Consider the following 59,663-nt stretch of genomic DNA (forward strand, 5'->3'; position numbering starts at 1 on the left):
CCTTATACTATATAGGCGTATATACCACGCCCCTAAATACGCTTATACCTATACTAATAAAATCTAATATCTTAGTATATATTTTCTTTATATAAGAGGAATTTAGGATAAGGCTATTAATCTCCTTACCCTCTATAAAGCTAGTCTTATCTATATTATAGTAAAGCTAAGGTAGTATACCTTTAATCTTAGGTAAGTTATATAAGTTAAAATAAGTTTATATTTTCTTAGTTATAATAATAGTAATATATTTAGATTTAATAGCCTTACCTTAGAGGGTTTTTAGAGAGGGGTTATAATATAATAAGCTATTAATTTAGTTCTTACTAAGAGGGTGGTTATTACTAGTATAAGCTAGTATATATTAGGCTAGATCTTTAAGCTACTAATAGGTAGGTATAAAGCTAAAAGTACTCTACGTAAGAGCCTAGTTAACTAGGTAACTCTCTTAGGTAGGTATTAGCTTCTAGAAAGTAGTATAACTTTCCTACTAAGTCCTAGAACTATAGAGATAGCTATAGAGGGTTAATAAGGGTACTTTTAAAGTATATATAGTTTTCTAAACACTTATCCTATTCTAAATATTATATAAAGTATTTAAAATATCTTACTTAGTATATTTAGCTATACTAAGTACACTAATATTTTCAAAAGAATTAATTTCAAGTATTATAGTAGGTAAACGTATTCTAGCGTAAAGTAGTTATAGTGGTGAAGAGGGGAAAAAGTGGTGTTTTGATGCGTTCGGTTATAGGGGGTGTTCGGTTATGGGGTGGGCTGACTTACAGTAACGACGATATCGAAATCGAGATAATCCGCTTGCAACATCACACCCAGCCTGTCTCCCGCACTCATGGACTCAGACTTCACGTTAGAGTCTTGTGATTCTGCGTCGTCACTGCCATCCCACACCGGCATCCTGAGAGACGAGACTCTGATCCTTCGACAGTTATTAGGGCATTATGGTGACGTCGAAACCAGCCTACCTACGCTTCCTCTGTCAAAAACGGCGCATGGGTTGCCAAAGTCCCCCATGAAAGACTTTCTGTTTGTCGGACTTGACATTGACACATTCCAAGGGTATGAGAAACTTCTCCCTGACCAGCAGCTTCACGTTGGTATTTCCATATTGGACACTCGCGACCTTGAAAGTGCACTTTCAAACCCAGCTTCGATAGATCACAGCCAAATTATCATGTCTCATCAATTCACCATTGGAAATTCCCGGTATAGCAGGCGAGCCTCGAACAGGTTCTTGTTCGGGACTTCGCAACCGACTACGATTGAAGAATTGAAGTCGAAAGTTGAAGCCTTGATCGATGCCAACCGGGATATCGTTTTGGTCTCACACGGAACCAGTTCAGACCTCAAGATCATCCACCAACTCAACATCAACCTTCCAAACCGATCGCTTTATATTATTGACACGAACAAAGCTGCCCAATTTCCTCTCCAATTGTACTACCGATATGGCTTGGAGAAGCTGCTTGATGCTTTACAAATTCCTTTCGCAAATCTCCACGCAGCCGGGAACGACGCGCGCTTCTGTCTGCAGGCTTTACTCATGCTTGTGGTAAGAGATGCCGAAAGACAGCCCCTTAGCTGCTCTGAGGCATTAATACACCTGCTCAGAGACGTGGCACAACAACCGAGACCATCCACAGCGGGAGAAATACAAGGCCCTATAGAGGAAGCTAATCGGCAAGCCAAGATTGATCAAAAGGCGAGGAGGATAGAGAAACGGGCCGCCAAGAGACAGAGAAAATTACTGCGTAGAGCGGAACGGGACGTCAAGGTCCCGCAAACCGAGGAGATGGAGGCTTCAGACGAAGCTCCTTCACAGGCACAATTCGATGAAGGGGTATCAATCTCGAGCACTCATGTCCTCTGGCTAGTTTGTGCAGTCTACACGATGTGTCAGCTCTGGCGAAAATTTGGGTGGAAATGACGGTCGCTTTCTGTGCCCCTATAGCACACCTCGGAGAACAATGGCCGATGATCTCAGACATCACGTCCACCAACACCCGCAATGTCGGTCTTCCGCGAGCATTTGGTATGCGGTGTAAAGGGTGACCATCTCTCATTTCCTAGTGGCCGAACAACAGGTATCTGGAATGATGCAAGGCGATGATCAGACAGAGATCATGCCCTCAAACCCGTAATCTGAGTCAAGAGGGGATGCAGAACATTTCCAGTTTGAGTCAGATGCCATCTCGGTCTCTGGCGGGCTTGGGTGCTGAAGCAGGAAAATCAGATAAAATCGGGAAAAAAGAAAGAAAGAGAAACCCGCTATTGCGCACTACGCGGTTCCACGGTTCGTATTGCGAAAAGAAAGCGCGGCTGCTGCAAAGTCGATCATAACAATTTATCTGGCAGGAAAACAACAGAGACTAGCTTCACATATTTTCTACCTATCGGTTCGTTGAGACTGTTGCTTTTGGTGTCGCTAGGAAGAACCAAAACCCAGTAGGGGCGAAGGGATTTTCAGGGTGCATTAGGGGTGCATCTGCAGGGAACCAGGGGTAAACCTGCGCTCCGTGGATGTCACTCTGGCACGAAAGGAGACATTCCGTGGTTCTCTGGCAATAAGCCTCAGCATATGGCGGGCGAGTTGGTTTGGCGTTGCTCATGCTACCTGTATCGAGTTAGACGAAAGATGATGGCAGGAGGAGAAAAACATGTTCCAGAAGACAGTCTATTGAAGTTGCGGATACATGACTTTCGCGATAGCTCACGTGGCGTGGATTGTAGATGGACATGGGACCTCATGTACGTACTTGCTAGCTGAAGGCCAAAGGCAGGGCGCACGTTGCGCTAAAATCCGGCGGTGTTGCAGTGGGGGGTTGCGTCGAACTGGCTGCCATCTCCCGAATCAACAATGAAGAAATTGTAAACAATGCGACAGGTTATTGGGATGGAAGGTTGTGGTGGCTGGGCGGCGACGTTTGATGCGGCGGTTTCAACATTTACGACCTCAAAGACGCTGACATCCACTCAACGTCGCGTCAATGTTGACTGCATCGAGTATGCCCTCAGCGCAAGCCACCGTCTTACCTCACCGTGCCGTCTTCCCTCCAGAGCCCCCACGGTTGTTGCCCACGGGACTCGCTGTCTGAGTTGATGTTGACGCATGTCTCTTGTCGCTGTCACCATCCTTCAGGCTGACCGGGCATAATAGAGTCCATACATACCATCATAATACTGACAGACGCGAAGATATAGCCCGGGAAGGTCATCATCTCCGGTCTTGCATACACGTACCAAACATACAAAGACCGTTCAGTTCCCGGGAGCACCCCCTTCGCTTTGCAACAACAAGAACAGCGCACGTCCAGCAAGACGCCCTTTGCTTGTCGGCCAGCCCGTCCACGTCTCTCTCTGGATACCGAACGTGTTCCCGGTACCCCAGATTGGCGTAGGGAAGGAAAGTACTCCCGCTTCTGCGGCGCAACGGCCTCCTTCCTTGATTGTTCTTCACCAGAGGACCTGACGCTTTTTTCTTTCTTATTCTCTACCCACAGCGCAGCGCGGAGGACCCTTTTTCGACATCGGAGACAACAGTCCGCATTGCATCGTACATACACCATCCATACCTTACCTGTCTACCGCAGGCCTGGGTACCTGAGACTTCTTGCAGCAGACGCTAGCAGGATTTACATCAACATTACGGAGTCTGGAATTCTGCCCACCCTGCCCCGGGATCAACAAACACAGGGCCACGGGGCTCACACCGGCTGAAAAGGCGCATACCTCTGCACATCCCTCTCTCTCGCCCGCCGTGTCGACTTCTCCTGACGCGACCGACTACACCAGGCCATCGTGTCGTCTCTTCTTTCCTTTGTTGACTCGCGCACGGCGTCAAGGAGTCAAGGAGCGCGCTAGGTATTGCCAGACAACGGCAAACTCAGTCTTCAAAGACACGCACACACGCCGTCCCCGTCACCAGCATCTTGGTGGTGTCGACTCTCTCTCCCTCTCCACCGCTCCTTTCCCATATTGCCAGACCCGATTTCAGCCCCCCCGATCCGGTTGGCCCGCAAAGTCGATCCCTCCTTCAAGCAGAAACGGACCCTGAAAAATTCTGAGAGCAGCAGCAAGCCAGCACGAGCAGCCCGGGGAGGGAAACGAACACCCCTAAGGTACTTGCTGGCGTTAGGCCGGAAAAGGACAAACCCCCCCCAGCACCCCCAGGAACGGCCTCTTTCCGTGATTTCCACGCCTCCGCCTGCACTGCGACTGCACCTCATCTCCCATCTTCCCGCCCTCCTCCCCCCGAAATCTGCTGCCCGTCCTGTCTCCTTGTTGCTTTCCTACTGGCTCCCACAGGTAGAGGTCCCTGCCTTTCGCTACTGTACCTCCTGCGGATAGGTACCTTATCCTGTTGCCGGCCGCTACCCTGCCCAGCTATCCACCTCACCCTTTGGTGGTAGGGAACGAAGCCCGAGACAATCCCGTCGTCCCTGGACTGCCACGAGTTTCGGGCGCGCCAGCCAGAGTCAGTCAGGTCTGAGAAGGGCACCCAAAATAAGGAAGAAGAAAAAAAGGGAGACCGCGAAAGAGGCTAAACCACGCCCAGGTAAGGAGGAAAGAGGCTTCCCTTCCATGCTCTGTCTGCCCTGCCCAGGCCAACCTACAAATGATTCAAGCCTCCCACTGACCATGTGATGATCCTAGGTCCTGTCCTGTCCTGTCCTGTCCTGTCCTGGTCCTCGCCTCGCCTCGTGCTACCGCTCCGCCCTGCCCCACGGGTCTTGTTTCGATCTCTTCTTCCTGTTCCCCTACGGACGCCTTTCTATTCTCTAGCAAGGTGACGGCCGATCCGACTTCGACCTCGTGTTCGATTCATTACACCTTCATCCATTGTATTATTAGCGTCGACCACTCCTTTCGACGACGAAGACGACGACGACGAGATGGCTCCACGCATCTACAACGTTTCCGACTGGGCCCCGACTCAGGAGGCCATCTACGACGAGCCGTCCTCTAGTTCCGCCATCCAAGAAGACGAAGCCAGCGGACAGCAGCTTCAAACTACTAGACCATCCTTTCAACAGCACCGCCTTCGCAGCATGAGCCTCTCTCTCCCATGGCGGCGCAAGTCCTTCATGCTCCACGCCGATACCGACCTGGCCAGCCATATGGAAGACCTTACTCTCGAGCGATCACGAAGCCACGGCGGCCCCAGCAACGAGCAGAACCCGGCCCAGGGTACCAACGCGACAGCACAAGGCAATGGAAGCATCAAAGGAATGATCCGTCGGGCATCAGTCTCGCTAAAGGGCATCGTCCATCACAAGCGACACTCCATCGGCGGTGCTCACCACGAGATCCCGAGTCAGCATCACGGCCACCGCCCGACCACTTCGCACTCACACTTCCCCTGGCAACGCCTTCGTCAGGCTGCCAGCTTCCGCCACTCCAAGTCATCCCATGGCTTCGACGCCAACAGCGAGGCCTCCTCTTCCGGCCAGTGTTTCCCATGTATGCCCCTTCCCGGCATCGGCGGAGAGCCTCCCGTCATCCCGTACCACACGGGTGCCGCGGCGAAGGCTGCCGCCGCGGCGCAGAACCAGATGTTGCAGAACAAGTGGCTTCGTGCTTCCCAGGACGATTTCACCGACCGCGAGAGCGGTATCGGCATTACTGTCACAAGCGCTGAATCAGAAATCGAGCTGGAGGCGGAGGACGCCAATATCAGCAGGACAGACTTCATTTCCCAGCTCCCAGTGGAGCTCGCCATCCAAATTCTCGCCCATTTGGACGCCACGGCGCTCAACACCGCAAGTAGAGTTTCCCGCTACTGGCAGAGAATGGTACAAAACCAGCACGTTTGGCGCGAGTCCTTCCTGCGAGAAAAGACGGGCACCTATGCGACCAGTCTTCCCGTTCAGCCGGGGACCGGCCAGGGCGTGCCCGCCATCACGCCCGGTGTCGACTGGAAGCAGATCTACAAGTCCAAGGAAGAGCTTGACTTGCGATGGAAAGAGGGAAAGGCGAGGCCAGTGTATCTCAACGGGCACTTGGATAGTATCTACTGCCTGCAGTTTGATGAGTAAGTTGTCGCCTTGGCACTGTCTTTTGCTGTTTACTGACCATAGAACAGATCGAAGATCATCACTGGCTCTCGTGACAAGACCATTCGCATTTGGGACATGCGGACGTTCGAATGCCGACTTGTCATCGGTCCTCCTGAAGTTGTCAACGACATTTCTTTGCTGATTGATGAAGACGGCTTGCCCATTCACTACGCGACCCTGCCCGACAACCCGCGCGCAAACCCGTCGACGCCTGCTCTGGTTTCCTTCCCGACTCACCACAAGGCGTCCATCCTGTGTCTGCAGTATGATGAGCGCATCCTGGTGACGGGCTCTTCCGATTCGACCTGTATTGTGTACAACGTCCGCTCTGGATACCGGCCGATTCGTCGTCTTCGTCACCACACTGCCGCTGTGCTGGATCTCGCCTTCGACGACAAGCACATCATCACCTGCAGCAAGGACATTAGCATCTGCGTCTGGGACCGTGCTACAGGCCAGCTTCTTCGTCAACTTCGTGGGCACTCCGGCCCTGTCAACGCTGTTCAGATGCGTGGAAACACCATCGTCTCGTGCTCCGGCGACTTCCGTGTAAAGCTCTGGAACATTGACACCGGCAAGAACATCCGCGAATTCCAGGGCCACACCAAGGGTCTGGCGTGCTCTCAGTTTTCCGAGGATGGCCGCTACGTTGCGTCAGCCGGCAACGACAAGGTCATCCGCATTTGGGACGCCAACACGGGCGAGTGCCTCCGCGAGATGAAGGCCCACGACAACCTTGTGCGCAGCCTGCACATCGACTCCGTAAGCGGTCGTCTTGTCAGCGGCAGCTACGACACCGACATCAAGGTTTTCGATATGGAGACCGGTCGGCAACTGCTCGACTTCCCTCGTTGGCACGCTAGTTGGGTGCTGAGCGCGAAGAGCGACTACCGTCGGATTGTCAGCACCGGTCAGGACCCCAAGATCCTGATCATGGACTTTGGCGCCGATGTTCCGGGCATCGACAACCTCGAGAGCGGCGGCGCTTGCATGATCGACGGAGGATACATCTAGACTTCTCTTTTCACGAAGCATACACTCGACAACGACACCTACGTAATACACTAATACTGAGAGCGGCACGGCTGGACCGCCCTCGTAACGATTTCGATTTCATCACGACTCGGGGACTTTTGGAGTTGTAGACACCATACACAAAAGAACAAGGGGATCAGCAAGTGCGGCAGATCCTTGACCGGGGCGTACTGGGGAAGAAGGATACTCTTCCATTTGCATTGGGATTGCGGGACTTCGGATTTTGTCATTTTTGTTTCTTTTTCTCAGTTCTGTTCCCCTTGGACTGGACATGCATGGCACCCCAGGCTTTGTTGCATAGACGGCTACTGGATAGAAGCATTCTAGATTCTGTTTCGCCATCACCAAGCGAGGTCCAAAGCTTTACCGTGAATGCCTTGCCTCGCCCAACGCAGACAGCATCTACCTGGGTCACCTATGGTCATGCTAATGCTTGATGTGGAGCAGCTGAAGAAGTGTTGGGAATGATCATGCGGGGATGTCCTCGCGCATCAGGACACCAGACAACTTATCCGGAGCGTTGATCTGTAGGAGATGGTAGCCAGTCCGTTGCACACCGTTTTTCTTCATCATTATTTCTTTTCCCTAATTCGTTTAATCTCGAATAGACTTGGGTTCGCACAAAGCTGTGCGTGTATTGGCCCGGCTCGCGCTAGCTACCCTGAAGTTTCAGGGTCGAAAAGTGAGATGGGACGAAATCGTTTCGTTTCGAACCGGCCGGTGCTTTTGCTTTTGCGTTGCTGCATGGCATTCGTTTCGAGCAATGTGTTTACCTTTCGTCTCGGCTTTCGATTGTGTGCCAGTCAAACGAACGAGCGAGTCTGTGCGTATGGGGAGAGACGACGGCCGGCACAGGGCAAGATGGAGAGGGTCTAGCTAGGTTTTGGCAGGTTTTACGAACTGCTGGGGATGCGTCTCTTTTTTCCGGGGACCTTGTGAGCACGTTTGATGTTCTTTGCTGGCCTTCTTAGATGGTGGTCTGGAGGGCAGGGGTATAGTTTGACGGGGGAGGTGTGAGGATGTGGAAACCGGACTTTGGGATGGGGGAGGGGATTGGGATGCGGCTTTGGAAAGTGCATGTTGCAGACTGACTTCTCCTGATGGTGTTGGACTTGTGAGATTGGCTTTGGTGTTGTTCGTCTTGCGACACTGGTTCGTTCATGCCATCTTGCATCCGGACCGCGCTGCGTATCTCGCATACGCGTCCACGAGGGTGCGGAAGAGGGTCAATGTTGTTTGGGGTTTCTTTCGTCGCGGATTCGGTGCCGAGGAAGACTGGTCCCGTCGTCTGAGCTGTTGCGATGCGCAACACCGGGCCGACGATGAGGCGAAGGGATGGAATATGGTTTCGTTTTCTGTTCTTCGGCCGGACGTCTGGACAAGGTAGCTTCCGATCTTGACGCCGGGATACAGGTTGCAGATGTTTCCATACCGCTTGAGAGCTTCTGCAGCTTGCTACATCGCAGCATCGTCAGTCACTTTATTTACAAGGTGATCTCGTCTTAGAGAGCCTTTGAAGCGGGCATGATCGCCATGTGGGCGTGCAGTTCGTGAAGTACATCTGGCTGAATGTTCTCCGCCAAGCCGCGGTCTGATAATGCTCTGCCGATCTCGTCGTCCAGAGTTGGGTGCGTCCCATGGCGAGTCGAATGCTTGGTCGACAGATGCCACTTGCTTCTCGAGCTACGACACAAGACTCATCTCAACTTCAACTTCAAGCGTTTCTCACAGTGGATGCTGGTGGCAGTGTGCAGTCCACGTTGTTGATGCTTGCAGACGGAAAGCAAACCAGGAGACTTTGCAAAAGACTATAGAATCCCATGTTTAGAATAGCATCTACATGAAGTCTATGTTGTTTATTTTAACGTGGTAGCATCTTAGATATGTCATGGGGATGGTGGATTATCGTACGGCTCTGCAAACCAACAAGAAGAATAACATCAATAGGAACGGAGAGATAGAGGCGAGGGCAAACACGAGGGCAAATGAGAAATCATCGAGAGGGGCAGAGACTCAAGGGAAGTTAGTTGCGACGGCACGGGAAAGGCATACTATCCTGATCCAATCGTGTCTGTTGGGGAAATCTGGTTGATCATCTCGTGCGTGCCATGCCATGTTGGTGTCCGAGGACCGGGAAACCCACGATCCAAGCTGTGATCAGCTCGACCAACCTGACACAACTTGCCTAGCGCAGCGATTCGATGATCATACCGAAGATCCATAGAACAGTCAGGAACTTGGCTTGTAAGACTTGCCACAGACAGTGTCGTTATCGCCATGGCCTGCAAGGTCCCGATCCACCGTTCGTCCGACCTTTTTTGCTCATCGTGAACACATTCAACTTTTAATATCTTAGACCCATCTTTAGGACTGCTCCGTTACCTTCAATCAAGGTGAGAATTTCATGAACCAAGAAATTCTGTCCAACATCTTGAAAGTAGTTCACAAGATGGGGCCAGCTGAGCAAGTCCAGTTCCCGAGTCATTCTTCCTCCACAAAACCCACCATCACCAAGACCACGAACCAAGCACGTGGAAGCTGAACAGCTCAGCTCCAGTTTCATCTGGATTGTACATAGATTGTCTGGGGCGATTGGAACCCGTACACTGGCCTCTGTAGAGATGCCAAGCTGAACGACCCCAATGCTACACCAGATGAAGGTATCACAGAAGCGACCTTCCCTTCCTGTCGTCCTCCCCGCACAGCCTCAAAAAAACAGAACCCCTGAGCTGCTGGGCTGGGGCCGCTGTCACGAACCGCACCCAGCGAACAGGTTCGGCTGGAGTAAAGTTTGGATCACATATTAAAATTACTGCTCGCGCGACAGAGAGCCGCCGTGATGGTGCCGGATGCAACGCCGTTCGGTCGGGCCGGCTGTGATGCAGCGCAGTCCAGAAAAGTGAAGCTCCACGTCGACCTGATCTGATGTCTTTCTCACGATGACTTCTTCGGGCGTGCCTCGGGCTCACGACACTGCGGCTTACTGCTGCCCTTCCCGCGGCGTTCTAGCCCGACGCAACGCCTGGGGTTTTGGGGCCAGAGACGCCGTAGAGAAGCCGGCCCGAGTTCGGGAAGGACCGAGTTCGGGGAGGACCCTAAAGAGGAACTTTGTTGGAGTATGTAGTAGTGCAATCAGGGTTGGTGGGAATTCTCTTTAATTGTCCCATGGGGATGATCTGCGCTACCGCTCGCACCGTTGCAGACGATCTGCGAGGTAAAATTGAGGAGAAGGCGGGAAGGGCACACACAGGATGCCACGAGGACTGGTCTGGAGCGAGACATGCAGCAGTGGCACTGGGAATGGTAGTGTATCCGCAGAATGAGGAGAGGATGGCTTCCCCAGGTCTCACGACTCCACGATCTTCTTCGCGCCTGCTAGCCACCATCCACACGCTATGCACACACAAGGATCGCCGCACCACGAGCTCAAGGTCGTTCAGGGCCATGTGGACAAGGAACGGGGCGACTGCCCACCTGACTCTGGCGAAAACGAACGCACGCAGGCTCTGAACGAGTACGCAGAAAGAAAGAAACCTGAAAGAGGCAGGTATGCAGATCGGCAACCTGGGCTCTTCCATGGAGGCACTTCCCTATTTTCCGTGGCGAAAGCCGATTCCAGGTCGTGGAGCGCGTTTCCTTGGGCCAAAATGGTCGTTCTTTTGGCTTCGCGCATGAACGTTAATCTCCGTCAGAATAAAAATGATGACCGGGATGGTTTGGCGGCTAGACGGCGGCGGCGGCACATGGTGGCTGCCCCAGGGCTTTTGCCTTAGTGACATGCAGCTAAGAGTCTAATAGGGGGTGTGCGCGCGGACGACGAAATAGTCGTTATTACCTCCCCCCAAGAGGAGGAAGTGTGACCGCAAAGGCTCAGCGTAAGCAGCTTGGCTGGCCTGGTTGTCTCTAGGAATAGGATCATTGATGCACAGATAGAGTGCACGGGGGCGGATTGCCGGGTGGCGGAAAGGGGGGGGAAAGAGAAGAACGGACAACCGAGTCGAAGGTATCTCGACTCAGCAACTGTTGGGGACGGTACTTTGCCATGGAACAGTCCAGTAGAAGGCCGTTTGGGGATGGGCGACGAGGTGAAGCAGGGATGAGATCAGTTGGACATAATTCAATCTGAGGACGGGACGTTTCGAAACGGCTGCACGGCGAAGACGGGACGTTGTGAAGCTGTGTTTGTTTGGGACGGTGTCGACTTCTGTTGTGCGATATGTCTCTGCAAAGTGTAATGAGAGGGAACTGAATTTGCATGCATTTACTTTGGTGTTGGTGTGGTGAAGTGTATGTACAGTCAGTCATCTTGACATCTTACAGCATGAAGCCCAAGGCCCTGCCAAGCAACATGTCTGTCTGCCGTACAGATGGATGCCGCGAACGAAGGAAGGATGCATGCGCTGTCAAAGTTTCAGGGTTTCAACCTGGAAAGGGGAGCTGTCATTCATGTAGGACGCAGGCCTCACTCAGACCAGCAGGCCTTTGCTCAGCTTTAGCCTTCTGCAGGAGCAGCTGATGACATGTCAGTCAGCGTTTCCCGTCCGTCGTCGATGGCCTCGTCTTCGAACTCGCATACAGCTACAGAGGGTTGCACCAATGTACATGCACGTTCTCCCGGGCCTGCCCCGGTGGTCGACAGCGGACATGACTCTTCTGCAAGGGGCAGCGCAACCGAATGACATCGTCAGATGGATCCCGGGGTTGTCGGAGGCGGACCCATCGCGTGTGGTTGATTGAGGGGGAATATCCCGTCTGAAGAGCCGTGGACCTTGACAGCGACAATCAATAAATCGATCAACATTTTATCCCTAAGGCGCGCAGATGGGGGCTGGATCTTTCGATTCGACAGCCGACTCTTTCTCCACAGGGACTCTCTCTCTCGACCCCTGAAGCTCTCAACGTGATGCCGGAGCAGTTGCTCTTTCTGAATGGCTCTGCCCAAAGCAATCTGGAAATTTGGAAGGCTGTCTTGCTGCTTCAAGACCATGTGACAGCGCTTGGCTCTGGAGAAGGGCCGACCGAGGTTTGGGGCGGAGGGGGTTGTATTGCAGTAGCCTCAATATTCTGTCTGGTTCATTGAGCGACCCAAGACGATGTGCCGGAGAAAACGCTGCGCGGGTGACTTGGTGGCCTGCCATCACGAGCCCATGGCGGAGGTTGCAGTGCGCATCATCACTCATCAGGGTGGAAAGTTGAGTCGCCTGGAAGGGGGGCCCGATGGTAGCCCAAGCTTACATACAAATGTCATGTATCCAATGTATTCGTCTGTCAACTGTCAACAGGTCATGGACGATGCCCATGCTGCTCCATGCGTGGTGTGGCTTCGGTTGACAGGTCTGGTCGTACGGCCGTCCGCTCAAGCCAGCCGCGATGAATTATCCTCATTGTCAAAGAACAGCGTCTCGAGAATCGATTTCCAGAATGAGGATTATTCCCAGTTGATTCTAGTTTGCACAATCCCGAAAGCCAAAAAACAACCTTGCTTGCCCGGTAGCCAGTAGAGAACCTGGCCGGCCACGCAAGCGGCTTCAAGAGCGACATTTAAGGGACACAACGGGGAAGACTTCGCAAGCGCCTCCATCTCCCTCGGGAACGCATCCCATCCAACCATCGCATCCTCACCACGAGTGCCGCTGCGGGATCGGGTCGCAACGCGCCCAGCTCTGTGACGCCAGGCCAGTCGTCGCCAAAGGTACTTTCAACTCTGCCCAGTCACCAGTCACCAACCAGTCAGTCCAGTCCAGTGATCTCTCTGCTGGCCAGCTGCTGGTGGATGGGCAGACAAGCTTGAAACGGCGCTATGCCCGATCCTGGATGCCCCCAGTTGGCAGGCAGAGAACGATGGAAAAAGAATCCCTGCCGCTGCTCATCCGTGGAGGGGCGGCTGTGGGGAGATGCACAAGACAAGGGGGGCAACGCAACGGCGCAGAGGCGAGAAAAAAAAGGGAGAACAATTGCATTACATGCTTCTTTACCCTCTTCTTTGCCTCTGTATTCCCCATTGTGCACGAAACAAGAGAACAAAGCCTACAGAGCGCAGAAGCAACAGGGCCAAGGCCCTCGCCCATTGATGTTTTGTCTCTTCACTGTTTGCCTTGATTTGCCTTGATTTGCTGTGTGTTCCCCTGCCTTATCCCCATGTTCCCTTGATCGTTGCAAGACCTGCCCGACTCGGACTGAGTACACAAGACTCCTGTGCTCAGTTCCAGGTTCCAGCCACAGCAAAGCTCATGGATGAGTCGTCGACTCTGGAGGGGAAAGGGGACGGGCGGGCTGATCCTCCGCGAAAGGCCTACCAGGACAGTCCAGGTTCACTTTTTTTCTCTCCTTTTGCTCAGGGAACATCAATCATCAGGGCCAAGGACGACAGATCTCAAGGCAGATCATTATGCGGGCAACGGAGCTGCTGCAGGGATCATGATGACTGTCGGCCGGCCGTTCCCTTGGGTAAACCAAACCTTGGGCGTTTACAGATACTTCGACGAGTACAACACCGCCCGCGTGTGCCACGGTCCCTTCTCATCAATCTAATCAACCTCTCACCACCAGAACACCACCACCAGTGGGTATTTTTCCAGAAGCAGGGGGCGTGGGAAAACAGCCAGCCTTGGGTAGCGAACCAACGCCGTCCGCACTAGGGGCGGCTGTCGCATCGCATTGACTGACCCCTGACCAGCAGACAGGGCCTCCCCCCTTCATCGTCGCCGCTTTCGTCCGAACTACTTGCGTGTGCTTGCTTGCTTGCTTCCACTCTTTCTCTCTCTCTTTCCACTGTCACTGTCACCCTGTCTGTGTCTCTGTCTGTTCGGTCTCCCGTCCTTCACTTGCCAACCAGCACACAGCACACAGCACCACAGCAGAAGCGCAGCACAGCAAAGCAACGTCCGTCCATCACACCCTCCTCCCCCCTCCAATCGCGGGCCTTGCTTAGCTCTGTTTGAAGCTATATCCCCTCCCATCCAATAGCGCCCCTCTCCGGATCCTTGTTTCATCGCATTTTTTATCCTCTTGGCTCCGGGATTGCCTATCCATCGCGGCAAGTCGGCTGGACAGCAGCACACACACTCATTCACACGACGCAACGCGGGGCGTGTTAGTAAAGAAAAGCTACCGCTGTAAGGTTAGCTAGGTTTGGTCGAGAGAGCTCGGGCGGGCCACGGACGTCCAATATTCCCTCCCATCCCACTCGCTCACCCCTTCAAGCTCCTGGACACCTTACTGTACATCCCCCCTCTCACAGGGTAGGGTTTGCGCAAAAGAAGGGCCGCCGAGATCCAGTCGTCGAGAGCAATAACGGCTGTACCTAAGGTTGTGAACCGGGATCCGGGGCCCTGCTCGCCTCAAACTGAAGAGAGGTCCGACAGGTGCAGAGTGCCCAGTGCCGCCACCATGGCGATAAACCGCATGGCGAGGCAGGGGACTGCCCAAAGGGTAGGTCGATATAAGACGGTGATAGTCGCCGTCAACCTCTTCTTGGCTCGTGGTTACTCCCTCCCCCGTCCCTTTCTCCCGTGTCTCGAACCGCACACCCTCCTCGTCCTCCATCGACGTTCTTTCGTTTCGTTTTTTCTGTTTATCGAAATCCTCAGAGGGGATTCGATCCAGTCATTCTTTAGCACCAATACAACCGGAGCCTTGATCGGCCGTCATCCGCTGTCGTCACTCTCAAACTCCTGGTGAGTAGTTGCTGTGTGCGCCGTCTTGGCCCCCCGGGTCTCGTGGCTTGAATTTGATTCTTTTCCTTCCCACCCTCTCTCCGCCGGCCTATTGTCTCGGCTCTTCATGTTCCTTCTGGTGGAATGGGGTATTCTTCAGACACCAGTACCGTGACGTACGACTTGTCATCTGAGTCGGGTCTGCGTCGAGGTCCAGCTCAAAGAGGTCGGCTTAGACAACCACCCTGGTTGTTTAGTCTCGACGGGACAATGGAACATGATCCAGGCTTGTGACGCGCAGCAGTCTTTCAGTCACTGACAGCTGGGCTGTTCGTGGGACGGGCCGGTGATGGTTGACTGGCAGTTAGTCACTGTCACTCACTTGCTCGAAATACTTAAGGTGGATGGAGGTTTGTTGATCATGGAACGAGTCGTCGAGGGTAACCAGCTTCTCGCCCTATTCAACAACCCACGCCCACAAAGCAATCGAAAGCAAAGAAAAGAAAACAAATATCTTTTCCTCCTTCCTCTTGTGAATCTCTCGAAGTCTCGAGTTTTCATCACACTTCTGGAAGCTGCGCTTTCGTTCTGCTTGCGAACATCAACATTCACCACCACCACCTCATCTTCCACTGGAGACTTGAGAAGCTAACCACGATAACGCGCAGTCTTCGCCTTCTTTCCAATCAACCATAAACAAGAGGACATCGTCGATCAGCTGGTTCTACATCATGATGGGCCTCTCAACAGTTCTCACGACCACCCTTCTGGCCTTGCGCCTCTTCTCCCTCGACGCCCTCGCGGCTCCCACGCCCGACCCCGTCGCCGCTCCCCAGGCTTCTAACTCGCCCGTTGCTGCCGCTGGGAACTACTGGGTCGCCTCGATCGAGAGAAGCGGTGTCTCTGCCTTTGGCGATCCCAACTACAAGATCTTCCGTAATGTAAAGGACTTTGGCGCGAAGGGTGATGGCGCGACCGATGACACCGTCGCCATCCAGGCCGCCATGGACGAGGTATGTGATGTGAAATCGAGCTCTACTCGTGGAATGTTTCCTGACTGAAGAAGGGCAACCGTTGCGGTTTCGGATGCGACTCCTCGACTACTACTCCCGCCTTGGTTTACTTCCCTGCTGGCACCTACGTCGTCAGCAAGCCGATCGCCATGAAGTACTACACCCACATGGTTGGAGATGCCACCAGCCTTCCCACCATCAAGGCCGCTGCCAGCTTCACTGGTATGGCTGTTATTGACGCCAACCCGTACGACGACCAGGGCAACAACCAGCACACTAACCAGGTATGTCAAGCACCATCAGAAGACATGTGCGTATGAGCTAACAAAACGCCATAGAACAACTTCTGGAAGCTCGTCAAGAACTTCAACGTCGACCTCACTGCCATGCCCGTCACCTCTGGCGCTGGTATTCACTGGCAGGTTGCTCAGGCTACTTCTCTGCAGAACATCGTCTTCAACATGCGCACCGACGGCGGAGACAGCAACGTCCAGCAGGGTATCTTCATCGACAACGGCTCCGGCGGCTTCATGACCAACTTGACCTTCAACGGCGGCAAGTACGGCATGTTCGTTGGTTCTCAGCAGTTTACCACCCGCGCTCTGACCTTCAACAACTGCAAGACTGCCGTCTACATGAACTGGAACTGGCTCTGGACCCTCCAGGACCTCACCATCAACAACTGCGGCGTCGGTGTTGACATGTCCAACGGCGGTGCCACTGCCCAGACCGTCGGCTCCGTTCTCCTCCTCGACAGTGTCATCAGCAACACCCCCGTCGGTGTCCTGACTGCCTACAACCCCGCCTCCACCTCCACCAACGGCAGCTTGATCCTCGACAACGTCGACATGACCACCAACGTTCCCGCCGCCGTCCAGATCGTCGACACCAAGGCCAACGTCCTTGCCGGCAACCAGAAGATCGCCTCCTTCATCCAGGGCCGCACCTACACCGGCGCCACCGGCAACGGCAAGGCTGTCCAGAGCGCCCAGGACGCCATCACCAAGCCTGCCGTTCTCCTCGGCTCCAACGGCAAGGTCGTCACCCGCAGCAAGCCTCAGTACGAGACCGCCGCCGTCAGCCAGTTCCTCAGCGCCAAGGCCAACGGCTGCAAGGGAGACGGCAAGACCGACGACACGGCCGCCATCCAGGCTCTGTTCAACAAGGCCGGCCCCAACGACATTGTCTACTTTGACCACGGTGCCTACATCATCTCCAACACCATCGAGGTGCCCAAGGACATCAAGATCACCGGCGAGGTCTGGCCTCTTCTGATGGCCAACGGCGAGGCGTTCAAGGACCAGGCCAACCCCAAGGTCATGCTCAGAGTCGGAAAGCCTGGCGATGTCGGCACCTTCGAGATGAGCGACATCATCGTCCAGACGCAGGGTCCCCAGGCCGGCGCCATCCTCATGGAGTACAACATCGCCGGCTCCAGCCCTGGTGCCGCCGGTCTCTGGGACGTCCACTTCCGTATCGGTGGCAGCCAGGGCACCCAGCTCCAGTCCGACAAGTGCGCCAAGAACCCCAACGTCACCCACGCCGCCAACCCCGAGTGCATCGGCGCCTACATGCTCACCCACATCACCGCCGAGTCCTCCGGCTACTTTGAGAACGTCTGGTGGTGGGTTGCTGACCACGAGCTCGACCTTGCCAACAAGGGTCAGCAGATCGACATCTACAACGGCCGCGGCGTCCTCACCGAGTCCACCAAGGGAACCTGGTTCTGGGGAACCGCCTCCGAGCACTCCGTCCTGTACAACTACCAGTTCAACAACGCCTCCAACGTCTACATGGCGCACATCCAGACCGAGACGGCGTACATGCAGGGTAACCCCGACGCCAAGACGCCCTTCACCGTCAACAACGCCATCCTGGACCCCAACTTCGAGACCTTCTGCACCGGCCAGAGCGACAAGTGCGCGCGCACCTGGGGCGTCCGCGCCATCAACTCCAAGGACATCCTCATCTACGGCGCCGGCCTGTACAGCTTCTTCAACAACTACGACCAGGTCTGCGTCGGCCAGAACAACTGCCAGGACCACATGGTCTCGCTCGAGAACAGCGACGTCAAGTTCTTCGGCCTCAGCACCAAGGCCTCGGTCAACATGGTCACCGTCAACGGCAAGGGCGCCGCCCTCGACAGCGACAACCGCAACAACTTCTGCGCCACCGTCGCCCTCTTCCAGGCCCCGCTCTAGGCGAGCGATGAGACGACCGCATGGGACGACCTCAAGACGAAGCGTGGGTTCCGCATGGATACCCGCAATGCGATCGAGCCTGAGAAGACGTGCCTTGCCGGGAAGAGGACCGATATGGCTTACGACTTTCACTTCATCTAGCACTCGGCCCCAGTGGCTGAGAGCTAACCCCCCCTTTTTTGTGTGGATTATTGGGCCAGGCGGCATACTTGCATCAGGGTTTAGGGAGTTTGAGGATTTTTAGAAAACACAGGGTCGGTTGAGATACACTTCTTGTTTCTGCCCGAGGGGCATTGATACCACAAACGAATCAATTGTTTTTGATCATGTCTTTGAAGCGCCTGGTGTGACATTGCTTGTGTAGGCTCCTTCGGCTCCGAGTATGGTCTCCGCTACCATCCAAGTAGGTCCCTTGTGCATCTGTATGCGTGTGACTGCCTTTGGCATCTAAAGTTGCGACTTCAAGCTCATTCTGGCATTGCATGAAATTTGTCATTTTGGCATCCTTTCTGAGGTTTGCTACACTTTGGATGAACACGACGGCCGTTGGCAGGGATGGCCAGGACGGCACATCACATCCCGATTCCCCGCGCCTTGATGGTCACGGATCTAGAAAAGCAGAAACGGCCAGCCCTTCTACGAAACAACGATCGCCAGCAAAACTTTTAAATGGCGCGGCCCGGCCGGATGATCCGGGAGAGCGGCTTCACGGGACAAACTGAATGTGAATATGGATGAGGAGGGGTATTGTTTTTATTATTGAGTATCTACTACTCGATCCAAACATACAGCGGGTATCAGATTCCAGGCAAGCCAACGACCTGGCGTATCGCAGGAACGAAACGGGGAAGGATGTAGACTCCATACAGAGCCGCAAGAGCGGTGGCAAGGCCAGTAATCTTTGACACGTCTGTGAGTTGAGAAGGCCAAGATAGTGTGCCAAGTGGAAACGTACCTTTTCAAACCAGGTGTGGAAGTAGATAGCAGTCATAAGCAACATCCAAGAGCTGAGACCAATCACGCCAACCGCGAACTTGCCCCCTACCCCGAGAGCATCACCAGGAACGGGCTCTCCCTGCAGACCCTGTGCCTCGACAGTAGCTGTCTTTGTCGCGCCATCAGTCATAACTACGCTGCGCTCTTCTCGCCTTGCGCCCTTCCATCGGAGAACAACCCAGCCGACCTCGGAAAGCAGAAAGCCGCAGCCGAGGACCAACAGAAATACGTGTCCACTAATGTCGTGTCCACCGCGCCACTTTCCACCAGCAGCCTTGCACGCCACAGCCGTGAAGACTTCCTTAGCATCTCCCTCGCCGAGCTCGACCTTTTCCTCAATGATCTCGCACTTTCCTCCAGTCCAGCGGAAGCCTCGGTCAATGATGGCAGGTCCGAAGAACCACTGCGTCACGAAGAACCACCACGTTGTAACCAGCACCCAGCGGAGGGTGGCCTGTATCCGACGGGTCGAGTGGACGGTCGCGGGGTGGGTGAAGATGAAGGCGAAGAAGGCAGCGGTGATCCAGAACCAGCCTCTCTTTACGAAGAGGACGTTGAAGAGGTTCGACTTTCGCGCGAAGTAGGAAGGCGCGGTGTCTTGGACGTGGGCTTGGGAGGCATGGTCGTACTGCGAGGACCGGACGTCGGGGGAGAGCAGCGAGAAGAGAGTCCCGAAGAACAGGATGACGGGAAAAGCGGCGACGACGAGGGTCTCGAGGGGCGTGGGCAGGAAGGGGTTGTTTCGCTTCGTCTTGGTCGGTTGCTCGGGCGCCATCGTGGTTGCTCCGTTGAGTTCGTCCAGAGCGCGTCGGGTTTTGCTCCGCAGGTTCGCAGTGGGTGGTGTTTCCATGTTGACTCTTTTGACGTCTAGAAGATCAGCTACAGCATTAAGGGCAGAGTAGCGGGTTTGAGAGCTGTTTGGCGGAGTGGTGGCTCTTAAGGTGGAGGAATGAAGAGGCCAGGATTTGGCGCGAGAATTCAGCAACACCAAAGTATGACGTTGCTGATCGGGGGAGGGTACGTACCTCACGAGCGCACCTTCTGGGCCTACCTACCTTAGCTGTGTGGCTGTTGACAGTGGGGCAGTGACAGGTCGGGTGGCTAATCGTCGGACAGTCGGCCAGCTGCGAGCACCGACTGGCCAATGAGAAAGCCAGACGCCAAGCCACCGAGGCTCACCTACAACAGAACCGGAGGACACATCGCAGCAGAACCTCGGCGATGCTGGGAGAACATGCAGTATTCCGGACATTATTTACGTAGATTGACCCGATGAATTATTTCATGGCTAGGCTAGTCCGAACTACTAACTCACTTACTTATTCTATGTGGCGATAGCTGCCTGTACTACTCGGGTAGGTATGGGCGGCTCGGTGTGTCGGTCACTACCGGTCAAGATCTCGGTGTAGGAGGGGAAGGTGGGGCATTGACCGCAGCTCCCGCCCTGGCGCGTCCCGCCCTCCTGTCCAACACGAAGTGACCTCATCCTCCTGGTTTCCATCCCACAGCTCGCGACCTCTAGTTAGCCATTGCACCTTTCTTTGCCATCATCATGGCCCCTATCAAAGCCCCAGTAAACCTCCCCGAGCTTGTCAAAGCTGCTTTCAACAGAGCTCGCGTCAATGGCGACCTCAACTATTACGCGACGCAAGTCGCCGTCCTGACTGCGAACTCGATCCCTGTAAGTTTGTCCCAGACGACTGTCACCTTGTCGAGAGCTGCCCCTGACACCTACAAGCAGTTCCAACTTCGTTTCTCTCCAGCATTGGCAAATAAGCCAACCGCTCCGAAGTCCCAAGCCGACCAACCACGAAAACCATTCGACCCCTTCGAGAACCCGGAGAACGGTCCGCTGTTCATTGCCGATATCCCCTCTTCGGGACACAACCTCGTTCTGAACAAGTTCGCCATTGTACCAGAACACTTCATCCTCGCGACGAAGGATTACAAACTGCAGACTCACCTGCTGGAGCCGAACGACTTGGCAGCGACCTACGCTTGTATCGAAGCATACCACCAGCATGGAGACAGCGAATTGTATGCGTTTTTCAACAGTGGGCAGCACTCGGGCGCAAGCCAGCCACATAGACATATTCAGCTGCTTCCCGTCGCTCAAATGAAATATGGCCTGCCAGAAAGCTCCAAGTGGGATGTTTTAGCGAAGCAGCTGGTCCAACCGCAGCTCATGGGCATCCCATTTGCAACATTCGGCGACAAAATCCATGGGGGCATGAGTCCAAATGAGCTTCATGCTGTCTACGTGGCGCTTTTCCGGTCAGCTGTTGACGCAGTCGAGGCTCATGTCGGAAAATTAGACGATTCAGGCAACGGGGAAGCTCGGATCAGCTATAACCTTGCAATGACAAGCAACTCTTTGGTGGTCATGCCGCGATTGGCCGAAGGCCACATCATCGAGGAAGATGGCAGGTCCGTCGGCAAGCTCAGCCTCAACGGCACTGTGTTGGCAGGGACTGCTCTGGTCAAGAGTGAAGCCGAATGGACTGCTCTCAAAGCCAACAGCGACAGCAACCAATTGGTCGATATTCTGGCCAAGATCGGCATCCCAAAGAATCCTGGGCACAGTAAGAAGCTGTGATTGCTGGAAATTTGGGCGAGTCCTTATCATGCAGTCAACCCAAAATACATGCTACAACAAACAAACATTTTTGCCTAGCGGCAGGTTTCTAACAAAAGAACACAAACATGAAAATCCAGCCAGTACTCCACCATGAACGACAGCTCACATCTCGAATTTGCAATGCTGCAAACCATTCCAATATTCACCCCGGAACCCAATCTCATCAAGCACACCCATCGGGGCCCCATCGCGCCGTCCCGAGAGGCACTACATGGTTCCACTTCCGCCGATGCGTCTTCCTGCAGAGCACATGACGAGTTCATCCCACTTCTTGCGGCAAGTGGCGTTGCCGAACAGGTACGATCCATCATGCGAGTAAATGTACTCGGCCACCTGCTTCCATGGAATCTTGGTTGAAGCTGGATCGTTGCCCTTGGAGAACTTGCGGACGGCCCTTTTGAGGAGATGGATCTGCAAATGAAGGGTTAGACCATGCTCTCATATCGCGGAGGGTGGCACTTACATCATGACTAGTCCACTCGGGCTTTCGAACTCTCTCCTCCTTGCTCTTGGTAAGGGTGCGATAACGGCCACGGAGGGTTGACTCCGCCTCGCTGAAGTTGCCCTTGACGCGAATCTCGCGGTATGTCAGTCCCTCTGCCTTGGCCTTGAGAAGATACTCGTCCTTGGCGGAGCGTTCCACGGATTCTGCGAAAGAGAATGGCACCGGGCAGGGCTTCGATTGCTTCGGTCTTAGCTCTGCCTTGGGAGCTGATAAGACCGACTTGCAAGCCGGAGAGCTGGTGCGGCGAGAACGTGGCTTCTCGGGAAGCTCCTTGCGAGGCTTCGAAGGCAGTATGCGAGGAACATGGGTTTCAGACTTCAAGATCATGCTATGACTCCCAGCAGCAGAGACTCCCACGACGTGACGATCGTCCATGTGGCACCGCCCAGCCTCTGCAATCTGGTCGGTAGGTGCCTGGAAGAAGTGAATTGGCGTTGGCTCGGAGAAGGGTTGAGGTGAAGGAGGGGCTGCCTTGATGTTGGAAAGATCTTCAGCCATCATAGACGACGACGTGAAGGGAGAGTTGACGTAATCGAACTGCTGGGGAGGGCTGTTGATGATTGCCGAGCCGTCTGCCGAGCTGAAGGAACCGGAGTCAAGGAGGTTGGGTGCACCGGTGGAGGAGAAGCTGCCAAAGCTGGCGCCCGACTCGGATGCTGAGAAGACGGGAGAGGAGATGGGCATGTTTTGACTCAAACCACCAGAGGCTGACATGGAGACATCATCGATGGACGAAACACCAAACTGGAACTGCATGGGCGCGAACATGGACTGCATGTCGTTCGCGTACGGCATGCCCTCGGGTTGCCATGACTGATTGTGATCCATGACTGGTCGCTTGGTGCTGAAAGGGGCTTCAAGCTGTTGCATCCTCTGAAAGAGCATGAAAGCATCAGGATCGGAGTACGGGCTGCCCGCGGTGCCAGCGAGGTATCTGTTCCGGAGCTGTTGAGCCTGAGGCCGAGTGTTAGGTCAGCAAGGAGGCCTTGATCACATCTCAGATGGCTTGATTGAAGGGAACAGAGGGCTGGAGGAAATGAGCGAACGCACCTCGAAACTGTCTTGGACACCGTCTGGCATGTTGTCCAGAGGCCAGTCTTCGTTGGACATGATGCCTACGTGGTGTGGTGTTCTGTGAGCGCCGAAGGGATGCTTGCCGTGACGTGCAATGAGTTTTCTCAGGCGTCGCTGGTTGAAGCGTTGTTGGGCTCTGGCTGTCATGCTCTGCTCGAAGGCAAAGTAGTCCGAGCCATGAAAGCCCAACCGGGGAGGAGCGCTCATAAACATCCTCGATGAGAAAGAAAGCGACGCCTCGGAACCGACAAGATGGAAAGATGGTTGCGCAGTCTTCACCGCTTCTTCCGCGATGTTCTACCGGTGTTCTGCGCTGTCTCAATTCGTACGCGCGATGTCGTCGTCCGGCGGTGCGTTGAAGAAAGGGAAGATGTGGGGGAGGTTTCGGCGGTCAATGGAGAAGTCTGCAAGATGAGGCGTGGGCTCCCGATGGCCGTTCCACTGGCTGCAAGACTGGTGGTGTTCTTCCCAGCGATGGAATGGCGGTATGAGATGATCCACGGATACCAGCGGACGGGTGGCAAGGCGAACCGGTTCTTCAGCCTGTTGGTCTGTGGCTGGGACGGATAGCCAATGGGCTGGGAAGAATCTGCTTCCTTGGTGAAGACTCAGAAAAAGGCTCGAGCTCTGGAAGAATGCTTCAGAGAGAGAGAGAGCAAGTTCAGGAGATGTTTGATCTCAAGAGAGGGCAGACTCAAGAGATGGACGAATACGAGACAATAAACATTAAAAGTCACGAAGACCAGAATATTTCCTAACAATGATGAGGGGTTATTGATATGATGACGCTGAGGAAACAAAATCAGATCGACGGTTACTCGACCAAGACATGATAAGTCTGGCGGGGATTGAAGGCTTTTCAACTACGGACCCGAGGCCAAGCCACCCCCCTTCCCGTGAGCAGAAAGGAGTTCAATTAAGGTATCGCGGGACGATGAAACTACCTCCCAGCTTCTGTTCTTGCCCCCTTCCCCCTTCCCCCTACCCAATCCCACCCATCTCCGCACCAATATATGCAAATGCTAACCTTTTGAGAAAGGTCTGCGCAGCCCACGCGGCTACGATCCGGCGGCTTTCGTGGGCCTCCGTGGCGATATCAGTTTTGAGATGAGCTCGCTTTCCGGTCGTCTTTTGTCGAAACTCACATTTTGAGCCTCCTGGTCATGCTGGTGGTGGTGGAGGGCGCTTGTGTAGGGCAAGGGTATGACCCGCGTCTGCGATGAAGGCCGGGAGCGGGATCTTGGATACACGACTGAGGCTAGATCGCACATCATCATGCCGTTGGGAGGTCCGCCGAGGGTTTGCCAACCTGGGGATAGTCTGGCCGGATGAGTGCGGTAGTCCACACGGCCTGGGAGAGGGATCGTCCCAGCCAGGATTGCTGCTGGAGGCTCGCCTGTCCCGCTGGCGATGGCAGAGCAAGGGTCGCGAGAAACCGTTTACTGTCTTCTGGGGACGGGGCGTTTCCCATTGGCCAGGCGTCGGATGTTGGGTGTTTGAACTGCAGCCGTCTGCGCATATGATGCAGTGTTCCTTTGGGTCGGATTGACAGTGGGCTGGCGGCAGGGGTCTTTCTTCCTCCCGGGACTCTGGACCATCTGTCCCGCGCCAGCTGCTGGATCGAGTGGCCTACATCCCGTCGGTACGGAGAAGACTTGGTGAGAGCCCTGGTTCAACCCTGTGATGGTCCAGGCGTTGGGAGTGGCGGCAGACCAAATGTCAATGCCTCGACGGAGACCTTTCCCAGGCGGTGATCGTCTTCCCGTCAAGCTCGGCGTGGGAGTTGAATACGACCACCGAACCCTTCGGCGGTCGGTGACGAACCAATGATGGATTTACTAACCCGCTCTTCTGAGTGCATGCAGGTTCTGACGGTATCCCATTACCCGCAGCACACCCATGCGGATGAACCGCAGGCAAGGACCCATCGCTGTGGAAAGCGCACGCTCTGAGAAAGTCCGGGTGTTTGCAGTTTGCTCTCTCGTGCCCTCACGGACATCGCCAGTGACGCCAACGTGGTTATGCAGCGCTGCGATGGGCGTGGTCATTTTGATTCGCCGCGACGGGCCAGTGGGTACACATCTCGTGCTGCATAGGCTCCAACTACTGAACCGTTCAGTTCGAAAGCCTGGGTTATCGTGCATACCCAGATCTAGATCGATGCTCAGATTATGGGCGATGGCAGCGGCCAGGCGGAGTGCTTCACTGCCACGTCAGTATGAACCGTTTATCGGCCGTCTAAGTCTCGAGGATCTTGTTCCAGGACACTGATGGTGTTGAGAGAATCGTTGCTCTTGTTGTCTCGAGACAACGGCAGAAGAAATTCTATCATGGTCATTTTTCCAACAACAGACCCTTCGGCTTGCTAGGGTCGCCTTCCCCGCCGCCGTCTTGAACAGGGCTGAGGTTTCTTGCCCTTCCACATTCACTCGAGTGCATACCGGCAATATGGGACGCCGATGGCTACGGCAGGATCTCCAATTGGAGTGGAGCCAGCACTGGGCGTGGGCTGGACGTGGGTTGGCTGGAGGGAGGCTGCATGATGTGTGGGGATGAGAAGGGCTCACACTCTGCTACTGCTGCTGCTGCTGCCGCGCACACCAGGAAAGACCGAAATCACCCACCATGTGCTAGGTGTGGAAAAGAGAAGCACGAAATCGATCCCCGGCTGGAGTGGATGCGCGGTATCTGTCACTTCTCTTTTCTGCTGAGGGGATGGTGATGCCGATGCCGCTGCCGATGGTGCAGTCGACAGAATCGAGAAAGACTTCATTTCCTGGTTTGCTGATTTGATTTTGGAATCGGGAGCCGATGCGATCAGTCGGATTTACCCTGGAATTCGAAATATGCTGGTGTAGATACGAGGCTGGTCATTCGAGGCAGAGACGTATCCTTCATTCGCATCTTTCGTCGCACACGAGCTGGACTTCGTCAATTTCGTGGAGGGGAAACCGAAAGATTCATGACCCTGAATGACCCCATATCTCAGTACGACGTCGTCACGAACTGCTCGCATTCACCGGTTCACCTATCACTTTCTGCTGCAGTTGATGCTGATGAACTTGCAGAAATGTCATGCACGGCCAGCTGTACCGCAGCCCATCTGCAGTTGGACATGGAACGTCCCGCACCAACCAATCCTGTCAAGCCGGTGTCAGTCACGAAAAAGAAAAACTTCCTCCCAAAAATGGCTGCGCAAAAAACCGAATAAGCAAGAATGACGGCAGCAGATGTGAGGTCTGCAGTCAAACTTGTTTGTGATGGTGTGGTGTCAACACCATGCCCCTGGCTTGCGAAATACAACGTTCGGGCATATGATCTGCTCTTCCACGTTCGATTCTAATGCACATTTGGATCACAACCTGCAAGAGCGCTTTCCTAATTCTGACAGTTGGAGGTCAGACTACTTGATCCCTCTCCTCATTGAGACCACGTGCATGGACAGGAGGGAGCGCTGTCAGACGTGCCCAGACAGGCTTGACATGTCACATATTTTAGAGGTATGACCTTCAGATAAGTGACCGCGGCAGTTTGCAGGTCCGTCAGGGATCCAGGGATCTGGGCCTCTCCTGGCTTTGGGGAAGAGTGGGCAATGGGCCCATGTTTACGACGGCAGCCGCCATATCCCGCGTTGTTCGCAGGCAGACTGGAGCTGGAGCTGTGGATTCAACCATCGATCCTCGTGTGGCTTTCCCGACGATATACCTGAGATCCGTATCGAGATTGGATCAGCCAAGTGAAGAAATAGAGAAGTGATATGAAGCTCCCCAAAACCGCTGGGGCAAGAGACAGCCGGTTCTCAGAGGGGTACGGTTCGGCGGGGAGTCAGTGCGAAAGCAGAAGGGCTTGCGTCCGATGAGCCACGCCGGTTGCATTAGCCTGGTTCCCCGGGACCAGGGGAGATGGAGGGGGCAAGAACGAGCTGGGCGGAGCAGTAGCAGACTGCGCTTGAGGGCCAAACATTGCAATGCGGCAGGGCAAGTCTAGGCGTTGACGGTATTTGTTGATGATAGCGGGATTCATCGGCCTAGTCCATAATGATTCATGGAGGGTGGGAGTTTGCTCTTACTAAGGTACTCAGGAAAACCGTGATCTGACAACTCCGGCATCTTTAAAATTCCTATTCAACTATTGAATAAATTAATAATAGCACCCGAGATATTGCATTTCTTCAGTTCATAATACTCATGCATGCTTATATGATCGCCATAGACCATGTATTATGAATAAGGTGGCTTGAGCAGTACCAGACTGCTAATGTCTTTGGGCTTACGTCCCAATCTGATGGGTTTTCTCCAGATCTGTGGTATTGGCCTTGTCAGATATCATCGAGTGGCGTTTTCCAAAGTTTCCATCACTCATTTCGGGACTGGCCTCCGGCAGTCCCACGCCCGAACCACCGACCCCCTATTCCCACAACACGGGGCCTCGGTCTGTTTGGTCTCCAGTCAGTTTGAGCCGCAAACACAGTTCCGTGTCCGGGAGGGAGCTAGATCATCAAATCTTGCTTAAAATCTAGATAGTCTCGTTACATCAAGAAGAAAAGACTTAACCTTCATGTGTCCTTTTTGCCATCGCAATCAGATGGCAGGGGCGAATTTCGGCCCGGGTCTCGGAAGAAGCCATGGAACCGATGGCAAAAGTGGCAACGGGGAGCGGAGAGAAAATTTGAAGAGCAAATATTGTTGTTTGTACTAGCCACATCCTCCATGGCAACGTCTTATGTGCGTGTTTGGAGATGTTTATCCAAATATTTACAGCGAATCGAACCCCCTCCTCATGCCATCTTCTACTTCTTTGCCACCTGTTCATCTCAAGCAATAGATAGTTTGCTCTAGACCATTGCCGGGACATTAATCTCCTTGATGGTCCAAACCTTGCCTCCCTGGCTGCTAGCCAGGCCAGTGTACGTAGCCTTCTGCGCCGTGGCGATCGTCTTGCCGAAGTTGGGGTCGGCTCCGGCCAGGGTGATTTCCGTGTTGATGTACTGCTGCTTGGCGACGGTAGGGCTGCAGTTGGCATTACACTCGGTGCCGGTGCCATAGCCCCTCATGAAAGGGCCAGACTTGTACTCGTAGGAGCTAAGCTTCGCGCCCGTGTCGGCATCGGTGACGGTTTGGCGCCAAGTGTTGTTGTCCGAGAGCAGCTCGTAGAGAATCTTGACCTTCTGGTTGCCTGAGACGGCACTCGCGTCGCCGCTGAGCTGGCCGAAGGAGCCGAAGAGCGAGGCGCGGACGCACCACTGGCCCTTCTTGGCGCCGCACCAGGAGTTGTCGGGCCAGGACTCGAGGGTTGTTTGGACCAGGTCGCCGGTGCCGTTAGACATGCCGGGCCACAGGGCAAGGACGCCGTTCTGCGTGGGAGGGGCGTCGCCGGGGATGATGGTTGTCACGGCTTTGATGATGGTTGAGGTGGTCGGGCCCAGGGACACGGAGCCGCCCCAGGTGTCAACAGCAACCGATGTGCCGATCATGGCGGCGGCCAGAGCCGACTTGAAAATTCCAGAGATCATGTTTGAGGTATTGGTAGAGACAGTTGAAGTATTATTGCGTTTTGCTGGGTTGAAAGGACGCCCTTCCCCAAAATCGAACGGAAATCATGGGCATTTTATGTTGGCCCAACATGAGGGGCCTTCCTCCTTCCATACTAGTGAAGCGCTTCCATCGTGAATTCGGAAATGTTCGCCTGCCATAGCAAGGCGACATCAATATCGCAGGCCAACACGAGAGTTGCTTTTGTTCGTGGAGGAAGTTGATGGAGTTGAAGTCAAGCTGACCCCTGACGGAGAGAAATCCCGCCATCCACCAATGAGAGGACAGACATTATGCCAGGTTATGCCGTCCACCAACCCATACGACCGTAGCATCTCCCCATATTTTACACAATAAGTTACCGATTCAATCCTAGCTCCATCTGATGTTCATTAAGGGGGCCACCATTTGGACGGATTGAGTCGGTAAGTTCTGCCGACAAGGCATTTCGGGGCCACATGGCCGGCCCTCGGTTGCGCAAAGTGGAGTCTTACCATCGGGATCTGTCAAGATTCCAGCCGGAGGACGTCCGAATCGGGTAATTCAGGTGCCGTGAGACCCGTCCTTCGGTTCCTTAATAGTGGTCTGGATTCCACTAATAACCTGACGGTGTCTATTGAGGGACCGAAGGACTGGTGCGCCAAGGGGCTACGGGGAATTTCCACTCGACCAACATGCCGTCGAAGCCTAGATTGACAACCAAGATGTGTAAGTCTTGCCCGTCACTGCACGTTAAGCCATCTTTGCAGCTGTCTTTGGATTGGAATGAACCTATTCCAGAGGCTGTTGAATTTCCATACGTGACGAAGGGCCGAAGAGGTCGGGGACAAGTACCGTCAGAATGGCGAACCCACGGAATGGGGGCCTGCGCGGGTGTTACCCTACCTTGCCCTTTATCTTGTACTACACAGCGCACGACGCAAAGTGACAACCACTGCGTTATGAACATCGGAGTCTTACACTGAGACCGTATTTCGCGGGCGCATTATCACGAGCAAGTGGAATTAATGAAGCTGGCAAGTAATTCGCAACGCGACCAAATTTCTGTTTGCCTCCAATATTTCATGGCAATTCAAGACTGACCCGATCTCATATTCTGCGATGACATCTTGCCCCAGAGACCCCTGCAGGGTTGCAGACGTGCAACCTCACAACCGATGCAGAGGAGAGGGTCAACATCAAAGATCGACCTTCTGCTTCTCGTATCTTTCTCAAAATCGATTTTAGATGACTGACTGAACCACGACTTGCTATGTCGACGAGAAACTGTGGACTTTTTGTTGTTCAAGTTCCTGTTGTGCCTGGCAAAGATCCGCGTCAAAAGTAGGTAAATACATGATGGAGGCCTTGGGACAAGTCCAATAGGGCGAAGACCCCCTTTTACTGGAAGGATGTCTCCTCCGTCAGGCACATCTGTCGACAAGTACTGGCCGTGAATATCAATCCAACCTAGATGACAGTTATCGCACAAAGTCTTGAGCAAGCGTGCCGGCTGTCTGCAACGCGTTGTCGATTGATACGCACACTCAGTGGTATCATTCCTACTTTCAAACCATCACTGCAACAGCTTCTTTGTCTTACAGAATCGGGAAGGCTTTCGTGCAGGATCGCAAAAGATTCATGACAGACTCTCTCCGTGGTTTCATCTGACCTTCATTTGCGTCTATGGCGAAGAACCAGAGCTACGAGTCCCTGCGCATGACCCTACGAAACATGAACGAAGTTTACAATAGTGGGCCTCTTTCAGTACTAGGGACAGACCGTCACTGGTGAACATCACGGCACCTCATGACGAAGAAAAGGTGACCAGCGACCTGCATAAGGCATACGAAAACGCTTGGCTTAGCGGTTGACATGCTGCGAGAGCGCGGATCCATATACATGAACGTTTGCATGAGGACTTGGCTGTAGTCAGATGTTTTGTTTTGGTTACCGGAACGATTCGTAGGTGAAGTAGAAGTCTAGACTTGAGTACGGACGGATCCGTGATATGCCGCGCAAGACCCAGCAGCCCCTTTATGTTTCATTTGTCGTCAGCATTCTTTTTAGGGCTCCTAGAACGCCGGCGCCCATTCTGGCCGACGAAATCTGCAGAACTAGATCGACAGGTCACTGTTGGTGCTTCTGTGGACTCATTGCCCTCGACAGAGTATGAGGGACATAGGAGCATCAAGGGGTAATGAGGCTTTACGGGTCATGTTTACACGAGGCGCTAAGGCCGAGCTCAGTACATCTTTGGGGCTTCACTGCTTACAGGTACAGAATCAGTGATCAAGTTCCAAGGAATGCGTGCATTTTCGGTGCCTGGCCAACTCCAGATCCTCGATAGCCACAGCGTCTTGCCCCTGAGGCACTCGTTCTGTGGGGTAACGCAAGCCTAGCTAGGAGATTAACGTGGTGCGAATGTTTCGTTTTGTTTCGTTCGATTAAACCCCAAGCAAGCTAAACTCTAGGAAATTTACAAAAGCAAGCGAGCTTGATCCTAGAAATAGAAACGGCGGCGCCCTGTCCCAAGAAAGTCAGGCACAATCTTCCATCTTTGAGAGTCCAGATGTACTGGCTCTTCTTAGCCGAAGGTAGCGTACTTGGCCACTGAAGCCAAAAGCTGGAGTGATTCATTGTTTGGTACTCAAACAGATGAACAGACCCTAGTCGCGTGTCTGCCTTACTTTTATGTACTCAACCCGGCGATTTGTATGTTACTGCAGTGCTTACTGGTCGGCACTCAAGGAGGTGTGCTTGTGATGATCTATTTTACGAAGCGTCAGGACTGTAAAAGGACACTGTTCCAACGCTCGAGGTCGAGCAAAATTTCAGCAACTTGTGCCGTACCCGGAATCAGATACTTCGCAGAGAGAACAGGTGCACTAACTACAAACAGCAGCACTTGTTTTCCGAGGATCTCGGGGCGCGATGTTATCGTCTGTGCCGAGCCCACTTATCCTCGTCAGGGGACGCCCCTCTTTGTGAATACCGCCTAACCTTGTATTGTAAAGTTGTTCCTGACGATCTTGAGACATTCAACGGCTTCAAAGATACGCTAGGCTCATGCAGAATATTTCCGAGGGCCAGGTCGTCTGCGAGGTATGCTTACGAGAACACCGTGTAACAAAATGCGACGGTCTTGTCGTGGCTCTTAAGTCAACATGAGGCGGTTCCTTTGGAAACGAGCTCAACAGGCGGGATCGAAGTGATACGATGCGAAAAGAGTCTACTTCGTTGCAAAACCGAAGCCAGCCTGGCTTGGACAGATGATGTTCCCTGTCACACTCTCAAAGGCTCAGCGACTGCCGGCAAGGTGCAGGAAAGTTCATTGATACTGGCCAATCGTGCGGACATCTCCAGTCACAAGTCTTCCCAAGATGGGAATATCATGTTTTCCTGATTGTCTAGTAAGTCTACATCACAGAGGCCAGTGAGCATTTCGGCAATCTACCTGATCACGGGAATTGTTCACCACAGTGGAAAATAGTCTAACATTGCCGTATAGACTGGGCTTGCTGACGTTAGTCTGTATCTGAAAAGACTGAGGGGATCTAATAGTCCGTCAGATATTAAGTCTTGCGCCTTACTTCTTCCGACATTTGGTCATAAGGATTGGCGCTGTTTTCGCTCCCTGAGATAATTATTTACAGGCTTGAGCCCGGTGTAAGCGGGGAATGGCCGTTTCTCGGTTGACGGGTTCGACTTGTTTCCGAACTGCCGCTGCTTGGATTGACGTCTCTAGCTCTCAATTGAGGGCGCAGACGAGCTATGGTCACGGGACAACGCCATAGCAAGGCTGTCCCTTACCTGAGCTGAGCTTAAACGGAGATCATCAAGGGCGACGGCGGCTAGGTTGGAATGATCGGCATGAACGTCCATGGATGGTGGTGTGTCGTAAGCGATGTAGCTAGCTGTCAGGCACAAATCTGAAATGTGGGTGGATAGGACCGAATGGAGTCTTTAGCTAGACTCACGATGCGAGCATACATAACTTTACCACATGAAGCCGTTGCTTTCGACAAGGCGAACCGCAAGCTTAGACACATTCACGTCCATTTACGACACGTGCCGTCTAGACAGTCAGTTGACATGGGCAGATTTCTGCCTGGGCCAGCAACCGTGACTTATCAAACCGACTAGGACTCCACGATGGCCTAGATGAGAATGGACCTGAACTTTCGGTACTCCAGTCATCATTATCAATCTCGAGGGACAAGGTCACCCTGTCGAACTGCCAAGCGCGTCCGATGGTGATTAGGCCGTTCTGCCGGCCGTCGTCTTGATCCATTCGTGAGTCGTGGCATTGAAAGCGCTTATACCGGCAGTTGTTGGTAGGGCATCCCTGGATCACCACGCGAAGTTTGAACGGCAGCTTACTGGGGACAGAACTAAGGTTCGAACCTGCTCAATGAAACAAGACTATTCGCTCAATCTCCTGACAACCCGCCAAAAAGCTCCGAAGTCAAAAGCTTGAAACAGACTTCAAAGTCTATCACTTCCCCAAATCCCCTCACCCGGGTTCCTGTAAAAGCCTTCATCCCGCATTTTACTTTCAGCCGCTGTGCCGTTGTCCCGCGGGGTCGTCCGTCGATAACAAACAGATCTAAGATAAGTTGTGTCTCCCAAAGTAAAAACCAAGCGATGGGTGTCTGAAATGACGTGTGAAACGTAAATCGGTGATCGCAGTCTATCGTCAGGGAAACCGACAGATCGAAACAGCAGCCTCCTCTTGCTGGCCCTAGTTCATCGCATGATCCTGTGTTCCAAAGGTCTTGGCGGACATTAAGAATTATTGGAACCGCTGGTCTGTCTGAAAAGTTCTCCATCCCCCCTAACGACAACTATTCAAAACAAGTCAAGAACGAGCCCAAAATCCTTCGCGATCAGCCAGGCACTGACTTGAATCTATTCTACCACCATACGCAATGATTAGGCTGCCATGGGCTATGTGAGCCCCCAGTCCTACCAGCCGATCCTATCATCTGAAATGTCCTGCGTCTGCCTTGCTGCTGAACCAATCTTCGAAAATGTGCTCGAACGATGTTTGCCGTCACAACCACGCCGCTTAAGCACATTTCAACCGACCCGCTCGTCGAGCCTTATACTGCCTTATTCAAGTATAGTGAGTGCAGAACTATTGAATCTGTGATGCAAGCTAAGTTCTGGAGGGAATACTAGCCGATATGCCAACATGTGGGCGTACCCCGAAGAAGGTGGAAGCTCCGAATGCGTGCACCTCAATCCTTCACCAGCAACTCAGGGACGACCATTTGCATGCGACTAAGATGTACGTGAATGCTCGCTTGGCAAGTGGAAAAATGGCGCATACGATAAGCGGCCGCCGTCGATATGCATCTGCCTTCAAGATAACCGAGCCCCGGCCCGTTGCGGCCGCGCCGCTGAACAGCTACAAAAGTACCCTTTCCAAATCTTGACGTACCTTCGGCCATTGAACTGACTATAAGCCAGGGCTTCTGCATTTGGGTGACACAAAGATTCTAGAGGCCATTGCGAGAGCGCAGAGAGATTCGCAAGTTCCGTTCCTGATGGCTTGGTTCTTCACCCTTCTCAGTCCTCGGGGTCTTGATACCATTTCTATAATCTTGTACCTGCTCGCTTTCTACGTCGTCGCAAAGTACACCCACCGAGCTCTCTTATGCCCCTTGTCCAAATTCCCTGGGCCCAGGCTTGCTGGTATCACCAAGCTTTACGAGGCATACCACGTTCTGATCAGGAACGACTGGCTCGAGAACCTTGAGTCGCTGCACGAGAAGTACGGTATGGTTGCACGCCTCCCAAACTTCTATAACCACTTCTGATGTACATCTTAGGCCCAGTGGTCAGAATCGGCCCAAACGAGCTGCACTTCATTGACCACCAATTCTGTCTGGAGTATCACAAGCGTCCAGACCTCCTGAAATGCGACAACTACTACGGACTTCTCAACAAACTTCTCGGAGGCTTGGCGAGTCCGACGAAACACATTCAAAGAGCATCAGCCGTGCGACCTATATTCTCAGGGAAGACGCTGGCACAGTTCACACCAACTCTAGACAGCCACCTTGAGTCTTTCTACAAACGTCTCAAGGATGTCGCCGGGACCGATGATGCCGTCAACTTGACGCACTACTTTTGGGCTTTCACCAACGACGTTATGGTGTCATATCTCGTCGAAGAGGACTATGGGTTTCTGAGGATCTTCGACCTAGAATCCGTGCACAACAAGACTCGAGCGTTCAGCGCGATTGACCTCGCCACCGTCTTGAGATGCATGCCTCCCATTAAGTTCATCTTCGACCATTTTACTATCCTTCGATCCTACTCACCACTTGGTTGGCTTGATACTGTTAGTTGCTCTCCTAGGAATATGACACACATGTGCTAACACACTCTCAGCTCGTCAGTAATCACGTTAAACCTATCGTGAAGTCATGGGACGATGAGAACAGCTACGAGGGCATCCTTGCTCGCATATTCAACGAAATTGGCAGCGAGACTCTGACCATCCATGAGTCATCGCAGGCTATCTTCATCGGAAACGAGTCGCTTCTCAGTAACCTCACGTTCCTACTGCATCACCTGGTACAAAACCCGGACTGTATCAAGAAAGTGAGGAATGAGCTCGACACACTTGATCTCGGCTTGTACGGCCACAGAATCTGGCGAGACCCGAGGGTGCTGCAGTTGAGGTATCTGGTAAGCATTTGTGCTGTTTGTTTAGTATGGCTGGAGACTGAGACTTGCACAGGATGCGGTGTGTAAGGAGTCAACTCGCCTAAGCTCTCCGGGATGGCATCGACAGCCACGACAAAGTCAATCACCAGTAACATATCAGGACTCCATTATCCCTCCAATGGTAAGTCCGAATCATTTGTCTGCTAGCAAGTATCCTACTGACTTGATGTAGACAAGCATGAGCTTCACCTTGAGGCTCCTCGAACATGACCCAGAACTTTACCTGGAGCCAAGCACTTTCGACCCTCAAAGGTGGCTAGGAATTGACGAGGATACAAAAGAGGCGAGGAGTCGTGCTGTAACATTTGGGACCGGAACCCGAACTTGCTTGGGTCAGCAGTGAGTAGCGATCTGGACCAGGAAGCCGCCGACGCACAGCGCTAATTTACTATTCCTAGCATTGCTCAAAGGGTATTGCGGAAGACGATCGCTTGTATTCTATACAACTTCAATGTCTCTCTTTGGGACCAAAAGCTTGACATGACGACTGGTTACAGATACCTGGACACGTATCCCAAGAAAGGGTGTGAAGGCTACATGAAGGTTCGGTTGTCGCCCCGATTCGAGCATAAGGCATGATGAGTTTCAGTTCAGTCTATGATACCACCAGATCCCGATAGAAAGGGAGGTTGTGAGATTTAACTATACCACCTGTCGTTTAGACTTAGCATACCAACATCAACCCAATAATACCCACGTTAATGCGCATGCATGATCGCAAGTGACAGTGAGGATGCGACGACTCATCTAACCCGCGATCGTATCTGTGGGCATGGGCTGGTTTGCTGCCACAAACGGTTTCGGCGGCCACTCTCCAGCTTCGAAAGCACATTCAAACTCATGAACCCCGGAAGAAACCTTCAACGTAGGTTCCCCATCCCCGTTAAATCCTTCACGCAACCCCGACGGCAATGTCATCACTGCGGAACAACTCGGCGGTACGCTCAGCTTCATCTTGAAATTGCCGCCCGCGAGCTTCCACTCACAAGCCACTCTTCCGTAGGGCCCGTCAAATGAGACCTTTGCGCTTGTGAGGTTGCCTCCAGGGACGGGGCGCACACGGATGACCTTCCACCCTGGCTCAAGGGGCGATATTCCACCCACAGTTCCGTGAAGCCAGTCCGCCACCGCGCCGAGGGCGTAATGATTGAAGCTGGTCATCTGGCCAGGATTGATGCGGCCGTCTGGCAACATGCTGTCCCAGCGCTCCCAAATAGTCGTCGCACCCATTGCGACGACGGGGTACATCCAGCTAGGGCACGTTGTCTCAAGAAGCATGCGGTACGCAAGCTGAGGCCGGCCGATCTTGGTGAGAGCATGTGAGATGACTGGTGTACCAGCGAATCCAGTGCTGATGTGAAACCTTGCCGTGCGAACCAGTTTTTCCAACGCTTTTGCGGCGGTCTGACGTTGAAAGGCATCGTTCGGATACAGACCGAATTGGAATGCAAGTGCAAGACCGGTCTGAGAGCTCGACATCAGGTTTCCTTCCGGGGTGATGTAACGCCGCTGGAAGAGCTGCATCAACCGTTCGCCATCACTAGCATACCTTGCAGCCAGGTCAGCTTTGCCTAGCTCAGCGCAAAGTCGAGAGAAGACCAAAGTCGTGTGGACAAGGTACGCATTCGCCACGAGAATGCTATCCGTTCGTCCGTTGCCTGGATCGTCAGGAGGCGCAGTTGGGTCCAGCCAATCTGCAAGCTGCCACTTGTCAGGGTTCCAAAGACCATCCGACGCCCGGTCGACTCCTTGGTCTAACCAGGCTTGCATGCTGGCAAACTGTCGCTCTAGTAAGCCCTTGTCGGAGCTGTATCTGTAGAGGGCGTCTGGAGCCAATACAGTCACGTCGTCCCATACAGCTTGTGCGATGTGAGGCCAATTAGGGCTGATGGCAAGCGGCACTACCAACGGCGGGATGCCCCCTTTTCCATCTTCAAGCTGCTCGGCCGCGACATCCTGGAGCCAGTTACCGAGGATCCCCAAGGTATCGTACAAGAACGTAGCCGTTGGGCAAAACACCTGTAAGTCGCCAGTCCAGCCAAGGCGCTCGTCTCTTTGCGGGCAGTCGGTAGGAATAGAGAGGAAGTTTCCTCGCATAGACCAGACGACGTTGCTATGAAGTTGATTGACATATGCGTTGGAACACTCGAAGAACCCTCGCCGCTTCATGTCTGTATGCATGACAAGTGCGCTGATGTCCTCGGTTGATGGAGCGCCACCTGGCCATCCGTCAACTTGAACGAAGCGGAAGCCATGGAAAGTGAACTTGGGTGTCCAGTCTCGAAGTTCCTGCCCCGAACCGATGATGATATCGAGAGCCTTGGCGTCCCTGAGAGGCCTAGTGCCAAGCTCATCGTTCTCCATGACTTCGGCATGTCTGAACGTAACCTTCGCCCCTTTCTCTAGTTTAAGGGACTTGGCGTGGAGCTTTCCGACGAGGTTCTGCCCGAAGTCTAGGATCGTCTTGCCGCTCTTGCTTTGGAACACTTTGACGCAGGGCTTGGTCTCGATCACACGAACAGGCGGCGCGTCAGGGGCAACCAGCTTCGTCTGTGGCCATGGCAGGACCTTTGTCCTAGGTGCCTTGGACCAGTCTGTGTCTGTCAGGTTCCATCCCTGCTTCTCTTCGTTCAGATCGTATGTCTCGCCGTCGTATATCTCACTGTTTGTAATAGCGCTCGGGAGAGAAGACCAGGTGTCGTCCGACAAGAGTGCCCACGGCTCAGCCGACAGGGACCTAACCTCAAGCTGCGCAAACAAGCCAATCACGTCGCCATAGCGGAAGCGAATACCACCCTTGAACCCAAGGCGTCCAGCATACCAGCCCTCGGCTACCTCGACGCAGATTGTGTTCTTTTTGCCAGGAAGTAGAAGGTTCTTCACGTCAAGGATTCGGTAGACGAGCCGGTGTCGGTAGCTGGTCCAACCGGGGGCCATGCACTCATCCGTAACTGGCTTTCCGTTGATGGTGGCTTCAAAGACGCCAAGAGAAGTGATGTAAAGTCGCGCTGAACAGGTGTCGAGCTTGATGTTACTGGGGAGGGTGAACTCTTTGCGGAATCGAATAGGCCGCAGCGGCCCACGAGGGCCGATATGCTCGGAGGAGGTGATGAAGCTGGCTCGGAAGTCTTCTCGCTTCAGAAGGGCGGCTTCAACAGTGGCCGGCTCTGACCATGGGCTTGGATCTTCAGCCTTGTATGCACCGTCACTGAGACTCTTTCCATACACACGAATTCGAACTGTGGCGGAGTCTCGTGACCCCAAATCTCGAGCTGGCCAAGGCACCAAGACGGATTGGTCACTGGTTTCGCGGAAGATTTGGGGCTCGCCATTTGGAGCGAACGTGATTTCGAGCTCGTAGGCGGCTTGAACCCAAGCTGCGACCGTGGTATCTGATGTTTGGAATTGCCAAGAGATTCTGGGTCTGGAATACTCTACACCAAGGCCGCTGTGGTGGTGTTCAAACACCGGCTTGGTGACGGTGGGACAAGACATGGTTCGGACGTATCGTCAATGTTGGTTTGCAGTTCATGGGCTCACATCTCCCAGGAAACTAGTAGATGAAATATTCCCAGCCCAAAGACTCTTCACCTGTGCTAAGATGATCAAATTCCCGGTGCAAAGGGGTCCGAATCGGGGAGTCTAGGTGCGAGATATTTTCTCTTGTAGCAGAGGGATACCGGCATCGGCATATGAAGATCGCCGGGCATCTCTCCGCATCTGCCAAGGACGAAATGCGGCTTGATACCGTGATGCAAAGGGTTGGATGACGGGAATAACCCGAGCAAGCTCGATTCTACTGGCGGAGTCTCCGCATCCCCGCAGGAGCTAAGGCTCACCTCCCTCGCGATCTCGGTACTACCTTACAATAATGAGACGATCCTTGCGTGGGCTGCCGATGCTGGTCCCAGACTCTTGGGTTATTGCTCGCATAGTGCCGAGGCCATCGGGTTACCTTTGCACCGAATAGTCTATAGGAGACCAGGGAGGCAATAACACACAAAAGTAGATAAGCAAAACCCCGGATTCCACTTGCATGGAGGAACCACCGTTCCCCAGACGTCGTTCTACTCCACACTTGATACCTCGATCAGCATGAACTTTCTCATCGTCGCCATAGCGCTTGTCGCTGCGCAGGGCGGCTTCATCTACGGCTTCGATTCTGGTAGACAACCGTCCAAGTCTATCAGAAGAAACTGGCTAACTCTATCTAGGGATTATTGCCACAACTTTTGGCCATGACAGTTTCAAGCTCAAGATGTACGGGCCTTCCATGGTCAATACAGCGTACACGGGCGCAATCGTTTCCGTCTACAACGCCGGCCAGGCCATCGGCGGCATGACGACCGGATATCTCGCCGACAGATTCAGCCGAAAGTACACGATTCTTATTGCATCGATTCTGACTATCATTGGGTCCGTTCTCCAATGCGCCGCCATGGAGGTTGGAATGATGATTGCTGGACGTCTGATAGCAGGCATTGGATGCGGCGAGCTGCTCTCCGTTGTTCCCATCTACCTTGCTGAAGTCGCACCACCTGCCCGTCGTGGGTTTCTCGTTGGACTACAAGGAATGATGATTGCCATTGGTTTCGGAGTCGCCAACTGGGTTGGGTTTGCTGGGGCCTTTGCCTCTGGAGATGGACAGTGGCGGATCCCATTGGCGATGCAGCTCCCTATCCCTCTTGTCCTCTCCGTCATGGTGTTCTTCGTTCCCTTCTCGCCCCGTTGGCTGATTCTCAAGGATCGATACGAAGAAGCCAAGACGGTTCTGGCCAATCTGCACGGGGCGACGGATAACGACGACCTGGTCGGGCGAGAGCTCATCCAGATCAGGGAGCAGATCTTGATGGAGAGGCAGCAGGGCAACATGAACTGGGCGACGGCCATCAAGCAGATGTTCTCGCGCCAGTACGTCCGTCGCACTCTCACCGCCGCCTTCATCGTCACCATGGGCCAGCTCAGCGGTTCCTCCGTCATTCAAAACTTCCAAAACATCTTCTACGCCACTGTTGGATTCACGGGTCGAACGGCTCTGCTCATCAGCGGCGCGTACGGCATGATGGGTATCATAGGTCAGGTCATCTACCTCGTAGTGGTGGCAGACCGCTGGCCGCGAACGCGCACCCTCTGGAGCGGCTCTCTCGTACTGAGCGCCATGATTGCTCTCTGTATGGCTTTGAGTGCGGTGTACGGCAACAAGGACAACGACAATGCTGCTGGAGCGAGAGCGGCCATCGCGGCAATCTTCGTCTACTCCATGTGCTACGCAATCTTCTTCAACGCCATGATCTGGGTCGTGCCTTCGGAGCTGTTCCCCTTCTTCCTTCGTACTAAGGGTCTTGCCTTCGCGGTAGCGACGAAGTCAGTCACCGCTATCGTGCTTTCGCAGATTACGCCACTTGCTATCGCGTCTGTAAGCTGGAGGTTAGCTAGCCCTTCTCATATGCACCTCGCCTCATACCTTACTAACACGATTCCTAGGTACTACTCACTCTTCATCGCAACGAACGTCGCAGCGGCCGTCTTTTACTTCTTCTTTCTCCCTGAAACGGTAGGTACCATTAGTCTCTGCTCAAATAGCCGTGACTTGCTAACACTAGGGACTAGTCCGGAAAGTCGCTGGAGGAGATTGCGGAGCTGTTTGGCGACGATCTTGCCACGAATCGCCTGGGAGATCTTGACGTGGACGCCAAGAATGGTATTGGGCCGGAGGCAGAGCTTCACGAGTTTTCTGAGAGGCAACCAGAGACTCGGGCACAAGATACTGCCACTCGTGTGTAGTTTAGTTCAGTAGTCAGGGGTCCATATACCATGAACCTCTCAATGCTACAATGCTCTTTGAGTGATAAGAACGTCTCATCATGCCGTGATTCTGGAAGTCTGTCGTCTTCTTTCGCCATCCGCACATAACCTCTCGGAGCACAGGCTCTCGCACATCATTGTTGCCCCTTAACCAGCCCGTCGGACTCTCGCTCGTTGTATTAGACAGCGAAAGGGAGCGTGGGACTCACCATCAAGTCGCAAGACAGCCGCAAATACCCCCTCTCTCGCCATGTCTGCAACCGAGACAGGGCGCGCTGAGCAGAACACATCGAGCCATGCTCCCTGAAAGTCCGCGCCGACACCGAAACCCCCGGACCGCTGCTCGAGGTGGATCTTATCCCCATCCCGACGTGGGTCACACGGCACCGCGGGGTAGACGGTCTTCTACCCGAGAGGCCATCTGATCAAGCTAAGAACTTTCCCCAGACGATGTTATGGATCCTTTCGGGGGAGCGTTTTGGCTCCCCCTAGCGTCTTTTTGCTCGGTCGATATCGCCCGAAGCTCTGTGACGTGATGACAAACTCCTGTGCCGCAGCGAGCCACAGATGAACGCCACATCGGAGAGAAAGCCGATGTTCGGACTTGAGGGCCGTTATTCATGTCGGAATAATGCACATTGCAATCGAGGTATTATCGTGAAGTGTAAAGTTGGAGCTTCATAAAGTTGTCCTCATGGCTTTCTGTTCATGTCTGATTTCTTTTGAGGCGGGCGACAATCTCATGTAACACCTACGTCATACCCTCTGACCTTCAACTTCACCTACATCATCACCACCCATTCAACCTCAACTCAACTTACTTCAACCTCATCAAATGCGTTACAAAATGATGAACTCAGAAGCAAACCACATTCTCATAACGGGAGCCGCCGGCTTCATCGGCCAGGAACTCACAACGGCCCTCCTCCTCTCATCCCCCACAATCCACCTCACAATCACCGACGTAGTAATCCCGCCAATCCCTTCGCAATCCATCGTCCCAGACGGCGCGTCACGCATTACGGCCCTCCAAACAGACCTCACATCCCCCGATGCTGTTGCCGCGCTCCTCACGCACCACTCGCGCTTCAACGCAATCTACCTCCTCCATGGCATCATGTCCGGCGGCGCAGAGGCCGACCTCGACCTCGGGTTGCGCGTGAACCTGGACAGCCACCGGTACATCCTCGACGCCCTCCGGCAGCCGACCTCGCCTCATCGCGGAACTGTTGTGGTGTTCCCCAGTTCTCTCGCCGTATACGGCCCAGTTGGGGGTCAGGTCGTCACCGAGGCGACGTGTCCCACGCCGCAGTCATCGTACGGTGCCGAGAAGCTCATCGTCGAGACCTTGGTCGGAGACTACTCCCGCCGCGGGCTCCTAGACGGCAGGATCGTCAGGCTGCCCACAATCATCGTCCGTCCCGGTGCGCCCAGCGCCGCCGCATCCTCGTTTGCGTCGGGCATCGTGAGGGAGTCGCTCAAAGGGGAAGATAACATCTTGCCTGTCGGCCCGGAGCTGGCCATGTGGGTGTGCTCGCCGAGGACGGTTGTTGCCAACCTGGTCGCTGTTAAGGACATCCCGAAGGAGAACTTTGGGCTGTCGAGGGTCGTCAATCTGCCGGGTATCACCGTGACAGTGGCAGATATTTTGAATGCGTTGGAGGTTGTAGGGGGGATGGAGGCTCGGGCAAGGGTGACGGAGGAGCGAAACCCGCAAATCGAGGCTATCGTGGGAAGCTGGCCGGCCCTATTTGACGTTTCGAAGGCGCTTCAACTCGGGCTGGCCCAAGATGCGGATATCGTGACCACAGTCAAGGACTTTGCCGAGCGGCTTCGGGCCGGGCTGTAGCATTAGAAGCTCGGTTCACATCCCAAAAAGTAATCATAAGTTTCACCGTCTGAACGCAACTCGAAAGCCATAAATCGTCTATGCATTTTGTTTTCGCACGGGGTATCTAGGGTGGTTGCCTGCGACTCACGTTCATCCCCTGATAGAATTCGAATACGCAGTGATAGAAAAGGAAAGATGAGGCGTTGATGCCTTAACACACTCGCACGAACCTAGTCGTCCCACTCCTCGTCCAGCTGGTCTATCAGCCGGTTCTCGTCCTCGCGGTTACGTCCTCTGCTGGGAGATCCGGACAGATGACGGTAGCCACGCCTTCCTGGCAGAAGTTGAGCACATGAAGAGGTTGCGATGACAAACATGTCCTGTTGATGGTGTTAGTTCCCCTGAACCACTAGTAGCGCGAAGGTCTACATACACTGACGAACCCCCAGATGCCGGCCCAGAGGCTGTAGTTGGGCAGTTGCCGCCAGCCCCGGGCGTGAGCGACAGTACGCTGGTAGAACACACCACCACCAAAGTACACGAGCACGGCGATGACAAAGATGATGGCGAAGACACTGCCGGGCCCGACGCTGCCAGGCTGGTGGGGTTCGGCTCTGGCGCAAGCGTGCTGGGAACGGGCCTCGAAGAAGTAGGCGCAGTCGTCGGGATCTGAGCCGACGAAGGAAATGTGGGCTGCTCCACCAATCTGTTCCGTGTCGCAGTGGAAGGAGATGGTTGCCGACTTGCGACGGGTTGGCGTATCGTCCTTTTCTGCCGAGACCTTCTTCTTGCCGACTGCAGACGGTGCGATGAGGGTTCTGCCGTCGTCGTCGTCGGCGTATCTGTTGTAGGAAGCGCCGTCATGGGCCGTTGCTCGCTTGGACTTGCTCTCGCCGCAGGGAGAGCCGTTCTTGTATTGGAGGACCAGAATGCGCCCGCGGGTTTGTATGTCCATGTTGGATTGACTACGTCGCGCATTCGTTAGTTTGAACAGAACTGATTACGAGAGATCAGAGGCAACGAACCCTATGGAGAAAGTTTCGGTCTTGTATGTGTAGTACGCGCTGACGTTCTTGGACTCGCCCTTGCCCAACCCCACCACGTCTTCGACAGGGTCGATGACGGGAGCGCAAATATTGAGGGTGAAGTTCTTGCCATAGTCCCAGCCCCTAGCATGGTAGTCTGTCGTGACAGCACCCTTGGAGGACTTGCCCTCCTCAACCTTGACGGCGATGTCTGGACGCAGGTCGTAGAACGGCCCGCCGGTCCCGCTCTTGGACGCTGCCGTGCATGCCGGGACGCTGCTGGATGTGCTCGAGGTCGAAGTATCGGCGGCGCTCGCGGTCGCGGCTGCTGCGAGGAGCAGCAGGAAGTTTGAGGAATGCATCAAAATGGATGGTTCTGAGTCGTTCTAATATCGATGAAAGGGGTCCAGGCCAGGGAGCGCGACTGGAATGATCGTGTTTGCGGGAGTAAGCGCTTTGGAGCGCGGAGAAGCGTGGGTCGGCTCGTGGCCTATGACATCAATTGCGGATGATGCGAATATCTGGAGAAGTGGAAATGAAGCGAAAGATGCTGCAGTGCCGTGCGACGGTGATGGACAAAGGCGTAAATGTGGCCGAGAGGCACTTTGGAGGACAGTTTGGAGGATTTGGACGCTGGGCAAGTGGGAAGCCACTTGGTCATTCGTCAGCCTTTCACAGGGAGATGCCGACGGGGGACGGGAGTGACGGGAGGGGGTGCATTGATTGGTGGATGGGCGCTCCTTGCAGCGCCCGCCCCTCTGCACCAGGCTGCATTCAGGTCCCATGGGGGCCACCGAACAGGCTTCCGTAAGGGACCTGACAGCTGTGAGCTTCCAATGGCTGCCTGCAGCTTGCCCTGCGGGACACTTTTTCCGCGACCAGTGTGGACAGGGTCACGTGTCATACAAGTCCTATGTACTCAATCTGTGGAGATTACCTAAGGGCTAACGATATTGCTTTCATAAGCAGGACCGCACCTCTAGGAAAGGGCACTTGGCAAACGCCGATGTCCGATTGACTCCTATCGAGTAAAAGCGGTACGTACCTTTCCATCGCGTATCTGCTGTAAGACGGGAAGATCTGGACCTCATCCTGCGAGCCATTGCCGAATCACATTAAACATATCTTATTCTTCATGCATACACAGACTCTAGAAACTTGAATCTTAACTTCTCTTATTCCATCTCAACCGGGCTTCCAGACTTCATACCGTCCGATGCTCTTGCAGGTCTTCCCGTGGCCGTGCTCTCGGTGTAACCATTCCTCCGTGGGCACCTGCCGCCGTTTCAACCACCACGCGCGTGGGATCCAATCAAGCAAAGCTCGGATCGCAGTATTAGCGTCATCGAATCTCCTCCGCTGAACCCGCCCCATGAGGTCACTCGAAATCCCATAGCTCCGGCGCAAAACACCTCGCGATTGTATTCACAGCCTCCACATCGTCGTGCATTCTGGGGCTGGCACTCTTCTACCGGCTCGTCCTCGTATTCCTGCCGCGTCGGTGCAAACACTACAAATAACAGCACGCTGCAGCTGTGCATAGCTCTTTCCACCCCACAGTAACGCAACGTGACTTCCTCACAGCATCAACAGCACCGCGCAACATGGCCAAGGACACGCAAGTCGCGGTAAAGCAACAGCAGCAGCCGCCGCCGCAGGCGCATGGCTACCATTTTGGTGGACCGTGAGTTACCTTAGCCGACCTCAATCGCATTACGGTCACTGATTTCATTCATAGTATTGGAACCTTTGGTATTTCCATCATCCTTCCCGTTCTCGTCTACGTCTTCGCCTTCGCTTGCAACGATGTCTCCGGCTGCCCCGCGCCCTCCCTGCTCGACCCGAAGAACTTGAGTCTTTCCCAGCTGAAGCGTGAGGTCGGATGGCCCGAGGAAGGAATCCGGGGTCTTGGAGACAACAAGGTCAATGCCGCCGTTCTGGGATACTACTTCTTCAATGCACTCCTCTACCGCTTCCTGCCTGGCACTGAGGTCGAGGGCGTCCAGCTTGCCTCGGGCGGCAGGCTCAAGTACCGCTTCAACTGTACGTAACACGCCAAATTCCCCAACTGCTCGTGTTACTGACAAACGCAGCCTTTTCCTCTGGCATGTTCATCTTGACTCTCTGCGCCGCCGGCACCATCGCCCAGGGCGCCGAGTTCCCTGTTTGGACCTTCATCACAGAGAACTACATCCAGGTCGTCACTGCCAACATGCTGGTCGCATTCGGTGCCGCCACATTCGTGTACGTCCGAAGCTTTAGCGTCAAGCCTGGCAACGTCGAGAGCCGCGAGTTGGCTGAGGGTGGACACTCTGGCAACCTCATCTACGACTGGTTCATCGGGCGAGAACTGAACCCCCGCGTAACGATCCCCATCATCGGGGAGATCGATATCAAGGAATTCATGGAGGTCCGACCTGGCCTGCTCGGCTGGTCCCTGATCAACTTCGCCTGGATGGCTAAGCAGTACCGCACCTACGGTTTCGTCTCAAACAGCATCATCTTTGTCTCCGTTGTCCAGACCGTCTATGTCATCGACTGCTGGTACAACGAGCCAGCCATTCTGACCACGATCGACATCATCACTGATGGCTTCGGCTTCATGCTTTCATTCGGCGACGTCGCGTGGCTCCCGTTCATGTACTCCCTCCAGGCCAAGTACCTCGCTGTGTATCCCGTCTCGGTCAGTCCTCTTGGTATGGCCGGAATCGCAAGCATCATTGGTGTTGCCTTTTTCATCTTCCGCGCCTCCAACAGCCAGAAGAACGCGTTCCGCAACAACCCAGATGACCCGAGCGTTTCCCACCTCAAGTACATCGAGACCAAGGCAGGCACTCGCCTCCTTATCACCGGCTGGTGGGGTGTTGCCCGCCACATCAACTATCTCGGCGACTGGCTGCAGGCGTGGCCTTACGGCTTGCCCACCGGTATGGCAGGATATACGATCGTCTCGGCTGGCAGCGGCTTCGTGCAGTCCGGTGTCGAGGGAGCGTTCAAGATGGCCGATGGTCGCGAGGTCATCCAGGGTGCGGCGCGAGGATGGGGAATCCCGTTCACGTACTTTTACATCCTATACTTTGCGATTCTCCTGATTCACCGGGACCGCCGCGACGACGAGAAGTGCGCGCGCAAGTACGGCGAGGACTGGGAGAAGTACAAGAAGATTGTCAGGTGGAGAATCTTGCCTGGCATTTACTAAGGGTCCTCAGAATCTTTGGACATGCCATCGGAAAGCCGGGCCGGGCTATGGAGACGGATAGGAACCTCTTCGGGCCGTTTCTTTGAGTCGTGGAGCATTACGAAGGTTGGCGTCTAGCAAAATGGCGTTGGGCAACGGTTGCGCATGTGGCGTTGGTAGCTTAGGCGGGGAAATGGGCCTCATCATAGCAGATTCATGCTACTTGGAGGCGCAATACAGCTTTTATGATCAGATATAATGCGGATGAACCAGAGATACTCCAGCCGAGACTACTAAGCTTCCTTTCCTGCGAGACTGCCTAATATTCTGCGTCTGCGCGGCTGACTTGCCTGTGCACTTTCTGAACTTGGAATAATCTTTCGATCAAAGACTATCGTAGGAGCAATGATAACGATCGAGGCAATCAGGACGGCAACGACAACGACAGTCAGGCAGGGTTTGAGATCACAGGGAAAATGGTCGCTCAAGCCAAGATAGTCAGTCTACTAAGTTTCTTTTCCTGCGGCTTATTTCTCACCGAACCCAGCCACGCACGTCTTGGCCTGATTGGTGACGGGTTTGGTCGCTGGTGAGACAATTTGAACCAACCTTGTTTTCGGTTGACGTCCGTCTTGCCACGGAACCGAGAGAGCACTCAAGACATCAATTGGAACGTTACCTGTTCTGCGCTCTGCCTGCCGCAAGCATTGCGTTAAACCAACCAGGCTTTACAGCGACACTACGCGACGCGAGTTGCTCCTCACGGCTGTGCCCCATTCTCGTCTTCGGGCTCCCCCTCTCGTCGATGAAGCTTCTCCAACAATTAGTAAACGGGCCGAAAGACTCGGGGGTCCCGCTCCTTGGCAACGGGCGTGATTCGCGAATGGGCGAGCGAAAGTGTGCATGTGGGTTGCCCGGAGCTCTTGTGGACAATGGGCCAATTTTTTGACGATGGAGCATGGAGAGGAGGCCGGGGGAGGGAGATGAGGGGTAAGACAGGGGTCCGTTGGGAGGGACCAGGGTAGAAATGCGGGGGAGATGGGGGAGAGGAGAAGAGACGATGGAGAAGGAAAGAAAGTGGCTGCGCGAAAGGTGCGGCCAAGAGGCGCAGGCGGGGGACATGTGTTGGCGATGGAGTCGGCATGGCGTCACGTACGAGCTAGCGTCTTTCGACCGTCTCGTGATCTTTGGTTGGGAGAAGAAAGAAGAAAAGCTGCAGCCATTATTCAGACAGATGCAGCAAGGTTTGTGTCAGTCGAAGCAAGAGTTGAGATGGAAGAGAAAAGGAGAGTTAAGCATGAGTTGGGTGCCGCCGGTAAGATGAGACGGATATTAAAAGGTTGACTCGATGAATGCTCGCATGGTATGAAATCCAGGGACGGGGGCTTTTTACAGCATCTATCAAAGTATAAACAGAATTTTCATAGTGTGGCGTAAACCTCCACAAATTGGATGTGGCTGGGCTCAAAGGGTAGAAGAGTTTATATGAGGGCTTATGGTGTCTTTGGCGGACATGACACATCCCGGCAGAGGGTTGCATTATTCATATACGAAAACCAAAATGTTTACAAAACATTCGAGGGGCTGGATACGAAGAAGAGTTTTTGCCAAGCGCAACAAGTGCCGACGGTGGGGAGGGGCGAAGGCGTTTTATTCCGATCTGCAGACGGTCGGAATGTAGACACTGGCAGTGCCGGGTGTGATGTCTGCTCGGTTTCTCGTTTGTAGTAGGAAAAGAACCTTGAGGATGCGATCCATCAACAAGAATCGGGCCCAAGGTCAGTCGATGGTTCTCCGGGTTAACCACGGATGTAACGCTGCTGCAGGCGATGAAGTGGTGCTTGAGTGCAGTACGAATAAAGACTGGGCAGAAGCAGAGAGAACAAGAAGACTAACAAGACGGGCGCCTCTCGGAGCCAACGGCGGGACGGCGCAACGCCACTGTCGATAGAAGCGTGCCAGGGATGACGGTACGGTACTGCCGAGATACATGCAGCGTTACGAAAGTCTCCGCGTATAGCCAGCCATGTTTTCCCTCGGTAATCGCGACCGGAAGCCAGGCCCTTCCAAGTGAGGGAGTGCTACTGCTGGGCTCTTGCCCAAAGTGCCAATTTCCCCGTCATTTCTTCTGGTGTTTCCTGCTTGGGGGCCCCACTTCCCCACCGGTTCCGATTTGGCGTTCCTGTGTCCGGCATCTAGGGGAGGGAAGGCGCCGTGGGGAGGGGAGGGTACTTCCCCGTGGGCGTCCGTCCCTTCTCCTTTCATCGTCCCTGTCTTGGCCACCTCCATTTCTTGCGAAGGAATACCACCACCAACACCACCACCACCAGCACAATTGCCCACCAACATGACCAGCTTGCCTGCCTGCTGCCCAGCCCGTCGTCGCCTCATCATCATCACCCACACACACCAAGGTCAAAAGCACTGGTTCCAACGGCCACCACGTCCAGCAGCAGCCGCAGCTCTGCACCGATACAGACCAAAAGGCGAGACATTGGCCCAATGGCTGATCTCTCGACCGCCCCGGCTCTGGGCCCGTCCAACTACACCACATACATCTTAGGCCCTCCCTGCCCGTCATCGCACTCTTGACTGATCGGCCCTTTTTTCGTCATGACATGCTACACGTCCAAGTACTCGCAGCCTGCTGGCCTGGCTGCCCTGTCACGCTTCGCCTCTCCTTATTCTCGGGACGGCCTCTACCCCAGACTTGGGCTTTTTGTTTTTGCTCCAAGCTCTCACTACTCTCACCAGAGAACAGCTTCAACCGCAATTGATCCAGTCTAGCTTGCAGACGGCCCTCCATCTCCAACTCATCTGACCCGTTGGCAGTCCATCTGGCTGCTCCCCCGCAGCTCGCCCCTCACTTACATCGACACCGCTTCCAAGACCGACGACATCCGCGAGTCGGTCTACCACCGCGCTGTCATTGTCCTCCCCGGAAGCGGTGGGATACTTTTGGTCCCAGAACCAGTCTCCCAACCTGCAAGGCAGTGGGGTAGCATCCGTCCAACGTGCTACTCTACTGCATATGCCGTCCACCTCCACATTCACAGCCCACAGAACTGGTCCCCATCCATGTTGACTGAACAAGGAAACCTTGTTGCATCATCAGACCGGGCCCAGATCAACAGAGCTTGCCAACCCAGATCCTGACCGACCTACCCTAGCCAAGCTACCCTCACCACGTTGTGCTTGCTGGATAGGGACAAGACCGGCAGTGAACTTTCATCCGGAGCTACCCCGGACGCGAATCCCAGCTTGCTGTCAACCAACATTAAAGTAGCCGCACCCGCGCGCTCTCGCCCTCGTCCAATTTTCTCGTCAAGGCACCCTGCTTCCTTTCCACGACCGACCTACAGCTCGAGTCGACCCTTCCACAAGGTAGCAGACGTTCTTCAGCTGAAGCGGCAACCGACAGCTGCTGAAAACCACGATGAGAACACAAACTTTGGCTGTTGCCGTGTTGGCGGCAGCTGACCACGTTGCTGCTGCCGTGGCGCCTGAAGGAAAGTTGCACAAGGTACGTTGCTGCCGCGTGAAAGCTGCATGTTTCATTATACTGTGATTTGGGAAACCATTGCGCAATGACAATGTCTATTCTGCTTCTTCACCCAAGACATCGGCCGGCCAGCTTCGCCTACGGGGTTTCCAACCGGCTGGTGTTGAGGGTTTCCCATTGCTTCATTTAGAATCGCTCCGCGTCCGCCTTTTGTATTTTCTTGTATTGCGTTCATACCCATTGTTGCAACTGCTTCCTGTGTCTTCATGGCAAGATGTATCTTCACTACCTTCTTGGACTGTCTGCACTCGACCTAACACAACCGAACAAGCGCGATCTCGCATACTCGCCGCCCGTCTACCCTTCACCATGGTCAGACCCCAACGCCGATGGCTGGGCTGATGCCTACGCCAAAGCCAAAGACTTCGTCTCCCAATTGACCCTTCTCGAGAAGGTCAACTTGACGACTGGGGTTGGGTAAGTTGCTCGTCACCTCGTAAAAAGCACCCGACTAACATTGGGACAGATGGCAAGGAGACCTGTGCGTCGGAAACGTTGGCTCAGTTCCTCGACTCGGCCTTCGCGGTCTCTGCATGCAGGACGGCCCTGTCGGCATCCGTTTCAGCGACTACAACTCCGTCTTCCCCTCGGGCCAAACCGTCGCCGCCACCTGGGACCGAAGCCTCGTCTACCGCAGAGCCGAGGCCATTGGCGCCGAACAGAGAGCCAAGGGTGTCGATGTTGTTCTCGCCCCCGTCGCTGGACCCATTGGCCGTGCCCCTACGGGAGGCCGCAACTGGGAAGGTTTCTCTGTTGACCCGTACTTGACTGGTGTCTTCATGGCCGAGAGTGTCAAGGGAATTCAGGATGCTGGTGCCATCGCCTGCGCCAAGCATTTCGTCGGCAACGAGCAAGAACACTTCAGACAAGCTCCCGAGGCCATTGGCTACGGATACAACATCACCGAGTCGCTTTCTTCCAATATTGACGACAAGACCATGCATGAGCTTTATATGTGGCCCTTCGCCGATGCCATCCGCGCCGGGGTTGGTTCCATCATGTGCTCTTACAACCAGGTCAACAACTCATACGGCTGCCAAAACTCGAAGCTTCTCAATGGTCTTCTCAAGGGAGAATTGGGCTTTTCTGGATTCATCATGTCGGATTGGCAAGGTATTTTGAAACCTCTTGGGGTGATGTCGTGAATCAAAAAATGCTAACTGTCGTATAGCGCAACACGCTGGTGCTGCTACGGCAGTTGCTGGTTTGGACATGAGCATGCCCGGCGACACCCTCTTCAACACCGGCCAAACCTTCTGGGGAACCAACCTGACCATTGCCGTGCTCAATGGCACCGTTCCCGAGTACCGTCTCGACGACATGGCTCTCCGCATCATGGCCGCCTTCTTCAAGGTTGGCATGAAGGTTGATGAGGTGCCCGAAATCAACTTCTCTTCCTGGACCCTCGACACTGTCGGCCCTCTGCAGTACTACGCCAAGGAGAACGTTCAAACAATTAACCAGCACATTGACGTACGCAAGGGTAAGGAGCACGCCAACTTGATTCGTGAGATCGGCGCCAAGGCCACGGTGTTGCTCAAGAACTCTGGATCTCTGCCCTTGAAAAAGCCCAAGTTCCTAGCCGTCATTGGAGAGGACGCGGGCCCGAACCCCAAGGGGCCCAACGGCTGCAGCGATCGCGGATGCAACGACGGTACCCTCGGTGCCTCCTGGGGATCTGGCAGTTCCAACTACCCGTACCTCATTACTCCGGACCAGGCCCTGCAGAGGCGCGCTCTCGATGACGGTACCCGCTACGAGAGCATTCTCAGCAACTACGAAACCGCTGCCACCACTGCCCTGATCACCCAACCCGGCGCCACTGCCATCGTCTTTGTCAACGCCAACTCGGGTGAGGGCTACATCAATGTTGGTGGAAACGAGGGTGATCGCCAGAACCTGACCCTGTGGAACTCTGGTGACGAGCTCATCAAGAACGTCTCGTCCATCAACAACAACACCATCGTTGTCATCCACTCCAGCGGACCCGTCCTCGTCACCGATTGGTACGAGAACCCCAACGTTACTGCTATTCTCTGGGCTGGACTTCCTGGGCAGGAATCTGGCAATTCGATCACGGACGTCCTCTACGGCGATGTCAACCCCGCCGGCAAGTCTCCCTTCACCTGGGGTGCGACCCGCGAGAGCTACGGCGCCGACGTTCTGTACAAGCCCAACAACGGCGAGGGAGCTCCTCAGGATGATTTCACCGAGGGCGTCTTCATTGACTACCGCTTTTTCGACCGGGCTACATCTGGCAGCAACGGAACTTATGGTAACTCCAGCAACTCTGCGCCAATCTACCCCTTCGGCTTCGGTCTGTCTTACACCAAGTTCGAGTTCTCCAACCTGGCTGTGGCCAAGAAGGATGCAGGAGAGTACAGGCCTACGACTGGTGAGACGGCGGCTGCGCCAACCTTTGGTAACCACAGCACCGACCTTAACGACTACGTCTTCCCCAAGGACCAGGCTCGCTACATCTACAAGTTCATCTACCCGTGGCTGAACGTGTCGAACGCCCAAGAGGCCTCTCAGGACCCACACTTTGGCAAGACGGCGGAGGAGTTCCTGCCGCCCAACGCCCTGGACAGTAACCCGCAGGCCAAGCACCCTGCCTCGGGTAGCCCCGGTGGTAACCCGCAGCTTTGGGATATCCTCTACACCGTCACCGCGACTGTGACCAACAAAGGCGACATTGCCGGTGACGAGGTTGCTCAGCTGTACGTGTCGCTCGGCGGTCCTGACGACCCGGTCAAGGTGCTGCGCGGTTTTGAGCGCATCCCCCTTGCCCCCGGCGCATCGGCCACGTTTACAGCCGAGATAACAAGACGCGACCTGAGCAACTGGGACGTTGCCAGCCAGAACTGGGTGATCAGCCAGTACCCGAAGAAGGTCTGGGTGGGCAGCTCGTCGAGAGACCTGCCCCTGAGTGCGTCGCTTTAGATTATACAGCAATGCGCCTTGTTGGATAGGACGGCGCTCTAGTTAGTAGTCTTAATCAAGAATTGTTAGTCTTCACCGCTGCCCTAGGCTCTTTCGTCGTCTGTGTCATACGAGGTGTTATCCTCGGTTGTCTGGACGTGTTTCCTCTGGACCGAGAGGTCGCAAATTCGTTTATCCGTGCGGTCAAGGTAGTATGATAAGAAAAATGTTTCGCGATCGCTGTCGGCAATCATTAATGTTTATTAAATCGGGACGGGTAAGGAGACTCAGATCAAGGATGCAATGCGACTGACTCGAGCAACATGACGCAACAGGGCCACAGTTCGGCCCAATTCCGCATTCCCAGAAGATTTGTTTCCTGCACACGATGAGATGACGTTGATGACTCCTTGATCAAAATGGTCACCTATTTTCCGTGTTTTTTTGTCGGTCTCGGCCGAATGCTCAGCTTGAGCGGGAGGACAGCCGAGTTGAGACATTTTGACGAGGCATTTCGAGAACCAACTGGCCCACCTGGAAAGTGCTTACCTTAGCTCACACCGGGAGACCGAGATCCCACCGGCCGTGGTGATGGGCGTGTTGGGCTGGGACGTGGCTCAAGCCAGTGGATGTGAAGGTATTGCCGGCCCCACTCTGACGCCACCTGCCTGTAAGAGCTGGTCAGTGCTTTTTTGTCGAGTCCAATCAGAGTCTGTCGCATGTGTGTACGTAAGCAAGCCACACCGAGAGAGGCAGAGACAGTTGGACAGAAAACAGCGACTGCAGGAAGAAAAAAACAGTCTGGAAGCCCACCCAACATCGGTCAAAAGTGGGGTAACAGATGCGGGTCCAGGTGGACCTTGCCTGATTGGGTGCTAGCGCGGTGATCCGAGGCCGCTCTGGTCTTTTGGTGATCTTTGCCACGCTTCTGTTGTGTTTGGACTGGCAGGATGACTGGCCAGTCGGTGCCCGGAAGTCTTGATGAGTAAGGCCCTTGGAGTGGTTTTCTGCCTGCTCATGGATAAGAAAAGAGAAGAAAAATCAAGGGTCCCGGGCTGCCGAAGAACAATTGGCAGCAGCGAACAAGCCACACACCCAAAAGTACGAATAGACGAGACCGAACGCCCCCGCATCTCCCGTGTCTCCAACTCCTTCCTTGCCTTCCTTACCTAACCTCCGTCTTCAATCCTCAGGTCGCTCTCTCCTTCATTCACCACTGCTCCATACCCATAGCCGGCGCCTGGCCCGAAGCCTCCAGCCTCTTCTTCCTCACCTGAATCTTTTCAATTCTTCGTCGTCTTGCTTGTACAGTGCCTCCTCGCCATCTGGCCGTCGACTTCGCCATCACCTCGGACATTCGGCATTCACAGCTCCAACCAACAGCACAGCCAACCACCAACCTTACCCGCGGCCGTGGTCCAGTTATCCGTACCCCCTCTCGAAAGGAGCCGCATGCGCCGCTGAGGGGGCCGCAACAAGCTTCCGCATAACCAGTCTCACTCCTCACAACGGCCTTCACCACACCAGAGCTTTAACCCTCCGCCGCGTCGTTACTCAAAGCCCGACCGCGTCCAACCGGTCATATCGGGATCCCGAACAACCACCAGACCACGCCGCCAGCGCCGAACCTCGTCCGCATCCAGATCCCGTAAAACCCCCCCCCGCCCGGTCCTCGCGAGCAACCAAGCCAGTCGCGCCCCCCGTCCGTCTCATTGGCAACCCGCCTGCCACAACCCCCCGAACCCGTGAAGCTGTGGACGGGAAGGGGGTTCCACCTTTTGAGCAGCCTGCAGCCTCGCGGGCCCTGGTCCCAATCTGATTGATGAGCGATTGCCACTGCCGGGTGCCACTGTCACTTCTACAACACCGTCGCCCGCCGTCCGTCCGCCCGTCCTCGCCGCCGCTGCCAGACCAAATCCCGAGACCCGCGATCCCCGGATCTGATGCAAGTTCGCCCGACCTACAGACTTCATCATGCCTGAGTCGAACACGACCCCGGACCAGGTCTCCATTGACGACCTGACCCCCGAGGAGGCCAACCGTATCATCCACTCTCATCGCAAAGTCCGCTATGGTGAGTGAGAACCACCATGAGTGACCTCAGCGCTCGCTACCACTCATCCCGTGCTTCACATTTACTCATAACCACTCACTTCACATTCATTGCAGCCCTCGTAGATCAGAGACTGACTCCATCACAGGCACAGCATGCTGGCCTTGCCGCCAGCGCAAGGTGAAATGCGATAACAAGCAACCATGCGAGAACTGCGTCAAGCGCGAGCATCCACAACTGTGCTCCTACAAACCTAACCGTACCGCCTCTCACGGAACCAAACCCGCCGCCTCCGTCACCACCGAGACGGGCAGCAACGCGGGCGGAAACACCACCACCACCGTAGCCAACAATCGCAAAAGGCCTCACTCGCCCGAGGGCCCCGCTGCCGACGTCGCCGCCGGCGCTCCTCCAGCCAAGGTGGAGGCCGGAGCCGCGACCTGGCCTCGTACGGCCATTGGTAAGTCCTCTGCCTCAGCCTCAGCCTCAGCACCGTCTGCATTAAACCCTGGTGGCTTGGGACCTGCGCCGTCGTTCTCCTTCTTGGGCAGCGGTTCGTATACTAATCCAGCGCCCCGCGCGGGCGGAGCAGTCGCGGCAAGCGTGGACGAGACCGAAGCCCCCGAGGCCGTCACGCGCTACCTTGGCCAAAACAGTATCCCGTCTCTTCTGCGAGAGCAGTCGGCTGCTAATGAGCTGCAGGAGGGCGTCGACATCCGTCAGGACATGAGATCTATTCTGGGCCTCGACACGTCGGCGCCCTTCCCGCTCATGTCTTCAAAACACCTCGACAGCCTAACGCGAGAGATCTCGGCCGAGCTGCCGTCGGATCGAGAGGTGATGAAGTATGTATCAAAGTCTCTTATCAAAGACGCATACTGACGTTCACAGGCTATTCCGCACATACAAGGAAACACCACAGCAGTTCTGGGGCTTCGTCGTCGACATTGACGACCTCGAGTCTAAGCTCATGGTTTACCTAGAAGACAGGGCACGTAACGCGAGCAACGCAACGAGAACGCCCAAGCCGGTATCGGCATCATGGCTGGCCATACTCTTTGCGCTCCTCGCCGTGGGTTCGCAGTACCACGACTCCCCTTATCACATCCGCACACGAGACTCGCAAAAATACATACAAATTTCGTTCCACTTCCTGAGGCTAGGGAATTTCCTGCTACGGTTAGTCACTTTCTCGGCTGATCAGCCCCCGTCGGAAAGATAGGGCCCTCCACTGACACGGCCCAAAATTTCATAGACCCACATTCGACTCCATTCAAGCTCTACTACTAACCAGTTTTGTTCTTCTCAATGACATGAAGGCAGAGGCGTCGTGGGCTCTGCTGGGTCTGACATGTCGTCTTGCACAGTCCCTTGGCCTTCACCGGCCAAATCCCTCAGATGGAAGAGATAGCGCTCGTAATGATGGACAGTCAAAGGAGATGATCCGCCGCAAACTGTGGTGGACGTGCGTATGGCACGATACCCTCACATCACTGTCCTTTGACCGCCCGCCGATGACAAACATCCCCTGCTGCCCCATCCCAACGGTCCAGCACACGATGGCCGGCGAATACGGCTACCTCGACACAATGTACCACCTCTGCGAGATCATCTCTCGCCGCCTTAATCCCGATGTCGCCACCGCCGTGTCTTACGAGCAAATGGTCGAAAACTGCGAAGCCGTGGAGAACCTCCGCAACATGGTCGCCCCGAACATCCGCAAGAAGGAGCAGTGCAAGACGGCCATCGATCGCCTCCAGCACTACGCCGTCCGCCTTCACACCTCCTTCGTCATCTCCGTCTGCTGCAGACCGGCACTGCGACGGGACTGCACCAAGCTCACGCCCGAGCAGAAGCGCCACCTGTCCGACAAGTGCCAACATAACCTTGCCGAGACGGTGCGCATGTTTCTCGCCATGCACCAGCTCTCCGTCATCCCCACCCGCAGCTGGGCCTTCACCTACCACGGCCTCTCGTCGGCGCTCCTCCTCGGCATCCTCGGCGAGACCAAGAACAGTCCCGAGGTACGGCAGCTCCAGGGCGACCTCATCGCGGCGCTGTCTGCGACGGCCGCGAAGGAGGCCACCTCGCCGGCGGAGCACATCCCCAAGACGGACAAGGACATTGAGTTGTCTGGCCCGTTGTGGAGGGCTCTGACTGCACTGCGGAATATCTACGAGCACGGCACGATCATGGGCACGTCGCAGAAGAAGGACTCGGACTCGAGCGGGACGGGAAGCGGAGCCAGGACGCCGCTGCCGCCGATGCTCATGGGTCCGATGGGGGCAAACGGCAACGGCAACGGCGGTGTCAACAAGGCTTTCGGCATGGATCCCCACCAGGACGCCGCTCTGGCCATGGCGGAGATGCAGAATGGCACTACCATGGCGGAGTACAACCCCAAGTATGCTGCCCTTTTTTGTCTTGATGAGATAAATGCTAACAGGCTTAGCAGCATGACATACCCTCCCGTTATGGAGGGTCTTCCCAACATGGACCCGTCGACGTACATGTCGCCGATGGACCTGTACGAATCGATTTGGTGGGGTATGTCATCCTCTCGTTTCTCCTCCCACGATGTTTCCGTGAGCTGACAGCTGGGGCAGAATCACCCGACCCTTGGAACTCGGGCGTCGACACCATGAACTTTGATTTTGTAGCCCAACCACCACCGGGCCAACCTCAACAACAATTCTACTTTTAAAAGACAGAAACAAGCAGCTCTTCACCTGAGCGATAACCCATCAAAGGCAACAAGGAAGCTGGGGCGATCTCGGCACATCTGGCCTAATACTGAGTTGGAGACGGTCTGAAATCTTGGGGCGGGGGCGCTTTTTACGGTTGGATTGTACTACGAGGACGGTGCAGAAGGGGGGATTCTGGCGCTGCCGCTTCTGATTCGACTTCATTGGGAGGATGCGGAGGGGGGACTTTTGTTGATATGAAACCATCTGAAGGTGTATTTTAATCGACTGACGTGTCACGATTTGATGGAGGCGATTTTGATTTGATCGTGGGATGGCATAGTGCTTCTGGTGTTATGTTGGTGTACCGTGTAAGGTCCATAGTTGTCAATGTATTGGAACATTGGATCTTTGCCGATTTTGGTTGATGATTTTCGTGATTGGACTGGTGATAATTGCGGTACTTCCGAGGGATGTTGAGGATATGGACATAGTGGAAGGGGGCGATTCTGGTATGAGAGAAGTCGCAGAAGACTGAAACGCTATGGGGCAAACGACATAGGTAGCAATGAATCCAGTTTGTACATAAGAGTAAGTAAGCCTTCACGATGAGATAATGTATTTTTCTGCGCTAGAGCAATTACTTTTCGCGTGGGCATGAACCTTACTCTGTTTTACTGTCGTCGTCGTCGCTACCATTGTCGTTATTGTTGTTGTTATCGTTGTCGTCGTCTTTATCTTCATCGTCGTTATCGTTGTTGCTGTTATTATTTTCGTTGGTATCGTCGTCGTCGTTGCTATTCAAGGATGAAGGATATAGCCCCACGTAAATTCCATGAGAAAAAACAGGCGGCATCTTCATGAAGTTGGTTTCGAGCTACTCGAGATCAAGTTTCGAGTACCGCAACTGTCCCCTTTTCAGTGTACTAGTTAGCGACGAGGGAGACCGAGACTTGGTCCACCACCATGTCTGCCAGGACCATCCGAAACAGCGCTCCCCGCAAGGCAATCAAGTCGATTATGAGGGTCAAATTTAACTTGATTGCTATATCGCGATACTATTCTTGATTGCTTGCAATAAATTGCAAGTAATTGGCAAGTATCTCTATATAGGGGGCCCTTAGGGCCTTAGGGGGGGGGGGGGGGGAAAAGGGGGGC

At 54.4% G+C, this 59,663-nt stretch overlaps 15 protein-coding genes across 15 annotated transcripts; 10 read left to right on the forward strand and 5 right to left on the reverse strand.

Annotated features, from left to right (window-relative positions):
• Positions 1–853: 853 nt before the first annotated feature.
• On the forward strand, positions 854–1,948 carry GCG54_00006766 (uncharacterized protein; the record flags this gene model as incomplete). Its single annotated transcript, XM_045406764.1, has 1 exon — positions 854–1,948. The coding sequence occupies one exon, from the start codon at positions 854–856 to the stop codon at positions 1,946–1,948; it is 1,095 nt and encodes a 364-aa protein (XP_045267310.1).
• A 2,965-nt stretch (positions 1,949–4,913) lies between these two features.
• GCG54_00006767 (Beta-TrCP) lies at positions 4,914–7,091 on the forward strand (the record flags this gene model as incomplete). Its single annotated transcript, XM_045406765.1, has 2 exons — positions 4,914–6,052; positions 6,104–7,091. 2 exons carry the CDS (start codon positions 4,914–4,916, stop codon positions 7,089–7,091), a joined length of 2,127 nt encoding a protein of 708 aa, XP_045267311.1.
• Positions 7,092–15,435: 8,344 nt separating this feature from the next.
• On the forward strand, positions 15,436–18,122 carry GCG54_00006768 (putative glucan endo-1 3-beta-glucosidase; the record flags this gene model as incomplete). Its single annotated transcript, XM_045406766.1, has 4 exons — positions 15,436–15,780; positions 15,831–16,064; positions 16,119–17,954; positions 17,982–18,122. Coding segments are annotated over 4 exons (2,556 nt in total), but the record flags the coding sequence as incomplete, so codon positions are not given.
• A 656-nt stretch (positions 18,123–18,778) lies between these two features.
• On the reverse strand, positions 18,779–19,827 carry GCG54_00006769 (FIT family protein scs3; the record flags this gene model as incomplete). The annotated part of the gene is made up of 2 exons (XM_045406767.1): positions 18,779–18,880; positions 18,937–19,827. The coding sequence occupies 2 exons, from the start codon at positions 19,825–19,827 to the stop codon at positions 18,779–18,781; spliced, it is 993 nt and encodes a 330-aa protein (XP_045267313.1).
• Positions 19,828–20,529: 702 nt separating this feature from the next.
• GCG54_00006770 (uncharacterized protein) lies at positions 20,530–21,573 on the forward strand (the record flags this gene model as incomplete). Its single annotated transcript, XM_045406768.1, has 1 exon — positions 20,530–21,573. The coding sequence occupies one exon, from the start codon at positions 20,530–20,532 to the stop codon at positions 21,571–21,573; it is 1,044 nt and encodes a 347-aa protein (XP_045267314.1).
• Positions 21,574–21,822: 249 nt separating this feature from the next.
• GCG54_00006771 (uncharacterized protein) lies at positions 21,823–23,407 on the reverse strand (the record flags this gene model as incomplete). Its single annotated transcript, XM_045406769.1, has 3 exons — positions 21,823–22,026; positions 22,079–23,074; positions 23,171–23,407. The coding sequence occupies 3 exons, from the start codon at positions 23,405–23,407 to the stop codon at positions 21,823–21,825; spliced, it is 1,437 nt and encodes a 478-aa protein (XP_045267315.1).
• A 4,621-nt stretch (positions 23,408–28,028) lies between these two features.
• On the reverse strand, positions 28,029–28,706 carry GCG54_00006772 (uncharacterized protein; the record flags this gene model as incomplete). The annotated part of the gene is made up of 1 exon (XM_045406770.1): positions 28,029–28,706. The coding sequence occupies one exon, from the start codon at positions 28,704–28,706 to the stop codon at positions 28,029–28,031; it is 678 nt and encodes a 225-aa protein (XP_045267316.1).
• A 5,550-nt stretch (positions 28,707–34,256) lies between these two features.
• On the forward strand, positions 34,257–36,024 carry GCG54_00006773 (Cytochrome P450 monooxygenase sdnE; the record flags this gene model as incomplete). Its single annotated transcript, XM_045406771.1, has 6 exons — positions 34,257–34,488; positions 34,542–35,056; positions 35,107–35,406; positions 35,459–35,566; positions 35,618–35,784; positions 35,844–36,024. 6 exons carry the CDS (start codon positions 34,257–34,259, stop codon positions 36,022–36,024), a joined length of 1,503 nt encoding a protein of 500 aa, XP_045267317.1.
• A 168-nt stretch (positions 36,025–36,192) lies between these two features.
• GCG54_00006774 (uncharacterized protein) lies at positions 36,193–38,940 on the reverse strand (the record flags this gene model as incomplete). The annotated part of the gene is made up of 1 exon (XM_045406772.1): positions 36,193–38,940. The coding sequence occupies one exon, from the start codon at positions 38,938–38,940 to the stop codon at positions 36,193–36,195; it is 2,748 nt and encodes a 915-aa protein (XP_045267318.1).
• A 600-nt stretch (positions 38,941–39,540) lies between these two features.
• GCG54_00006775 (High-affinity glucose transporter) lies at positions 39,541–41,229 on the forward strand (the record flags this gene model as incomplete). Its single annotated transcript, XM_045406773.1, has 4 exons — positions 39,541–39,610; positions 39,660–40,872; positions 40,930–40,999; positions 41,056–41,229. 4 exons carry the CDS (start codon positions 39,541–39,543, stop codon positions 41,227–41,229), a joined length of 1,527 nt encoding a protein of 508 aa, XP_045267319.1.
• An 868-nt stretch (positions 41,230–42,097) lies between these two features.
• Positions 42,098–43,099, forward strand: GCG54_00006776 (D-erythronate dehydrogenase; the record flags this gene model as incomplete). Its single annotated transcript, XM_045406774.1, has 1 exon — positions 42,098–43,099. The coding sequence occupies one exon, from the start codon at positions 42,098–42,100 to the stop codon at positions 43,097–43,099; it is 1,002 nt and encodes a 333-aa protein (XP_045267320.1).
• A 212-nt stretch (positions 43,100–43,311) lies between these two features.
• On the reverse strand, positions 43,312–44,468 carry GCG54_00006777 (putative mannose 6-phosphate receptor-like protein; the record flags this gene model as incomplete). The annotated part of the gene is made up of 3 exons (XM_045406775.1): positions 43,312–43,461; positions 43,515–44,046; positions 44,107–44,468. 3 exons carry the CDS (start codon positions 44,466–44,468, stop codon positions 43,312–43,314), a joined length of 1,044 nt encoding a protein of 347 aa, XP_045267321.1.
• A 1,242-nt stretch (positions 44,469–45,710) lies between these two features.
• Positions 45,711–47,305, forward strand: GCG54_00006778 (Delta(14)-sterol reductase; the record flags this gene model as incomplete). Its single annotated transcript, XM_045406776.1, has 3 exons — positions 45,711–45,790; positions 45,845–46,149; positions 46,200–47,305. The coding sequence occupies 3 exons, from the start codon at positions 45,711–45,713 to the stop codon at positions 47,303–47,305; spliced, it is 1,491 nt and encodes a 496-aa protein (XP_045267322.1).
• A 3,415-nt stretch (positions 47,306–50,720) lies between these two features.
• GCG54_00006779 (putative beta-glucosidase A) lies at positions 50,721–53,789 on the forward strand (the record flags this gene model as incomplete). The annotated part of the gene is made up of 4 exons (XM_045406777.1): positions 50,721–50,807; positions 50,977–51,263; positions 51,313–51,959; positions 52,018–53,789. 4 exons carry the CDS (start codon positions 50,721–50,723, stop codon positions 53,787–53,789), a joined length of 2,793 nt encoding a protein of 930 aa, XP_045267323.1.
• A 1,953-nt stretch (positions 53,790–55,742) lies between these two features.
• On the forward strand, positions 55,743–58,525 carry GCG54_00006780 (uncharacterized protein; the record flags this gene model as incomplete). The annotated part of the gene is made up of 5 exons (XM_045406778.1): positions 55,743–55,842; positions 55,970–56,666; positions 56,713–57,000; positions 57,077–58,368; positions 58,428–58,525. 5 exons carry the CDS (start codon positions 55,743–55,745, stop codon positions 58,523–58,525), a joined length of 2,475 nt encoding a protein of 824 aa, XP_045267324.1.
• Positions 58,526–59,663: the final 1,138 nt, after the last annotated feature.

Source organism: Colletotrichum gloeosporioides (genome assembly GCF_011800055.1).
Source record: "Colletotrichum gloeosporioides strain Lc1 chromosome Unknown consensus_22, whole genome shotgun sequence".
Taxonomy (NCBI): Eukaryota; Fungi; Ascomycota; class Sordariomycetes; order Glomerellales; family Glomerellaceae; genus Colletotrichum; species Colletotrichum gloeosporioides.